Here is a 70,988-nt window from a genome sequence, read left to right as displayed (position 1 = left end):
TGTTTCGTGGTTGTTGTTGTTGGTTTTGTGTGGTTTTTTTGTTTGTGGATGTCTGGATTTTTTTTTATTCTGTGGTGGATTTTTTTGTTTGTTTGTTTGTTTTGGGTTTTTTTGGGTTTTGTTTTGTTTTGGTTTTTTTTTTTACGTTTTGGCATGTAAAGAATGAAGGAAATAAATGGCATAAGGTTTATTTAATGCGTATGTAATTGTTCAGGTTTTTTTAATAGCAAGATATAACAATTATTCTACATCATGAGATGCTTACTGCTTTTGTATGCTACTACAGCAATCTGAATGCATCTGAAACCATCATTTTTATCTTCAAGGTATAGATATTGAGGGCTTCATATGCTTAGGTATGGTACTTGTGGGGTTTGGACATGAATTTAGAAATGCCTGTTCAGTAAATCTGCCTCTGTATTAAGTACAGAGCAGCTCAACTCATAACAGCAACGTATATTGGATTGTATATGTATTGGTATGAATATGCATGGGTGGTGGTAGTAGGGGTTTTTAACCCTGTTGTACAGAGGAGGCTGATTACTGTTTTGAGCAATGCAAATCATATGAATTTATCTTTTGTTTTCCATTTTTGTAATTCTTTATTTCTTCGCGGTCCTTTCTGTCTGAAAAAAACGCCACCTTGGTTTTGTTTCCTTCAGTTCTGCTATTTCCGTCTCCCTCCATTTACTCTGTTCTGATAAATCACATGCTGTTCTGCAGGAATGATAGTAGAACTAGAGGGACAGATGACAGGTTCCAGTCTGTGAAGTGGCCCTTGCTTACCTGCACCTATCCATTTTCTCTGCACTTCTCTATAACTTTTTTTTCTCTGCTCTTGCTTTGTTGTCTCATTTATTTCTGTAGCTCTTTTTCCTCTGAGACATTGTGCTGGTTCTGCTTCTGTTGGTTGACTTCTGTTATACCAAAACCTGTACAAATTCTGCATTTATTGAATTCATGTAAGGCTTCTCCATTGATGGTGTGTGGATATCCATGGTGAGAGGGCCTCTCGTGTTCTAACTGAAAAACTGTAGATAGCAGCTGCCCCTTACTTTACCGAGCTGTCTGGTATCCCAGTGCCACTGATGCCAGCTGTGACTTTCGTCATGGAACTCGAAATGTTTATGGGGTTTTGGGGATGGATGTATGTGCAGGGAGGAGAGGGTAAAAAAAAAAACGTTGACTACTTGTGCCTGGTCTGTTCCTTGGTATACGTCTCTTGATTTTACCTGTTTTATTTTTATCACTCACACAATACATTCAGCAATATGACAGGCTGTCTGCAGGAGATCAGACACCAAATGATTGAAAAATTTAAAACATTATTCTAGATATAGAGGAATTACTGTAAGAAAATTGCCCTGATCATTGTTACAGGTAGTTTTGACAGAGTGGGAGAAATGCATAGATGCAAGTAAATCATTACTTAAAAGAGAGGGTCTCAGCTATGTGCAGACTATCTGCATTAATCCCGTTTGGTGAGTCTGGACTGGAAGTTTCTGACAGAGCACATGGCAAAAATACCTTTTCATTGTAGGGGCAGGAGGGAAGGGGGAAAGGGTATAGTTCATTGCACTGGGGAGTTGTTTGGACTAAGGTATGCAAAGTTGGAAAAGACTGTATTCCTTTTTTAAGTCCTGAGCTTGAGCTGATAATGCTAAATTTTGCTCTACCTCTTCAGTCTCCCTCCTATGTATAAAAGCAGCTGCCAATGTAAGAGAGGCTGCTGGCTAAGCTGACCCTGACAAAGGGCTCTGTTCCCGTCCTGACTGAGAAGGAGAGCAGAATGTAGAAGGAATTTTTCTGGGTTGGTAAAAATAAAAGCAGCTCTCACTCCCTAGCTATAACTACAGATTCTTTGCTGTGGTTGTTTCTTGTGGATTTTGATGAGTCATCTGAATGCTTAGGATGTTCAGGCAAGTTGGTTCTGCAACACCTCAAAACCAAAACTTGCATTATTGGCTCTTAACTCTGTTTAGTCTGAATGTTAGCCGAGAGAAGAACACATAACCACTCTAAGGAGGTTATATGTGGTGCTTTATTCCGAGGCCCCGGGAACCAGGGGTACCCACCCAAATCTGGTTCCGAAGACCGTTACAACGTGCTCACAATTTATCCTGTAAAGTATTACATATGCATCACCTTTCCCACTATGCTGATACATATTCATGACCTATCCCCGCTTCGTATTATAATGAGTACAAAAGTCATTTCCATATGTTCTGCGCTTGCGCAGTGCCTCCTGATGGTCGTGGGCAGGGGTCTCAAGATGAAGTAAGTAGTCTTCCTCAGATGAAGTAAGACGTCTTCCTCGCTGTGTACTTTTCACCTTTTGAGTCCTGGATAGGTTCCAACGATGATGCTTTCACCAGCATTCTTCTTATCTCTTTCTGACTGGTACTGGTATGCATCTTCGTTTCTTATCTTAAAGGTTCTGCTTTGAAGTAACCCGGGGAGTACTGCTTCGCCTGGGGAGTACTGCTTCGCTTGGATAGTCTCATATATTTATCTCCACATCCTAGTTACCAAACTTTCCAGTAGCCTTGAGTGCAGACACCCAGCTCGGCCAAGGTCTGTCTTTGCTGTCAGGACTTTTTATGCGGTACTAAAAAACTCAGCAAGTTTCAAACTGTTAGCAACAGGCTTAACGGAACATAAATCAAGCAACTCACAAGTCTAATTACTTTAAAGCAACTCACAAGTCTAATTACTCTATATATCTAACATTTCCCCCCTTTGAAAATACTTCATCTTTTGCAAGTATTTTCACTCATGTAGTAGTTTCCTGATAGGTAAGAGGAGGAGTTATTGGGTGTCGTGGATATTCTCGAGTCACTGCTCCAATGATTTTATGTGTCCAACTGGTATTCCGGGTTATTTCTCTTTGAATACAAAAATATACCAAATAGGTTACGAGGAACACAAGCAATAGGGTAAACACTGTCTCTATGAGGGAATGAATCCACCCAGTAAGGTGAATTCCCAATCCATCAAATAATGCTCCTACCCAATTTTGACTTATTTCTTCCTTTTCCTTTTCAGCTTCCTTTTCAATTTTCCCTAATTGAGCAATGTCATATTCTATATCTGCAGTTACGTTTGGTATATGCACACAGCAGTGATCGGCTCTATCCTTGAGATATCCACAAACACCATGTTCTTTCAACAACCATTTCACTGTTTCTTTAGCCTGATTGATGAGACAGGGAGAGGCTTCTGGCCATCCAGAAAAAGTGTCAACCCCTACTAACAAGTATCGATATCCCTGTATCTTGGGTAATTCCACAAAATCAATTTGCCAATAGTCACCCGGCTCTATACCTACTCTGATATTTCCCATTTCTACTTTCCTTTTGACTACTGGATTGTTTTTCAAACAAATTTCGCATTTAGATCCTATGGATTTTGCCATTGTTAACATCTGTGTAGAGATCATTCCTCGTTTTAAATATGTTACCAATGCTTCTGCCCCCCAATGACATTTTTGATGTTCAATTTGTAGAATCGTTCGCATGATAGCAGGTGGTACCACCACTTGTCCAGTAGTGGTTACGTACCATCCTTTCGAGTTCAATCGGGCCTTTACTAATTCAGCCAATTTAACATCTTCTTCTGAATATCTTGGTTTTTGGTTCATATAATTCTGTAATGGGCTTACCTTCGTTGGTATCAGAGCCATAACTGTCCGTACCTGTCGTGCAATTCGTCTAGCCATCCGATCCGCAAATGTATTTCCTTCGGCTATCTTAGAACTTCCTCCTTGATGCGCTTTACAGTGCATGATAGCCACCTGTTTTGGTAATTGCACAGCAGTTATCAAATTCAGAATTTCCTCTTGATATTTTATGTTTGTCCCTTGTGAGGACAGGAGTCCTCGTTCCTTTCATAGAGCTCCATGTATATGGGCCACACCGAATGCATATTTCGAATCGGTCCATATATTTACCCGCTTTCCTTTGCTCAGTTCTAAAGCTCTGGTGAGAGCTATTATCTCTGCCCGTTGTGCTGAAGTCCCTGGGGGCAAAGCTTTTGCTTCTATTAGGGCGTTTTGTGTAGTTACTGCATACCCAGCATAACGGACCCCACCTTCCACAAAACTGCTTCCATCAGTAAAAAGTTCCTGATCAGGTTGCTCAAGTGGGGCATCCTTCAAATCGGCCCTCGTCGCATATGTATATTCAATCGTCTCCACACAATCGTGTTCTAATATGCCGTCCTCTGTGTTTGTACCTAGAAAAGCTGCTGGATTCAACAAGTTAGTCGTCTTTAGAGTCACATCATCTTGCTCAGTTAATACCGCCTGGTATTTCATCATCCGACTTGGGGATAGCCAGTACCCCCCTTTTTGTTCTAAGACAGTCATTACCATGTGTGGCACATATACATCAATATGTTTTCCTAAGGTCAATTTTCTTACTTCTTGTATTAATGTCACTGTTGCTGCTACTGCTCGTAGGCACGATGGCCATCCAGCACTTACCGGATCCAGCTGTTTGGAGAAGTATCCCACTGGTCGCTTCCAGCTTCCCAGTCTCTGCGTCAGAACTCCCAATGCCAATCTCTGTCTCTCGTGCACAAACAGCTGGAAGTCCTTGGTTAAATCCGGTAATCCCAGGGCGGGTGCTTTTATTAACACTTCTTTTAGCTTCTTAAAAGCTTCCTTTTGGGACCCTTCCCAAATGAAGGTCTGAGATTTCTGTGCCTCATATAAAGGTTTAGCTATCAGTCCATAGTCCGATATTCATAACCTGCACCAACCCGCCATTCCAAGGAATGTTCTCAGTTCATGTAAATTCCGAGGCTCTGGAATAGCACAAATTGCCTTTATACGATCAATTCCCAACCTCCGTTGTCCCTGGGAGATTTCACAGCCCAAATACATTACAGTAGTGCAGGCAATCTGGGATTTCTCCCTCGAAACCTTATACCCATTTAGTCCCAATTGATTCAGGATCTCTATTGTTACTCGTACACACAGTGATTCTTGTTCAGTTGCAATGAATATATCATCTACATATTGCAATAAGAGATATTGTGTTCTTGGTACCTGAATTTTCCTTTGAGTTACCCAGAGTTCCAATTCTTTCGCCAGCTGATTTCCAAAAAGCATCGGGCTATTCTTGAATCCTTGTGGGAGTCTCGTCCAGGTTAACTGAGTCTTACGTCCATTGTGCGGGTTTTCCCATTCAAAGGCAAAGAGTTTCCTACTACCTTTGTCAAGGGGGATGCAGAAGAAAGCATCTTTTAAATCAATTACTGTGAACCATTTATATTTCTCCTTTACAGATGTCAACAATGTATATGGATTAGCCACTACCGGATAGATATCCTTTGTTATTTCATTTATTGCCCTTAGGTCCTGTACTAACCTGTATTCACCATTCGGTTTCTTTACTGGAAAAATTGGTGTGTTATATTCTGATTCACATTCTTCTAAAATTCCAAACTTTAAAAATTTCTCAATCGTTTTAACTATCCCATATCGTGCCTCCAATTTTATGGGATATTGTTTTATCCGCACCTGTCTTGCCCCTTCTTTCAATTCCACTACTACCGGCTGAGCCATCTTTGATTTTCCCGGAATTTCTGTCTCCCAAACTGTGGGAATCACTGCTTCCTCTACTTCCCTAGGTATTCGGGCATTTGGACTGTTCTTTAACACTAGTATCTGTCCGGATTGTGATTCCGGTACCTGCATAATCAATTCCCCATTTTCAAAAATAATTTTAGCGTTTAATTTTGATAATAAATCTCGTCCCAACAGGGAAACAGGACAGTCCGGCATGTATAGAAACTCATGTATCAATTCCTTTCCCCCAAACCGTAATTCCAGGGGTCGCATGAATGACCGCACCTCCTCTCTCCCTGTGGCCCCTATTATTGTGGTAGTCTTATCCCCTATTTTCCCATACAGGTCATTTAACACAGAATAAGTTGCACCAGTATCGACTAAAAATTGTACCTCCTCTCCCCCCAGCCTTATTTTTACTAGTGGTTCACCCTTTTCCGATTCTAGTCAGCTCTGACTCCCATATTCTCCCAGAACCATGGCTTTTGCCACCTCGGATTCCCGAAGGAGTATCCAGATTGCGGGTTCTGTCTCAGTCTCTGAGGGCATTCATTTTTCCAATGCCCCTCCTGTTTACAATAGGCACATTGATTAATGCCTAATCTGCCTGATCCTGACCTTGGATTATTAAATGTTCCAAATCCTCTTCCTCGCCCACGCATTATTCCTCTACCTCTTCCCCTATTACCTGGGGTACCTTGTCCTCTGCCTTGTATTATAGCCAATAAATTTCGCTGCTGCCTCTGAGCACCGTCTTTTTCTCGGTTATTATACACTTTCCAAGCTGTTTCCAGCAGCTTAGCTAAATCACGTAACTCAGCACCCTCTAATTTCTGCAATTTCTTCCTGATATTATCCTGAGATTGCCCTAGGAAAATTAGAGCCAGCTGAGCCTTAGCCTGTTCCGTTTCTACATCCAGATCCGTATATTTCCTGGCCACTTCTTTAAGTTGCTCCAAAAACACGGACGGAGATTCTGTCCTTTCCTGTCTGACATTATATAACTTTGACCAATTTATTGTTCTTGGCATAAGCCCCAGTGGATTGTTTCCAAAGCACCAAATCTCCCGGAGAAAAAGGAACTTTAACATACACAGGTCCCTCTGTACCTACTCCCTGATGGAGCGGCGCCAATAACACACTAGACGTTTGAATTCTTGCCTCTTTACCCTGCATATCTTGCTGTCGGGTCCGATGTGAAACCGGGGTGAAGGGACATTCCCGTTCTTTTCTACATTCACATCCTTTATTTACTTCTAGGTTCTCATCATCACTGTCATCCCTTACTTTCCTGCTTCTTAAGGCAGGTGGGATTGACGGAGTTGGTGGGGCTATCAACAAATCAGAATCATCATCATCTTTCTGAAATGTTGAACTTGCCCACCTCGGCGCTGCTCACCCTGCCGCTGCCGCTCTTTTGTCCTTGGCGGCGGGGCTCGCCGCGCCTGCGGAGGTGGGAGGCGACGTCAGTTGCCGCAGCCGGCGCCGCGCCGCGGACACGTCACGTGGCCCAGGCGCGCGGGGCGGGGGGGCGCGCGCGGACAAAGGTGGGACCCGCGGCGGGGTGGGGGGGGGCGCAGTGTGTGTGGGACGGGGCACGGGACGTGAGCGCTGCCGCTGCCACGGCCTGCTCCGAACGCCGCGGACACGGCGGAGCTACCGGCACCGCCGCGCCCTCCCGACACACCCCCCCACCCCCGATAGCGGGGCGCAGACTGATGCAACACCGGCGGGCGACTGTCACACCGCCGGACGGCGCCTCCCGCGCCGGGGCCGCCTCTGTGTTTACCTCCCCTCTTCCTCACCGGCGACACCGGGCATCCCCGGCGCTTTCAATGGGAAAATGCAAACCGGTCGCGGGACATCACCGCGCCGCAGCCGCTCGGGGTTTTTCCATCCCGGCGGCGTGTCCCTGGGCGCACCTGCCACCGCGTGTCCCGGTGGAGCACGGTGGGACTGGGCGGCAAGGTGGGGGGCTTCCGCCGGTAAAGGCTGCGCCCTGGAAGTCGCCCCGTTCTTCCTGCCGCGCCGTACCTTCTCCACAAGGTCCGGAAAGCAAAACATTATTCACAGCCATGCATCCCATACATTTCTTCTCACCCACACAGCCTTTACATTGTTCACTCGATTTTGCACTAACAACCATTATTCCACACGCCTTTCTCCATTCATCATTGTCTCTTAACATAAAGAACAGTTCCACATATGGGACCTCGTCCCATTTTCCTTCCCGTTTGCAAAATAACATTAATTGCATAATCGTATCATAATCTAAAGTTCCATTCTCCGGCCAGCGGACTTGATCCTCTAATTCATATTGCATCCACCACACATTACAGTAATCAATTAATTTCCCTTTTTGCATCCCTTGTCCAAACCGCCCCTCCTTCCAGTGACTCAAAATACACCCTAACGGCGACGACTTTGGTATTGATGACATTCCAAGCTTATTTCAATACAGGCTAATACAGACAAATTCAATTTCAAAATATGAAAGTATACCAAATACTTTACCAGACCATGAAAGTATACCAAATACTTTACCTCAGAACATGAAAGTATACCAAATACTTTACCAGACCACTGTTTGCCTGAACCTGCAGGCTTTATACCAAATAGTTTACCAGACCAGACCACTGTTGCCCTGCAACAATATACCGAATAATTTACCAGACCAGACCACTGTTGCCGAACCTGCAGGGCTTTCGCCACTGTCTGACGGACGGCGCCTAGGCTTCCCTTGGAGCTCCGTAGCCCAACCACGCACAGCTTTCGCCGTGTCTAACAGGCAGGCTTTTACCAGACCAGGAAATGGTACCAATACCAAATAATAAAGCACCGTCTCTTACCAATGCCGTTGGTCCGTCGAGAGCACCGGAGGTCGGTCGCGGTCGATGGCTCCCCGAGAATCACTCGGTGCCGGCTGGAGCTGGATCGATGCGCGAGCCGCCTCAGCAATGCCCGCGAGGTCCCATCTGGGTCGCCAAAACTGTTAGCCGAGAGAAGAACACATAACCACTCTAAGGAGGTTATATGTGGTGCTTTATTCCGAGGCCCCGGGAACCAGGGGTACCCACCCAAATCTGGTTCCGAAGACCGTTACAACGTGCTCACAATTTATCCTGTAAAGTATTACATATGCATCACCTTTCCCACTATGCTGATACATATTCATGACCTATCCCCGCTTCGTATTATAATGAGTACAAAAGTCATTTCCATATGTTCTGCGCTTGCGCAGTGCCTCCTGATGGTCGTGGGCAGGGGTCTCAAGATGAAGTAAGTAGTCTTCCTCAGATGAAGTAAGACGTCTTCCTCGCTGTGTACTTTTCACCTTTTGAGTCCTGGATAGGTTCCAACGATGATGCTTTCACCAGCATTCTTCTTATCTCTTTCTGACTGGTACTGGTATGCATCTTCGTTTCTTATCTTAAAGGTTCTGCTTTGAAGTAACCCGGGGAGTACTGCTTCGCCTGGGGAGTACTGCTTCGCTTGGATAGTCTCATATATTTATCTCCACATCCTAGTTACCAAACTTTCCAGTAGCCTTGAGTGCAGACACCCAGCTCGGCCAAGGTCTGTCTTTGCTGTCAGGACTTTTTATGCGGTACTAAAAAACTCAGCAAGTTTCAAACTGTTAGCAACAGGCTTAACGGAACATAAATCAAGCAACTCACAAGTCTAATTACTTTAAAGCAACTCACAAGTCTAATTACTCTATATATCTAACATGAAGGTACTTGATCCTTTGGCAAAATGCTCTGCAGAACTAGGATTTTGGGACAGTTAGGGTGTGTACCTTGAAAAGTGGGGCCTGAAGGAGGAACCTTGAAGGAAGGGCAATAGTAATTAATAATTTTAAAAATTAACCTTTCATAGTTTTTCTGTTGTGCTTTAAGAAAGGGGAATCAAGTTGCCATTAAACTGAACAGGACACACTGCCCTGGGTGAGAGACCAAGCCTCATATCAGAATTATGCATGAAAAAGTAACAAAATGCACTACAGGATTCTTGAATATGTTAAAACTAAAAACACTGATGTAAGATATTCTGTTTGTACAGACACTGATACTTCAGTGTTAACAAAACGCCCTTGAGATAGTGACTGTAGCACTGGAAATTAGATGTGCTGCTGTTGCCTTTAATGCTGATTATGTCCTTGTCAGCTGGCCTACATGCTGCTTGTTAGCCTTAATAAGTGAAACTGCAGTAGAGCTGCCATTCAGTTCCTATACCTGCTTTAGTCTCACTTCTAAATTTAACTGAGCCGGAGAAATGGTCTATTTTTATTTTTTTTTCTTATTCTCAGGATGCTTTCTGAGCTGTCCAAATGTGCTGCACCTGTATGCATATGCAGTATAGTAGAGAACTACCCAGTAATGCACTGCAGGCTTAAATTTGCCTTGATGACAGAGAACATGTTTGGTCATCCAAAAATTAAAATTGGGTACACACATATGAGTTTTTAGCTATCCAGCTTAATTTACATGTGATGTGCGCGATAGGTCTATTTGCAGTCTGGATGCAAAACCAACTATAATGGGCCAGATTTTGTTGTATATACAGAGTAGAATAGCATCCTGATTTGAGTCATCTTTTACACAATAAAAACATTTTTGCTGTAAAGTCATCTTTTACAGGTAAACAGCACTGAAATTTCACACTTTGCTTTTCTTCTGAACCTGCTACTCTGTATAGTGGTTAAGGGAGTTCAAGCAGCAGTTATATTGGATCACTGGGAAAGCCTAAAAGAAATCTTGCTTACTGTGCAGTAGGCTTTATATCTGATTAAATAACTTCATAATTTGTATTATGCAAAACTTTTGTAATCCATATTGACCATGCATGTGGAATGTCAGTTCACAATTACGCGTCACCAGATTGTCTGGACTATGCACTATAGATCTATAGCAACCATGCTATAGATCCAAAAATAGTTTAGGTGTGTTGGAGTTGGCATGGCGGGGAACAGCACTACATTAAATCTGGCTCTAATGTTTCCAGAGTCAGTGTGTCTCTGGTAATAGTGAAGCCAGTTTTGCTTGACACAGAACCAACATTAATAAACAGTTGCTGTACAGAATCACCTTGGACGTGTGTTCCTGGAATGGAAAGCATTGGGAGGCACAGCACAGAGATGTCTGTTCTGCCTAAAGTCAGCTCACCTAAAGTCTACCTAAAGTCTGCGGCTCATCTGCAGTCATTATTAGTTCTCATTCTGCTATATGTAAGTGGATATCATGTAAAGCTTGCTTAATATTAGGTTTTGAGAAGATTTGTTGTAGCATAATATAGCACCATGGAAAAACATGGGCTTGGTCTGGGAACGGTACCACATCTGATATGTAAAGCACTCGTGTTGAAGCAAAGCGTTTTGCATTGCTGTCGCTTGAATCATTCCTCAGGAGACAGTTTGGATCAGTAGTAGTGGTATTGAGCCAAAGCTAATAAAATTTAGTCAGTATTACCGTGGACTGTTGTTACTTTTTGGGTTTATCTACTCACTGTTGGCTTGAAAACAAAATACAGGTTTTGTGTTCAGAATTAATTGTAGTTTATGTAGCAGGACTGACTCTTCTAGCGCTTTCAGTTATAAGCTTGAAAGATGGAATTTGCTGGAGAAAATTCAACCAAAGTGGAATTTATGGTTAGTGTTTGGATACCTCTCTTAATTGCCTAGTGTTTCTATCTAGAATTGTCAAAGGCTTATTTCAGCCATGTTAGCTGGGTGCTCAATTGTCATAGGAACATTTCAAGTATCAGCGCACATCTTAAATTATTCCGAAGAATCAAGCAGATATCCCCACTGGCTCCGTTACAAATGTGCTTTAAGATGCTAAATACTTGAAGGTCACTTCTTATTTCCAGCTTGCACTTTATCAGCAAAGTGATTTGTAACATGTAAATGTAGTTGACACCTTTGCCTGGAATTTGGAGGCTTTACCTAATTCTATTTCTTGCTGCTAATTATCCACTAGTCAGTTGCTTCACATCTGATCAATTTATATTTCAAAAGTCATACAAGCAATATTCATTTTTCACAGACTGAGATATTTCTCTAATACCAGCAGACATTGTTAAACTCATGATCTTAAGTGAGATACTGAGTGGAGACCCCATGTAAGAGGCTCACTGCCCAAATGTTTTTGAAAAATTACCTGACTTCCATAAGCAGTCAACCTTTTGGCATTCTTTACCATACCCGTGCTCTCAGTGGCACCCTTCTCTAGTCTGAATGTGGGAAACTGTCTGTATAGTCTTGGCTAAGTATGGCTTTTTATGGATGCTTTTGTCTTTCTGTAGTTGTACTGTGTATAGCTTTCAGAACTCTATTTTGATCCTACATTACATTCCTATAGTGCTGCTTCAGGGGAATGCACACAACGTAGAGGTAGAGATATCCAATTTCTGCATTGTTTCCATAGCAGAGAACTGTCAGCTCATGCTTTTCTTTCTTTTTATTTATTTTTAAATTTAATTTCTCTTACTTCACATCATCCAAACCCCTTGATACCTCTTGTCTGATTATGGCAATCTTGCAAGTTAAGCTCCTGCAATAAATCTTGGATAGCAAGAAGCTTTCCTAAAATTACTAGTAACAGTAATGCTGATATTCTAGTTGTCATTGGAAGATGCTTTAGTTAATTCGAAGTGCCAAATCTTATATTCTCAGCTGTAAGAATTGTCAGGATGTCAGGAAAACTGTAAGCAGAGATTGGTCCACTAAGATATGCCACTAGCTGTAGTTCTTTCTACTTCTTGGATACAAGTAGTCATGGAACTGCATAAATTTTTATATTTTGTACTGAAAAATTTATATTTTTAGAAGTGGTTCTGATGGTAAATTCCAGTAGGAGCGAGGCTTTTCGAGATGACAAGCAGAATGAAGCTGATTATCAACAGCATGTTTCAAAATAATGACTATATTAGTGTCATCTTCGAAAGCTAATGGAATGAAAAAATTGTGGGGTTTTGTTGTGGTGGGGTTTGGTTTTGGAAGGCTTTTTTTGACTCCTCTGTCTGACAAAGAGGAAGTCTCAGTATTACTTTGGTTTGGGCATCTTTGACTGTTTTATCTTGGAAGTAAGATTCAGCTGGTGAATGGAGGGAAAGATAGAGGTTATACAGATGGAGCATTTAGGAAGGATTTCATTCATGTGACGGTGGGGTGTCACTGTTTGGACACCCCAACTCCACTGTTTGGACACCCCAACTTAACACTGTTGGAGTTAAAAACAATAAATTATGCATGTCACATTGTCTTACAGTATGGAATATATTCAGAGGTTCTAAAATACTTAGTAGAGAGTGGGAAGTAAGCTGGATTTTATTGATAGAAAGTAGGCTCATGGGACCTAAAACTTTCAAACCATGCTTTCAAACCATGGTGCTGTTCTCCATGCTTTTCTGGCATTCTCCTGTGGAGAATCAAGTTAGTTCTTGAATAATTCTTAATTAAAACAACTTGCTTAAGAAAAGCAGGCTCTTCTTATTTAAACAGTATTCTCTCTGGAGAACAGCATGGCCCAAACATGTAAATATTTTGAAAAGCTTGTCTCTCTAGATCAAATTCTACTTGAGTCTCTGTTATGGTAATCTATTGTTTTGAGGTTGGATTTTATTATTGCTAGTACTATAAAATGTCTTTAAGGCTTTGTGGCATTTCTATGCAATTGCATAATAATACAAGCACAAGGGTGAAGAAGAGTGTATGCCAGACTTATTTTTCATAGAAATTAAGTAAAAGAAATTATTTACAGCATTCTCTGGCATTGAAATTCTATAAATTGAGCCTATGAAGAATTAAAAAGATCAGAGAGAAAGGAATTTGGTTAGATCTGGGCTGGGTTAGCTTTGTGCCTGGATCTTTGTGCTGTGACTCTTAACCAAACTCCTTTTGGTTGTTTTGAGTTCAAAGAGAGATGTGGAAAAACATGATTTATGTCGAACAAAAGAAGGGGCTACAGCTGCCAAAAATAAGGAAGAAATCCATGTGGTTGCAAGAGGTGACCTGAGCTGTCCCTTCGTTTGCTTGACCTGTCATTGATTCTGCCATTACACATGACAAGGGGAAAATACCCCTCTCACGAGGTGCAGGAAGTGCTCGAGGCTTCCAAACCAAGCCAAGTGCAAGGTCCTACACCTGGGTCGGGGCAACCCCAGGCACTGCTACAGGCTGGGCAGAGAAGAGATTCAGAGCAGCCCTGCAGAAAAGGACTTGGGGGTGTTGGTTGACGAGAAGCTTAACATGAGCCGGCAGTGTGCGCTTGCAGCCCAGAAAGCCAACCGTATCCTGGGCTGCATCAAAAGAAGCGTGACCAGCAGGTCGAAGGAGGTGATCCTGCCCCTCTACTCTGCTCTTGTGAGACCCCACTTGGAGTACTGCGTACAGTTCTGGTGTCCTCAACATAAAAAGGACATGGAGCTGTTGGAGCGAGTCCAGAGGAGGGCCACGAGGATGATAAGAGGGCTGGAGCACCTCCCGTATGAAGACAGGCTGAGAGAGTTGGGGCTGTTCAGCCTGGAGAAGAGAAGACTGCGTGGTGACCTCATAGCAGCCTTCCAGTATCTGAAGGGGGTCTACAAGGATGCTGGGGAGGGACTCTTCCTTAGGGACTGTAGTGGTAGGACAAGGGGTAATGGGTTCAAACTTAAACAGAGGAAGTTTAGATTGGATATAAGGAAGAAGTTCTTTACAGTGAGGGTGGTGAAGCACTGGAATGGGTTGCCCAGGGAGGTTGTGGATGCTCCATCCCTGGCGGTGTTCAAGGCCAGGTTGGACAGAGCCTTGAGCCACATGGTTTAGGGCAAGGTGTCCCTGCCCATGGCAGGGGGGTTGGAACTAGATGATCTTAAGGTCCTTTCCAACCCTTACGATTCTATGATTCTATGATTCTATGATTCTATGCTTTAACTCAGATTGAGGATTTGCACAAACCACTTGGATCCCTGCTGTTATCAACCACTTGGAGGATGTGGCAGACCTTCACCCAGAGTATTGCACTTCTCTCCTAACTAAATATATTGACTGTTGAAGAACTATAGATTTCTGAATGTGTGTTGTAGATACCTCTGAATATTTCATGCGGACTATAGCTCTTCAAATTTCCCAATGTAGAATACTGTTTTGGGAATGTAAGATGCATGTGAAACGAATTCAGTAACTATTCCAAAAATGTAATGTGGGAAATAATTAATATATTGGCTTGTCCTGGCCATAGCAGGGCAGCCTTATATCCTGTAAGTGGGATTATAGTTTGTGCTGCTCTCCACGGGGATGGGGATGTGGACATGTTTGTAAACAAAACTTTCCAAGGTGTGTTGTTCTGCTATAGGCTGTAGCCTTCCTCTATGCTTCTCTGCTTTTTTTCCGATACTGGTATTGTTGGTTTTTGTCATGGCAATAAATATAGCTGTCTAACATTCAGTTTTTCAGCACATACTCTGCTCTTAATGAATGTGATCATTTACACAGTGTCACTGTAGTATTGGCGTGCTAAATAATTTAGTGAGCTGTGGCAGGTAGATAGCTCTGTGGTGTCTATGTTACTATGGCAATACATTTGCCTAATGTAAATATTAGTCATTCTGACCATATGAATCTCAGGGCTTCTGACATTATTAGCTGTGTTTGGGAGGTGGGAATCAGCATATCTCAAAGAAAAGTTGTTCTGGAAATATTAATAATTTAAAGATGACTTTCTCCTTTTCATAATTTCTTCTGCTTTCTGACTGAGCTATGTAATCTATTGATTGTAATGAATAGAGAAGAACATTTCTCCCATTTCTTTATCATGGTTCTAATGCAGCTCTATTATGAAGAAATATATAACTGTATTCTGATCCTCTAAAAATTCAGCTGACTGAAGTGAAAGGGAATAGGATCTTGAGGTCCATCACCTTTGTTCTCAGTCACAGAGGCAAGGCAGTTCAAGAAACACAAGAAATATAATGAGACTTGGAAGAAAAAATGCGGGATATTGGATCTAGTTCCATGGCTTGAAAATGAAGCTAAGTGTGAGAGGCTTTTCTGTCCCCTTTGTGGGTGCTGTCAGGTATAGAATTACCTAAAAAAACCCTCATTTGTCTGAAAATTAGTGTGTAAGCAATATGTCAATGAAGTATGTTTCTGAAATGTTTATGTAAATGGTTTTCTAATCTGTTTTTGTGGACCATTTCCAGGGAAAAGGAACTACCTTTTGCAAAGTCTTGTCTGAAAGGCCAGCTTATTCCTGATTTTATGAACTATTCTTTGTCTGTTATGATCTGCTGGCTCTGTTGAGGCAACAAATAGAAGTGGTAAAAGAATGAAATCATTCACCTTTTCTAAGTATGATGTGGCATCACAATTCATCACTTGATAGTTATATAAAACTTCAGCCACTTCAAATCACAAATGATGAATGTACATCAGTACTATTCATAACATTTAATGTACTGTTTTAACACTGTACTTGTTAAAAGACTAAACTGAAGATCAATGCTGAAAAGACTTGGCTGGAATGTGCTCCCTGCCTGTTTAGAATTGTCCCCAACTGCCAAACATCTGTAATGTAGGAGAAAAAAAGCATCACAAGCAGTCTTTAATTATTTGTTGGGTAGATGATACTGGAGGGTTCTGTGTGCTGCAGTCTGACCTCAGTGCTCAGCACCTCTCTGTGTTTGGCCTATTAACTGTCAAAAAGGAAATGATAAAAGATACAGTAGTAGCCAAGCACAGACTTCCAAGTTCTTTGTGTTTCACAGAAGAGTCTTTGCTGAAGTTGCATAAGTGTTCTTTATTTTTCCTATCTCTGAGATGATAAAACTTTTACTGTCAGTTTTTGCATGTAAAGTAATGCTCCTCATTGGATAGGAATACAAACTGGAGTCGTTAGTTGCCTTTTCATGGCACTGTTGCTCACAAATACTAGTTTGGAATTCAAGTTAACCTAGGAAAATTAATTATTTACCACCTATCTTTTCCTGACAAGGCTGCCTGTGGGAATACTGTGCTGCTGGCTGTCTCTAAAAAATATAAAATGCTTTAGATGCATCTGTTTTTTATAGATGCAGGGAAGTATTGAAGCATTTAGATTCAGAATACCTACTAAGTATTAGCATAGTTGAAAGAGTAATTGGAGCAGCTTCTCTGATTATTCTTTTAGTAAACAAGCCATACTCATAAAATACCTTGGGAAAAGCCACATATACTGCAATACATTGAAGGAAAAAGACTGCAGAGCCACTCTCTCCTCTGTGGAAAAAACCTGTGCAGAAAGAGGAGCTCCCGTGGGATCATGCTGTCAGGACTTTCCCTTAGGGAAAGTGGCTTGATGGCTTTGCTTTTCCAAAGCCACAAGTATCCATTGTCAAGACAGATTGCTGGGAGGGATCCTCTGCATAGGAAACACTCCTTTCCGGGTTTGGCTTCAGGACCTGACACATGCAATAGGAACCACGTGTAAAGCATGGAGAGTTCCTTTGACGTAACTCGTGCTACCAGTAGTTGAAAGAGTCTGATGGAGCTCATCTGGCTTGGTGGTTTTGTGGCACTAGAAGTGGACTGCTCTCTTTTTTTTTTTTTTTTTTTTTTTTTTTTTTTTTTTTTTTTGTGCCTGGCTACAGCATAGACTTGATGGTACAGGTACCTATGGATTCCTACAACCAGAGATGCAGTGGAATGCTTCACATCAGTGAAACATATTCTGTTTCAGAGCTACAATGCGTTTCTTTGCTTCTACTGCTGAAATCTGGCATGCCTGTATTTTAAAGCTGGGCTGAAGAAAGCGGAATGAGTTGTATTACAAGCTGAATGTTTAAATGGGGTGATAAATTGAAAGGAATAAATGTACGTTCCAAAAAGCAGTTGTGTTTAATGTTTCACTCATGATTTGCTCAGCTAGCTTCTTTTATTGTCACACTGTAAGTGCCTTTTCACTTTCCCCACAGAAGAAAAAATTCTAGTAGCTCTGCAATGCTTGTTTTATGTGCATAATGAATGTTTTCTTTTGAGAATTACCTTATAATTAAGAAGTGAAGTTGTTCTATCTGTAGTGGTTTTATGCTCTTTGTTGTCGTTCTTTTTGTGTATTTTACTTTGAAAAGGTAATGATGGCTGCTATGCAGTCCTGCACCTTTCATGGCTCTCCCCATGGAAGGAGAGCTGGTGCTGCTCTTGTGTTGGGATGAGGAGGTCCCAGAGGAACAGGCATCTTAAGCTTGTGCTTACCAGCCATTCTTTTTGGACTGGCACGTGCCTGACACTCGTTAACTGTTGATCCATGGATAGCTGACACATAATTATCCCGTCTTGCCTTGTTTCCATTGCTGTCACAGGACAGATACATTGCAGAGATTAAAATGGAAAGAATGTTACAGCCCTTGTCCTCTTACGTTATCTTTAAAAATAATCGTTATCCATTTAAGTGCTCACATTAGACAGATGTGGCATAAAAATATACAGGATAGTGTAAGGCCTAAATTGTATTTTCAGTATCCTTTTCAGTAAATGGTGGGTAGTTTATAGTAATCTGTGTAGTTTTGACCAGAGATGGTGGAAAAGGTGAGAAAACCAGACAAATATGGTCTCCAGGGTTTTTTTGTTAATTTCATCAGTACCTCCCTGCTTTTTCTGTTAGGGATTAGAGAGTGTATGCCAAGTGTAATCTAATATATTGTAGATACAAAAACACTTGTCACTTGATCCTTCCTATTACTGCAGTAAGATAGACAGATACCATTGAAATCATAGTAACAAGCAATGTTTACCTGCTCTTTCATTGTTAGAACATGGCTTTGGGCTTTCAAAAGGGTCAAGGGAGAGGATGCACGAGTCTAGTGCTTGCTCACAGCATGAGCTAGGCAGGTGTTTGTTTCCAGGTGCAGAACACTTAACTGCAGAGCTATAGTAACACTAAAGGATGTGATTCTAACATGCTGCTTGGTTATTATAGTTTAATGCCACTCAGCATTATAATTAGCTTTACTAGACGTTAATAAGTGGGTTTGATATTCAAACCATGGTGTTGGAGTTAAGTGTGCCAATGAACCTTATCAGTGGAGCAAAATGTAAATTTTAACTCGTTTATCTCATTAGTCTTTAATAAGGCTTTGCTTCACAAATCATGGCTGCATCATCTGCTGATTATATCCTGTGATCTGCTAAGCAAAAGAGCACTCTAATCATAGCCATACATTGCATGAAACCCTCCCCCTGTGTTCTGAAACACTGCATTTTTCACTTTGTTTAGAGGGCCTTGATTGTGTCTTATCTTTTCTGCGCAATGCCAAAATAGAGAAAGGAAGGTAAGATGAGAATTCATTACTTGTAGGCTCTGAGTTTAGAAACATTTTGCCAAGTAGGAATTTCTGATGGGGGCCATAAGTCTAAGTGTGTTGTCTGAGTCTGGTGCATAAGGAGTCTGAGAGTTTTCTGGGCAGTTCAAACAGCCAGACTGTCAACTGGATAATGATGACTTGCTGCTTTAATCAAGGCTCTCCAAAAGTCTGTTGCTCTCATCTTAAGGGAGAAACAGAGCCGAGTGATTTGCCTTAGGCTGATGTAAAAGGGAAGAGAATTGGAGGAGAATGTTAAGTCTGCCAGCTTGAACTCTTGCATGTGGGCAGTTATCACCATGGCTTATGATGATGATTGTCCCCAGCACGCAAGTAAGAGGGAGTTGAACAGATTTGAGGGATTCTTCTGGCAAGTCTTGTTAATATTCCCCCCCCAGCAAATTGCTCATACTTGTCTTAAGTCTTGTCTTAGTCCAAATAAACTTGATCAATCCATCTAGAAACTTTCAAGCTTTGAAAGTTTCCCAATAAATGTTTAAGGTTCAATGACTGTGAATGAACACGCTTGGTTCTGGTGTCTGAGGCAACAAAACTCAATCACTCCACTTGTAAGCTGATTCAGGTCTGCTTCCATGTGGTCTTTATTTTGAAATATTTACACTAATCTTCTTAGGTTGAGTTCTTTAATGATTGCATCTCTTTCTACAGCAACATTAAAATAGTACTTCAGATATATCTGAAACGGTCTATCATGAGAGAATCTGTTGTTTAAATGGTTGCTAGCAGTGCAAGATGAACCTCTTTTGTTACCATCCTGTGTTAAATTGATACTTAAAACCCATTGTAGTACTTTGAGGGATGTGAGACGGGACAGCTGGCGTAGCACTGTATTTTAATAGCAGAAGCTACAGTCCTCATGGGTCGATAGAGCCCATTGACTGCTTCTGGTTGTAGGTTTGCTATGCTAGTAGTCATCCATCATAGTACTGTGTTTTATTTTTTTCGCATTGATCATATCGATGGTTGAGGTGATACTGATACACTGTCACAGAGAAAACGCTGTTTTTACCCTTGTCACAGAAAACCATAGATCTTGCACTCCCAGTCTTGCTGACTTAGAGGATGGAGAGGCATTGCCACAACCCCATCTGTACATGTTGAATCTAGCAGGTTTAAATTTTCAAGTGTTAGCACTTGGGGACTGGTTCCTTCCATTATGCTGATTGTTGTGCTATGTGTAATTGCAGGCAGATGCACTTCTGGTACACTCGCTCTTGAAGAGAGGTTTTCTACCATTCTTCATTAATTTCTTGTTAGTCATATATGTTTGGTTTAGTGCTGACTTACTAATAACATCATTTAGACCAGTCACTCTCACCTCTGTGCCTGGCAAAATCTTGGAGCAATTTCTCCTGGAAAGCATGCTAAAGCACATGAAAAACAACGAGGTGGTTGGTGACCCCCAACATGGCTTCACTAAGGGGAAATCCTGCCTGACTAAGGGGAAATCCTGCCTGACCAATTTCGTGGCCTTCTATGATGGGGCTACAGAACTGATGGACAGGGGCAGAGCAGTTGACGTCATCTACCTGGACTTGTGCAAAGCGTTCGACACTGTCCCGCATGACATCCTTGTCTCTAAATTGGAGAGACATCAATTTGATAGATGGACCACTCGGTGGATAAAGAACTGGCTCGATGGCCGCACGCAAAGAGATATGGTAAATGGCTCGATGTCCAGTTGGAAACCTGTAACGAGTGGTGTCCCTCAGGGATCAGTGTTGGGACCGGTCCTGTTCAACATCTTTGTCGGCGACATGGACAGTGGGATTGAGTGCGCCCTCAACAAGTTTGCCAATGACACCAAGCTGTGTGGTTCGGTTGATACGCTGGAGGGAGGGAATGCCATCCAGAGGGACCTGGACATGCTTGTGAGGTGGGCCAATGCCAACCTTATGAAGTTCAACCAAGCCAAGTGCAAGGTCCTACACCTGGGTAGGGGCAGTCCCAGGCACAGCTACAGGTTGGGTGGAGAAGAGCAGCCCTGCAGAGAAGGACTTGGGGGTGTTGGTTGATGAGAAGCTTAACATGAGCCGGCAGTGTGCGCTCACAGCCCAGAAAGCCAACCGTATCCTGGGCTGCATCAAAAGAAGCGTGACCAGCAGGTCGAAGGAGGTGATCCTGCCCCTCTACTCTGCTCTTGTGAGACTTCACTTGGAGTATTGTGTACCGTTCTGGTGTCCTCAACATAAAAAGGACAAGGAACTGTTGAAACAAGTCCAGAGGAGGGCCATGAGGATGATAAGGGGGCTGGAGCACCTCCTGGTGGTATGAAGACAGGCTGAGAAAGTTGGGGCTGCTCAGCCTGGAGAAGAGAAGGCTGCATGGAGACCTCACAGCAGCCTTCCAGTATCTGAAGGGGGCCTGTAAGGATGCTGGAGAGGCACTCTTCATTAGGGACTGTAGTGATAGGAGAAGGGGTAATGGGTTCAAACTTGAACAGGGGAAGTTTAGATTAGATATAAGGAAGAAGTTCTTTACAGTGAGGGTGGTGAAGCACTGGAATGGGTTGCCCAAGAAAGCTGTGAATGCTCCATCCCTGGCGGTGTTCAAGGCCAGTTTGGATGGAGTCTTGGGTGACATGGTTTAGTGCGAGGTGTCCCTGCCCATGGCAGGGGGGTTGGAACTAGATGATCTTAAGGTCCTTTCCAACCCTAACTATTCTATGATTCTGTGATTCTATGATCATTTATTTTTAGTTAGTTTTTCAGCGCAGAGGTTTGATTGTATGCAAATTCTCCTATAAAGTCAATGAAGGGCCTCCTGAGACATTGTCTGACTCTCAGCACAGGAGGTTAATGTCCTTCAGAGTTCAAGTATGCTTGAGAACAGCAGGAATATCTGAACACTGATGAGTGGAGAGACAATGTATTCTCAAACAGTATTGAAATGCTTTATTATTGGAGTGCCCATGGCATGAATTACGATGCAAGTAAAATGGTGTCTGTAGGGAGAGATGAAGATGAAACAAAGTAGAGAGATGGCAATATATGTGGTGACAGTAGAAATACTGTAAGTTTTGTTTCAGCGGAGGGATAACTGGTAAGCTGTGTAATAGTTTTGCATGTACTAAAGTACTTCTGTAACTGATACATCAAAACAAAAAATTGATTTGACATATGCTTCCTAATTCTCAGTCTATTTCCTCTTTTAATTGAGAGGTTGGAAAAAATATTGTAAAATTGTGATTCAGTGTCAAAACCCATGTCCTCAGGAATAAAGTTGGAAGTCTTACTTCTAAACATGCTATGGTTACAGCTGACTAATGTTCAAGGGCTGTGCGTACAGACAGACTTTCTCATGCTCTTCAAAGTGCTGCTGCCTTCAGCGTGTGCTTCTCCTTTGGAGCTCTGTGATGACTGGTGTGTCACATGTGACTTTGCATAAGGCTCAGTTTGCGACTTTGGATAGCACATTTATTGCTAATTTTCATGAAGATCATAAAGATGGATAGAAAAATTTAGAATGAGGAAAAAGTGAGGAGAGATACTGGGTTTCAGGCATGGGAGGTAAGAGTACACCCCAACTGTTTGCAGGGGAAGTATTGGTGTACTGCAGCTTCTGAAGCCTGGACAGCCTCAGAGAGAAGGACAGCAGTAGATGTGAGAAGCAGCAGGGTTCCCGAAGACATACAGAGACATTCCCTACTTTTGGAGGTGTGCAGGCAAGAATAAGAACAACATATTGATGGGTGGAACCTGTGCTTTCCCACGCCTGTAGAAGTCTCCTTAGGTGTTATAAAATTAGATGGGAGAGGCTGTGGTTTCACTTCTGGTTATCTGTACAGAGAAGCATTCCTGCTAGGGCTGACATCCAACTGTCTTATTTAGTAGGCTTTCAGTATTGGTCATTCCAAGTGTTCAAAAGTTTAATTAGTAATTAAATTTTATTTTTACTAGTTTCTAATATTTACCCCACCTTTTAGTAGATACTGTTTTCCTGCAGCATTAATGAGGTTCCATGTTTTTCACAGCACTCTCTTTATGATGTATAGCCTTCATTTGCAATTCGGAAAGGGCTATTATTTACCTTCTTTTACCCTCCAGGGTGTGAAAGCTGCTAGTTTATCTTCATTCCTCCCTGGACTAGAAAGACGCCTGTATTTCTATTTGTGTTTTCTCAAGGGTTCAAATGCAGGACTGAAAAAAAGTTATACTGAATTGTTATGGAAGTGTCAGATTACGTGGATCTCTCTTTCTTTAAAAATTGTTCCCTTGATTATTTAGCAGTTTCTTTTTTTGCATGCTGGCAACATGCCTCAGACAAGTGTCGTATAGACTATAAATGTTTCTTTTTTGCCAGTGCATTCATATGTCTTATTATCCAGGCAAATGTAGTCACAAGAATGCAAGGTGCTGTAATGTCATTCAGTTTCCAGTTGCAGAAGACTGGTGGAAGAGGGTAATGTATTTTCATAGTAGAGTAGACCTGTGTTATGAGATCAGAGGTGAAGAATTAATTTCTCATCTGCATAATGGACAACTTAATACTGTTTACATGACACAAGTATTTTTATTCCTAGGAAAGCTGGAGAAGCTTAGAGAGAAAAACATCTACCACCTGTATAAAATACAATGAAACTAAACAGAAATGGAAACATAAATAATGTGGATTTTTCTTTGGTTTGGCTTTTTATGCACTAAGCAGCACAAAAACACCAACAATGCACTTTGGCTGTTTACTACCGTATATATTAAAAGCAGAAAATTCAATGTATATAATAGAAAGCCGTAATCTGTCAAAGTCCATTCAACTTGCGAATCTGTACTAATATTTTTAAAGAGGGTGTCGCAGCAGGAGGAGGGGTTGGTTTTTCACAGACCTGTGCTCACAGATGGGGAAGTGTTATTTTATCGAGGTTTGGACTTTGCAATAGGAATTAATATTAAATGACTCTTCAACTTCTACTTGTCTGTTCTGAGTTGGAATAGAAAGGGAGAGGGAGAAGAGTGTTCCTGTGCAGTTTCCTATGAGACCAAGTACCTGTGGGTCTGTGTGTTGGGAATGGGGAACTGAAGGGCATGATAGGAGTTTGTTTTGACCTTTTTTTTTTCCCTCCCTTCTTCCTCATCCTTATTCTTCAGTGAGGTGTGCTATAGCAATTTGTGGGTCTCGTCTTAACAGTAATGTTCATTCAGTGGTTTTTCCCAAATTTGGCAATTGATAGTCATAAAAAGGAAATTAAGAGGATTTTGCAAGTGCTTTTCTCTTTGCCAGGCCTGGAACGTAATTTAGGACAAAGGGAGTTCACCACCTTCTGGAGCTTTCTCCAAGCTAAATTGCACGTCTGATGCAAACAATGTTGGTTCACACAGTGTTTGTTCTTTCTGGTCTTTCTTCTTATTTTTAAAAAGAAGAAAAAAAAAGACCCCAAACCAAAACTACAAAAATACATTTACATTTAAAAGCGTCAATCCACTAAATATAACATTTTATGACAACCCCTGCCTAATGTTAGTTGATACATAGTACATAGGATGAGACATAAAAATGACCTTTTGGGTTTTAGTAGCTCATTAATTTTACTAGGTTTAAGCAGTAATTTGTGATGGGCCTTTGCCATCTTACAGTGCAGTAAAACAGTTGTCCTGAAGCTGTGTAATGATATGCTTTTGCTCATTCCCTTCATTCAGCATGTCACTAAGAGGTTATCACTTCAGAGTATAGGAAATAACATTGACTTGTGGGTAAGTGTGTTGGGGTGGTAATTCTCTCTAAAATGAGTAGTTTCAGTTAACTGTGTACAGAAAGATAAACGACACATTCAAGTAATCTAGTCAATTACAGTCCATGTATTATAATGAACATCTTGAGAAGTATGAGAGGGATTCATTGTGTGATACAGAGCTACCTAAACTTATATGTAGTTATAAAATATTTCTTTTTTTCCAGGAATAAAGAGAACTTTGTATTGTGAATGAAGTCCTGGGAGGAGAAATAGATATGCTGCTAGAGTAAGTATTATGTTAACAAGTACGCAATATCCATTCTGTACCTAACACTTTTGATTTTATGGCATATTCGGTCTTTTCTGGACCTTTTAATTTGAGTGATAAAGAGAAGTAACGTGTGGATGTGGACAAGAAAGAGGAATTCCATCTGCGAAGTTGAAGTTCTTTTCTCAGTGAAAACTTAGTGACCATCCTCTGGGGAAGCTTGTTGGTTGATTTGGTTTATCGATCAAGTAATCCGGATAATCTTAATGGTGTTCTGCTACTGGTTCTTGTGCTTGAACTGTATTTAGAAAGTGCAGAACCATCTGAGAGTTTGGAAATTAAAAAGAAAAAAAATGTTTATGGCTTCTTCATCATGAAATGTGGAATGTTTAGAATATATGTTTATTTGCATTTTATTGTGGATTGGTGCTGAAAGCATACATGTCGTCTTTAATGTCACTTTGTAGACTTGAGAACATTATTCTTGGACTTCTTATGCTTGTTATAATGAGTGGTTTGACATGTTATACAAATCACTTGAAAAATTGTCTTGCCTATTATTGCTGTAGCCATAAAATAGATAGCTTAATCTTGTTTTCCGTAATCTACATATGATAATTACAGGTATATTGGTAACTTTTTTCCTAGACCATCTTTCTCTCAGGAAGGTAGTATTTCCTATTCTGTATGTTAGTGCTCTGAAAAGAGTTTTAAATCTTCAGAGACTAGTCTTCTACTGCTTTGCTGGTCTCATTCATCTACCTGTCAGGAAGGTTTTCTAGACAGGCAACATAGTAATTTCCTATTAATTTATTTTATACTTTTAGCTATAGACACTGTTTTACTTGTCTCAAAAAACAACAAAAAAAGAGAAGTTCCATTCACTTTAGCATCACAGCTTCAAGAAGCATGTGGTTTGCCCGAATTACGACTGTGTTGGGGCCAAGTTTGTATGTGTCACAGATGTCAGAATTATCTTGTAAAGCAAAATCGATGTTGCAGATTGCATAGATAATTTTGAGTTCTTTTCTTCCACTAGCATAACTAGAACATAAAATAGGCTTTGTTAAGTGTCTGCTTTCTGATGTGTTGCTCCCTCCCACTCCTGGATGGTGATGAATTTTGAAATAAACCCTGTACAAAATCTCAATAGAAATGCGGAGGTTGGCAACAGCTGTTTTTTCCCAATAATTCACTTCAGTTATGACAAAGCAAAATTACTAGTGTAGACACAGCAGCTGATACCTGCAATTCACCTCTAAGTCAAGGAATAGAAAGTAGCGTTCATTCAGTGACATGTGCTACGCCCTGTGGGGTTGTTCTCTTTGAAACTTGGCATGAAAGCATATTCACAGTACGAAGTTTTAAACTGAGTTTTGCTTTGCTTGTAATGTCTGTCTCTCACAGTACAACACTGAATGCTTTCGTCTGTGTGTCTCAGGCATTTTAATGACTTGGTTTTCTGTAGAAACATGGTTTTCTTGGGTCAGCAATTTTGGTGGCAATTTGGGAAGGAACCAGCAAAGTTAAAGCCTCAGAATTTATTTCAGTTCAACGATATCTGCCTTTTTTAATATATAGGTAGAAATGAACTTTTCTGATCCGTTTTGGGTTTTTTTTTTTCCAGTTTAGTTTAAGGTTTTAATATCCCTTTTACAATAGTTGCCTGCTACTAGCAGACAAGATAGCTCAGTCCGGCTGTGCCTGAGTGCTACTAAGAATAGAGATATTTTGGATTTTAAGAACTGTAGCTGCTATTTTATTCTTAAGTTTTTAACCAACATAACCTGTGTTTTGAACCACTGATTATCACTGAATTGGCCTAACACAGAAAGGCAACAATGTGAGAAGATCAAATACATCAGAAAAACAGGTTTATTACATTCCTTATCTCTCTCTAAAAGGAGCAAGTCATACCACTAGAATTGCAACCTTATTTTTTCCCTCCCTGGATTCAGATTTATGACGTGGGGACATGAACATGTAGTTCATTCCTCCTGGGACTTTACAAGAGTAACTTCAGTGACTGGTATGCTCTTGAGTTCCAGTGAGATTGCCTATGCGCAAGTGCATGTGGTAGGTGAACACATCCTGTAGTATATCAGGTAAATAGAGCCCTCCTTTAGGAGGTCAAGGTCTCTGTCAAGTATCCTGCTTTGTTTAATTACTGTTTTCTTGAGCAATTACTGAGCTTTGGTAATAACACCTTTTGATGAATCATTGATCCCATTGCTTGCTCATTTATGCTGTTGCAGCACTGCTGAGCTGTGCTGTCAGGTGTGCCTCTTGCCTGTCACTGTACTTGCTGTGGGAGAATTGCCCATTCATGTGTCTGAAGAGCCATGTATTTATTTAGTGCTGTAACCTGAATCCCCTAACATATAGGGGGTTATAACAGTCATAGGATTACATAGATCACACAAAGAGGCTAGTGGTACCCCAATTAGTCGTCTGAGTTAATGTGAATACGAAATAAACATGAGTAGTGTAGCTTCCTGGAGATTTTAGAAAAAATCAGTTATGGTTTTTAACTGCAGCAGGCTGTAGATGTAGATGGCTGTAGATGTAGGTGGCTGTAGATGGGACAGTAAGATTTTTGTCTCATAAAATATACTGCATGTAGTTTCTCTCATGAGAGATTTTGTTAGGCAGTCTCTGTGGGGAGAAGTCACAAGACATTCTTACTTTCATGTTGTCAGGTTGGATTAAATTGTGCTTGATGAGAACAGATTGATACTTTGATTAACTACATTGCTTTACAATTTGTGGTGACTTGTTCTCTGTTAGGCTTTTAAGCAGATAGCTTTATCAGTGTAAAACATATCTTCTCCCAGCCACACACGGAAGGCATAGCGTCTTTGCAGATACAAGGTAGAAAAGATAGATTGAAGCAAGCTGACTAAATGTGAAATGTTTGCTTGAGGTAGACAAAGGACAGGGCAATTGGTGGACTGCAGCATGAAAAGAACAAATGAAGGAGGAGGATAATCATTCATGTAGTTTAAACCGTTCCTCTCATAATCTGCTGCAGTTTTGTTGATAGTAGAGTTTCTGAAGATGAGTAGTACTTAACCAAAAAGAGGATCCTCTGTTCCAGTAGCTTTTAACTGCTGACATTTTCTCAGTTGCCTACCACAGGCCTACTTCTCCCCAGTGAGAAAGCTCTAAGCCTTCTGCATTCTGGTGATGAATGTGTAGGATCCTTAAGGGTGGGGATGTGACTGTTCTTCATAGGCTTTGCTTTTGTAGAAAAACTTAGCACAAGCAGGATGAATCCTTTCCTTTGAAAGGATTGATGTCTTCCTTTGAACGCTCTTATTAATAAAATTTAAATCCTCTCCCTGATCATAGTCCCTAAAGAAAAGCTGACAAATTTATGCAGAAGGCTTTCTTTTCAATCAAAAATAAACAAACCCTGAACAAGGTCCCTTTTAAGCTGGAACTAAGTTAAGGCATGCTAAAATTTGCCACTCATTTTTCTCCCACTCTCCCTCATCCACTTATCAGAGGCTGCAGAGATGTGATTGCATAGCTGTGCCTAAGACCATATAATTTCCCTCTGCTTCTTTGAAGTCGTCTAATTTCAAGCCCCTTTATGCTACACTGATCCATGAAAATGTTTTGATACATGCTGTTTCTTTCACTGCCACTGAGGCTTCTTATCCATCTCCCCATTGCCTCTTGTGTTGTGCCCTGTGGACTGGCAGGGTGGAAAGCTTTGGCCACTAGAGCAAAAGCATGCAGTATGTGGTAAGAGGTACACTTGTGTTTTGAGAACTGTTGAAGAACTCAGTGTCTTAGCATTTCAACCTTCATAATTAAGCTGCAGAGCCTTGCAGCTTTTTTTTTGTCTACCTTACTGAATCAGGCAGTGTATCTTTTGTCCGTAAGTTGTATATTGCCTGGGAAGCCCCAACCCTGTAAACTTACGTGCAACTTTTGAAAAGAGACACTCCAGTGGGAGAGGACTTCACAGGGGATTCTCTGCTAGGCTGTTCTTCTAGGGCACTTTGCAGTAAAATAAGTCCTTCTGTGGATTGGGGAGTTCAGCCCTGTAATCAGCTGTGTAAAAAGGGTTGATGATTTACAGACTTCTGAAGGAAAACTGAAAGCAGATAACCTCCACGAATTCAATGAATGGGTCTCAGTCTCACCATTAATCTAAAGCTACCCAGTGCAGTTGTGGACTGCTGCTTTTTTTTAAACTGGAAATGAGCTGAGTTGTGCTAAAGTTTTCTTCTCTCTTCCTCCCATCCTCTTTCTTACCAGAGACTGCACAAACACAGTTACAGACCTGTGTATGTGACTATATAACTTTCTCTGCTGCTTAGGGAGTGACAGGTGCCTGTTAGCATGTTTGTATATGCAACAGTTTACCAGATTTGCAGGAAGAAAAACTGCAACCAACTAACCAAGCCTACATTGAAAGGTATTTAATATGAAACCAACAAATTTTATGTAGGTGCAAATTAATTGCCTAATTTCAAAAGCTGTTGTCCAGCTTGACAGAGAATATAGGACAATCTCAGGGGAGATGGTGACTTGTCACTTTGAACCTCAGTTCCTCCTGTGTGTGATGTGTACATGGTGCTGCTTGTGCCACATGAGGATTGTTAAATATATAAACCCTTGGTGGTAGGGGCAGCTGCCCTGTGTAGGAGAGGAGGGATTAGAGACAAAAGTGTTGTCAGTATAGGCAATCAAAATAGTTCTAGAAGGCACGTGTAGGTGGACATGGCATTGTAGTGGGGTTAAATGACGGATAGATAAGATATGGTTGATTTGTGGATTTACCTGCTAAGAAGGTTCTGTTACTGTGTGGCATTGCCAAAAGTGTTGAACTGGGCAGTGTTTTTTGGAAGTAGACTGCAGGAAAGGTGTATTTACGCTTGTCAGAGCTGTCAAATGGTGGAATAATACCTTGATCAGGATTTAGCAAAGAGGAAAGGCTAAATTATTGTCAAATTTTAACCATGAGCTGATTAAAATAAACATTTACTTTTGTTCTTAGTGGCCCCCAAGTTCACTTCTACCCCTTCCTCCATGAATTGGTGTCTTATAAATTAATTTATTTTCTCACGTTTGGACTGAATATAGTCAGCTTATTTGTCCTGTTTTATTGGAGTTAGTTTAACTTCACAAGGAATAATTTAATGTCACAGTTACTGTGGCACATCTGGTCTTGCAAAATAATCAAGAAAACCTACTAATCTAGTAGTAAAATCTGCTTACCAGAAATAAAATTAATACATTCTTTCTACTACTACTATAAGTAGAGCATGCTAACTTTAGATTGATATGTAACTTAAAAGATAGTATCTCTTCCAGTTCAATTACTTTCCTTTTTTAAATAGGTACGTTGTTTTTAGGATCTACTCTGTGACCACTGCAGTTGTCAAAAGCTTTGAGCTTTGTATGCTTTCTGAAACACTCTTACAGAGTTTGAAGTCTTTGAAGCCTACACAGTCTATTAGTGTTTTGTATTACTAAGGAAATTCCAGCATCCCAAGATGCTTTCCAAACTGGAAATATTTGCTTCCTTAAAGGAGCTGATTTGATCTTAGAAATATTATGGCATATTGCAGTCTGTCTTGTTACCTTTAAATTAGAGATGATTAAAAAGCCAGAGTACTGGCTGCTGTGAGGATAATGTCTGTGTTCTCTCACTACTCAGATTTCAGATCTGGTAGCTGGGCTAGATGCAAGTGAACTTAGCCCTCATCAACTTAATGTTTGCTGCAGGCAAGTTGTTTTCAGCTAATAATTTAAATTTAGCATTTTTGATCTTCATTTGATGCTTTGTACAGTCTGTTTATGATGTCTTTGTGCAGTAGGAGTGAACATTCAGAATGAACTGTTTGGGTTGAATTTTACTGAGATGTTCTTGTTTGTCACCAAGGGACGACTGATTGTGGTTTTTTTGTCATTCTTTATTATTAAAGATGTAAGTGGCTTTATTCTTGTAATTGTGTGTATGTGCAGTACACTATCAGGTTTTAGTTAGAGTATGTAAATGCTGGAGATGAATTTGCTATTTTACAGTTTGTCAATCACATAATCCCAAAGATCTTTATCAAGCAGCGTGGTGGTGTTTGTACCTGTAACACAAGCATAGTGAATAGACCAGGCAGGATGCATACAACATCAGCTCGAGGGAACCTGTCTAAAAGTCTTCTGTGAATGACTAGAAGTTAGCAACACTGAAAGCTTTTGTTGTTCTGATCAAGTGTCATCTAACTCTGAAAAACATCCAATTTGAATCATAACGCTGGCAGTTGTTAATGACCTGTGTATCTGAAAACTCATGGTGGTGTAATTTGAGTGTGCCCAAATCAGGACTTGGAAATAGCAAGAAGGTCTTAAATATCTTGGATAAATAGGACCTTAGGGGACTTTGTGCAGGAAATGGTGGGACACCTTATTGTCTTCAAGACTTCTTTTACAGGGGCTATATTCTTTGTATATCATAGCTAGGCCTGGGATATGCTTGTGTAGGAAAAGATGTCCATGCTGTAAGTGCAGACCTTAGTGGTCAGCTGCTTAGGCAGTAAGCTGTTAACAGAGGCAGGACTTGAGTGTTCAGTAACATGGTAGTGGTTATAAATTCTTACACAAATGTAACTAAGTAGCACTTTTGTGGAAAGCGAGCTATCTTATTGGACACGCAAACATAACAGTGGCTCTGTCACTGGATCTCTTGGCATCTTGCCGTATTTTGAACCTGTGGTGAGAGATGTACTGTGTCTGTTCACTTTAAGTCTTTTCATAGCTGCAGAGAAGTAGGGCAGTTATTTCAGGAATCTGTAATGACCGAAGCACCAGTATGGAACCTCTACCTCCAAAAAGTATGTTTAGAGAGCTACAAGATAGAAGTAGTCATTTAAAGGAGGGTCTGTCTCCTGGGGAGGGAATGAGTACTGTCTTGAAGTTTGTGGAGTCTGAGGTTGGGATAGGAAAGATGCATGAGGGGAAAAGAAAATTGCAAAGGCTGGGGAGGACAGAGAATTAGAACAGATTAGAGAAGAGAGGGTAACAGGTTAAATAGTTTTGGATTGCCTGTGTGTGATGCATCCTAGAGCTCTGCATACAACTCGAGTCATATCACTGATCTTTGACTTTTATCAGCATTCCTGAAGAAAGCCATAATCTCCCCTATTGTTGTTTACTATCTTAAACAGTGGAGGCTGATCCGAAGTTTCTGATTCTATTCTTGGCATCATACTGCTGTACTGCTGACAGAATTTGTCATGTGATAGCTAGATGTGTAATATCAGTTTCTTTAAATTCTTAAATAACATGCAAAGTCTGCATTGAAACAACCTCTAAGTTGTAAAGTCAAACAACTCGTAAGTTCCAGAATTGAGCTTGCCTCTGCTTTGCTAATTAAGTTCTCTTGCTGCACCTTATGATACCATCTTTAATTACACAATCACATTAGTTTTTCCAAAGCTGCTTGCTTCACTTCATGCACAGGACAGATCTGCTCAAAGGGTGAATCAGGGCTGTGTAGTGAAGGACACTTTTTGCCTGGAGAAGTCTGTTGAACTTTTACAGAAATGGGAAGATTTCTGTTTGAAGGAGAGGGCTGACAAAGAGGGAGCTGACAGTAAGTGGACAGGTGATCTGGAAGAATAGGTTAGTTAAATATTCCTTTGGATTATTAGGTCTGGTATTAGGCAAACTACTTAAAGCAGGCTTATTCTAAATGGTCTCTGAGCATTCACCTAGTTTTATGAGTGGTTTTTGGCAGAAACGTTGAGCTCTCAGAGCTGCAAGCACAAATCACCAGAAGCTGTGCATTGAATGTGCAGTGGTCCCTCCTGTTGTCAGTAATGATAAAAAAACAGATCCTAGGCCTCTAGAGTTGGGTTCTCAAATCCTTGCTACTCTGATCTCTGTTTGAACATGTGAATATACATATATAGATACAGAGGAATGCAGAACCATCTTTGGCTTTTTGCTTGTGTTAGAAATATTAAAGTTGTACGCTGTACATTTGTGGACATTTTGAAAATGGTGAATGTTGCTGCTGCTTTTGAAGCAGGCTGTAGGTTTTCCTGTGCTAACAGTTTCAAGAATATAAGCGCATGCAGGAAGCAGAGATGTCCCCTGTAGAGAAAAGAATTTTATCTTTGAAGATATATGCAGAGAAATACATGTTACACTGCTAAAGAATTGCTACATGGGCTGTAGCAGCATTGGGTAAAAAATTTCCTCATGTGATTCACTAAGCCAATGAATGCCCAGGGTCCCCGGGATCCTCATGAAGGCTGGTGAAAAGGAGAGCACTTCAAAATGCAGTCTCTTATGGAAATCGAAGCCTGCTATGACTTACATGATCTGTAGGAACTTGCAGTGCATTTGTTGTCTTCCTAAACTCTTTGTACACTGGTGTTGTGGAGATATGGTTTGAATGGGGTTTTGGGGGAGTGCTTTGTTTTTTCTTTGTTTGGGGTTTTTTGGGGGGTGTTTTGTTTTGTTTATGCTATGGCCAAAACCAGAATTAAATTAAAAGCCTAATCGGTTTGTAAAAAGGAGACTCAAAATGTAAAGCTTATGGAGGGGAAAAAAAGGTGGGAGGGACACGACAACTGTCTGACATAGATATAGGTACTTGAGGGGATAATATGCTCTCTTAAGCCTCTCAAATATCTGGAAGATATCTGTCTTCGTTTCATTTTAACTTTCCCCTGCAGGTGTGCAACTACTTTGATATCTAGGATATTAAATAATGGATGAAAAGAACATTTCAATGTTTGGTCTTATTCTCAGAGTCCTTTAATATGACATCTCAATTTATTTGGCTTTGGATACATGAAGGTTTTATCTTTTATGTTGTTTGTAGTTACTTTGGTATTGATACAGATGCATCCTTCTACTTGCATACGGTGTTCCATAGATATTTTCAATAGTTTATGATATGATTTTTGCCAGAAATCTTTAAGTATCTGTAACTATATCTATTCATGGAAATATTGTTTTTAAAAAATAGAGAAACAACCTGTACTTTTTTTTTTCACCTGTGTAGTCTGTACAACATTAATTACTGAGCAGCTCTGATGAGAGACATGGTCAGATGGCAAAAATGTCATAATGAAGAACTGAAAATATAGTGACATATGCATAAGATGTTTACTGCATGAGCTTCTGTTATGCTTGTTTATTTCAGTAGCATCTTAATTCTGTCGCTGATCTCAAATGTTTGAGCATTAGAAACTTATGAGGAAAAAAATTGAGATGGTCCCATATAATATGCTTTAAAAAGTTCTATCCTCAAACTGAATTAAAAGAAAAAAAGGTTTTATTGTTCTCTTTAAGCATATTCTCTTTTTGTTATACACTGCAATTTGTTGTGCATAGGTATATGTGTGTTTGTTTTGTTTTTTAACAGATTTCTGTGGATACCAAAGCTCAAATCACAATACCAGTCTCATCAGGATGCTTGAACATCTGTAGCTAACTACAGGATTTTAAAAAGAAGTTCAGCATGGCCTAGTTGGCTTCACCTTTGCAAAACTTAGAATGTCCTCTGGAACCAGTATCAGCAAAAATCGTCAGGCTCTGAGCCTGCAGGGTGTTGACCCAGAAACATGCATGATAGTGTTTAGAACTCACTGGGCACAGGTAATGTTAATTAGTTTTATTGATCTGAAGTAGGCTGCATTAATAGGAATTTGCTTCATTCTTTCTTTGGGATAATCCTGAATTGCACAGGAACAAATGTCTTTAATGCAGAATGTAGTAGATGACACTGAAACCTTCTTAAACACAAAGGTAATTGATCTTTCAAGGTATGGTTAGGCTGTACTAATCGCACTTTGAACTTCAGATTTGCATCTAAGTGGGAAGTGGTAGGACATGGTAATTTCTTATGGAAGGTCTAGATCTTCTTACTGGCTTTTCTAGTGATTCACAGTGACTTGTGAATCCTGTTGCAAACCTGCAAACCTCTGTGCTTCCTTTCCTTATGCTGCGTAGGGCTTGCTTATCTTGCGTGAAGTATATTAGATGCATGGTGCAAAGCTGTATGCAGTGTGGTTTGTTATGGATAAACGTAGATTATGCACTTCAGCATATTCCAAAAATTGTTTGCATGTCATCAGGATTATAATTGCTTTTAGGCAAAGATGTTTTGCTCTGAGCACCACAATACAAGGTCTTATTTGCTGCAGTAATATGAATAACTTAACAATTTTGTAACAATTATATGAATAACTTAACAATTATGTAACAATTTTACATAACGGTTTATGTAAAATTGATCTCTGTGCTGCTGCTTTTGCTGTTTTTCGGCCATCCTGAAAACAAGCTAGATGAATGGTAGTGTTTCTGAGATGTTTCCAGAGTCAGTGGAGCCATCATTCAAGACACCTTTTCTCACTTAACTATAGTGATGCTGTCATGTTAGGGGAGCTGCTGTTCGTTTGTGGTTTTGTGGCAATTATCCTCCACAAAAAAGCTAAAGACAGTGACTCTTTCACAGACAGCAAGCTTCATTGATTGTGTGCTGAACAGAATTTAATCCAGGGGTTTAAGTTCTGGGATGACAATTGTTACTCAATCCTAAATCCATATTGAATGTTGCAAGAGTATCTGGGTATCAGTGACCATTTGGTATCATGTGTTCAGTTCTGGGCCTGTCATTACAAGAGAGATATTGAATTGCTGGAGCCGGTCCAGAGAAGGGCAACAAAGCTGATGAAGGGCCTGGAGCCCAAGTCTAATGAGGAACAGCTGAGGGAACTGGGGTTGTTTAGTCTGGAAAAGAAAAGGTTCAGGAGGGACCTTATCGCTCTCTACAACTACCTGAAAAGAGGATGGAGTGAGGAGGGGGCTGGTCTCTTCTCGCAAGTAGCAAGCGATAGAACAAGAGGTAATGGCCTGAAGCTGTGCCAGGGGAGGTTTAGATTGGATATTAGGAAAAAATTCTTCACCAAAAAGGTAGTCAGGCATTGGAACAGGATTGTCCAGGGGGGTGGTGGAGTCACCATCCCTGGCACTGTTCAAAAGCTGTGTAGATGAGGCCCCTAGTGGCGTGGTTTAGTGGTGGACTTGGGGTAAAGGTTGGACTTGATCTTAAAGGCCTTTTCCAACCTAATTGGTTCTGTGGGTCTATATAAGATGGGGCCAGGAAAGATTAGTTTTGTGGGCTTCTGCTACTTTTACTACTGCAGATCATCTCATGATATTGATACTCCTGAGCACAGTTATTCTGGCTGAAGAGCAGGCCATTTCATTTCAGTCCTCTGTGACAAAGAAACTTATTCCAAACATCACTGAAACTCAATTTCTGAATGCTAAGGGAACTTAGTTTATCCATACTTCAGAGAACTCCAAGTTTCCAGCAATAACACTATTGGCAAATTTAGGTATTATTACTAATAAAATATTAAATATGTAAAGCATATATTATAACATAAAATATTTTTAGGTGAACAAAAGCATTGTTTTGGCCTCGTGTGATAATTTGGCCAAATGTGTGTTTTGGCCAAATGTGATAATTACGTGATACTAAATTTAGAAAGTTTGACAGACAAGAACTAAAAGCATAAAAAGAGTTTGCACATTTTGTTTTAAGTAATTTTAAGTAAGGATTTTCTTTTTTCCCCCTTATGGGGTAAGTGAACATTTTAAAAATTGTATTCAAATAACTGATGTGCCTTTGTTTCTCTCTAGGTTGTGAAAATTTTAGAGAAGCATGATCCTTTGAAAAACACCCAGGTGAAGTATGGGGCAATTTCACCTGATGAGGCTAGCACTGTTCAGAACTATGTGGAGCACATGCTTTTCTTATTAATTGAGGAGCAAGCAAGCAATGCCTCAATGGGGCCTATTCTGGAGTTTGTGGTCTCAGAAAACATCATGGAGAAGCTTTTTCTTTGGAGCCTCCGGCGAGAGTTCACAGATGAGACAAAAATTGAGCAACTCAAAATGTATGAAATGCTAGTAACCCAGTCTCATCAGCCTTTGCTGCATCACAAGCCTATCTTGAAGCCTTTGATGATGTTGCTGAGTTCCTGCTCAGGAGCAGCCACTCCAACAGTGGAAACAGAGTTGGTTGTCCTCTTGAACCAGCTCTGCTCTATAATAGCCAAAGATCCCTCCATTTTAGAACTGTTTTTCCATACCAGCGAGGACCATGGAGCTGCCAACTTCCTTATATTTTCCCTGCTGATTCCCTTCATCCACCGAGAAGGAACAGTAGGCCAACAGGCCCGTGACGCGCTGCTTTTCATAATGTCTCTGTCTGCAGAAAACAACGTTGTTGCGAACCACATAGCAGAAAACACCTATTTTTGCCCAGTAAGTTGTTCTTGTTTTACTTGATCTTCAATGCTAAACTGTCTCCCCTGTATTCTTCGCATTCTTTTATAAAGATGTGTTGCAACACATTTGTTTCTGCTAACAGCTATTTCACAAATTGTAATGCTGTTTAAACCAAACATTGCCTTGCTCCTTGTTCCCATACCAGTGTCTTGTGCTTTTTGGTCAGCACAAGTGTTTTTGCAGTCACACAGTGAATTGAATTGGGAAACTGATGGAGGTTATAGCAGAATTGGTGGGAGGGAAACATCTTGTGTCTTACCCTAAGACCCCTATGAGATTGTGGGGGTGAAGGGAGTGAGAAAGAGAGACAAGGTCTTCTGAGGCTGTTGTTTCTGGTGGCAGTTCTAGTATAAGCAGGCTGAGCTTACCACACTATAACATCAGTTCAAAAAATGTGTGAAAATAGCGTGAGTGTTATAGAAATGTAATATTTTTGCAAGCTAAAAGGGAGACTTGATCTTTCTCACAGGATTGGACATTTCTGTGGCCATCTCAGGCAACCTAACATCTTGCTGCGTTGTACTCTGTTACAACACTTGGTAGTAGTATTGTGTTGTTACATCTGGCAGATCAATCTTACTACATGAATAGAAAACCTTTGCTGTTAAACCAGTAAATAATATAAATTGACAAAAAAAGCTTCCCTACTGCAGTTCTAGAGCTAAAGCAGAGTGGGCATGACAACACCTGCTTCTTCATGACTTATCAGAAAAGTCAGTTTGAGATGGATGGGTTCAAAACCAAATATTCTGTGGAAAAATTGCTCTGATGTGACAGTTTTTGGACTGATTCTTTTATCTTCTGTGTGACTTGCATTCTAGTTTAATACATGCCAGAAAAATGAAGTGGAGGGCAGCCTTACGTAGCTGCAAAAGCAGAGAGCTTTAGAGCCAAGAACGCTAGAATCCCAGCCTTAGGCATTAGTACCTGACAGCTATTCCAGCTGTAGGTTTCCATTTACTCTGAGATTGGGATGCCCTTTGAGCAGTGGGGCAGAACCAGGTTTGCAGGCTGAAGGAGACCTACAGGTTCCAAAACAAAATTTCTAATTGGTTTCCTTTGTCAGTTGTAAATATTGCATTGAATTTTTTTGTGTTGAGAGACTCCCGTTGACCTTGTTTAATAGATGCTGCTGAAGAATATGAACTTGATTCTCAAACTGTCCCTGAGACAGATGCCATTATTAGATCCATGCTGTAACTTCCATAATTACATCTTCCAATTAATTAAAAAGAAAAAAAGCAGCCTTTTTACACTGAAGATAAAAGCCAGCTGCATTAACCTTCCAACAGCAGGGAGCCATGATTGACAAACATTCTAATTAGGAAGACTTCTTGTCAAAATGTGCTAAAGTCAGACTTCCTGAACAGTAATGAGACTGGCCTAAGTCTATAATAAAACTTTAATGCAATGCCATAGAATTACCTCACTAGCATAACATCTTTTTTTGAATTTGAGTGAGATGAGCTGAAGGAACAGGTTTTGCTCTGGTGGAAGACTCTCTAGGTGTCAGTGGCATTGCTGTATAGCACTCAAATCAGCGCAGATGTGGCCTCAGCTGCTCTGCAAAACAACTTGTGCAGTCCTGTGCTGATAGGAGTGGCATTTGGGTGGCACTATGTTACTCTCTCTGATTCTGGGGCCAAGGTGATTGGTAGCATATGGGGTTTTCTTTACTACGCCTCAATGCATAGTATAGACATTTGCTGGGATGGAGTCTGGCCATAAACCTCTGCTGCCTCATGTACCCCAGTCAGTGTTAGATCAGTGCCAAATGACCTGAACACTTTCTTGATATTTTTTTTTTTTTTTTTCCTGAGCTAACTTTGGTTAGCAGATTTTTAAAACTAGGTTGTCTATAGTATTCAGAACTGTAGGTTAAAAAATTATGAAGAAGGAAGGGGACAGGCTGTAGTAAGATACATCACTAGCAATTTTTTTTAACGCAGAATGTGTAGACAAACTTGGGCAAAATTTTCTGGTTGTAGAGAGAATTCTGCTATATCATTTTTCTCATGTTTTGACATGAAGATGTTGTCTGTTTAGCATTATAATAAGAAAACAATGTTTCTAAAGAATTGTGGGCAGGATAGCACCTCAAAGTGTCTCCATAAAACTTTGTAAATATCTCACAGCTTTGGAAAGCAAGTATTAAAGCAGGAGAAGGTATAGCTCTGCAATGTCCTTGAAAAGTTGAGACTGCACAGAAATAGAAACACCATAGTGGGAGGAAAGGACATTATTATAGGGAAGAAATTGGCCAGATAGCAATGGATTATATATTAACAGCAAATTTTAATCATATAATATGGCTGGGATTACAAATCAAATATCTTCTGTGAGTCAAGAGAAAGTAAATAAATCAAGGAGACTGGTTTGCAGAGAGATCCATGACTCGATGGAGAGAAAGAAACTGCTGGAGATGCTTGTAAAAGTAGATGAGCATGTAGGGTTGACATGACAAATATTGGGAGAAGTTTAAAAGGACACTGCTCTGGGTAAAACTAAAAATAAAACTGATCTTGCCCTTCCAGGATGTGAAATCATTCATTTTTTTCCCTTTCAGTTTTTTTGTGGGGTTTTTTTTGTTGTTTGGGGTTTCTTTAATTGATGTTTATAATTTTACTGATTAAAACTCGGTAATGTAGTTTATATATGTGCATTGCTTTATATGGCTGCTTATAGAATGCGAAGAATTCTGTTAGTAATTTGAAATGGTAGTCCTGTTTATACCATATACTCTATGAAAAATTTCAAATATCTTTTACCTAGAGAGATGAAATTGCTTCCAGTGGCTACTCTCTGTGTTACTGCTTTAGAAACACAGCTTCACAGAGCCATTTGTGTTGTATTTCATAGCAAAAATAAGAGCTTTTTAAACTTTGCAGATTTTAGCAGCTACATCTGTCACTTCTTTCTTCAGTAAGTCAGGTAAACTAAAGAATTATTCACTTCAAGGCATTGACTGATTGCAAATTCACTGTTCCTCTTGGTGGAGAGCAGTATGTTTAGTTCAAAGTAGCTTTCTTGTGCTTAGGGACTAAAATTCCATATGAAGGAAAAATGTGGATAGTACTCAGCTCTGAAAATCAGATTGCTTACTGAAAGGGTGAGTGCGTGATTGTGAATAGCAATTACATTTTAAACAATGGAAAATCAAATATGCATTAATTAACGGGTTGCAACACAAGAGAAATTTAAGTTTGCTCTTCAGTATCTTTTCCTTCCTAGAATCATCCAAAAACTGGGATTTAGAGTGTAAGTGTGTGTGTGTGTGTGTTATATAGGTAGTTCTATAGGCCTAGTAAGATCTTCCTAACTTTTTGTTTTGAGCTCTTCTACCATGAGAGGGAGAAAAAGCAAAAAATATTCTGGAAGAGTATGATTGTACAGATAAAGCTTGGCCTGTAGATGCCAAGTAGCTCTTTGTAGAAAGAAGAACAATTTTTACAGGAGTCTGTTGAATGAAAGCTTAAAAGGTTTCCATCAAGCTGAGTCTTTAAGTTCTCATTAAAATGAGAATCATCTAAAAAAATTATCCTAAAGTCTAAAAATATGTAGAATTTTTCCAGCTTCAAATAAATTTAGTAATTAAAAGCCTGGCCTGAAACTAGCAGAACTCTAGATATATCCAGTAAAATTTAAAAAACCTTTTTGGAAATACACTTTTTAAATTGCAACTAATAATGCAATCTTTTCCTTCCGTGATATATTCTACATAAATCATCTGTAAATCTTAATAACACTTTTCTCCCATCACGTTCTCCTAAATACCAGCTCTTGAAAAAAGAATATTTGGAAGGCTCTCTAAAATATTCATGTCTTTCTGCCACAGGACTCTCTCAAAAGGAAGTTAAATTAATCTCAACACTCTCATGTTACTAAAATTAGTAAGAGAATCCATTTCTGGCATTTCTATTCAAACAGATGGATGGTTGGAAAGTTAACTTATTTCTCTTCTGTTTTTGAAATACAGGTGCTAGCAACAGGACTAAGTGGCCTCTATTCGTCTTTGCCTGCAAAGCTGGAAGAAAATGGAGAAGAGTGGCACTGCCTGCTGAAAGATGACTGGCTCTTGTCACCAGCCCTTGTACAATTCATGAATTCCCTTGAATTTTGCAATGCTGTGATACAGGTAATGGAGCAGAGTTGGCCTGCCCTTTTGAAGTAGTAGGTTTTTATATATTCTGCAGAAGTTTGTAATTACAGAGTTTATTTACTTTTAGTAATGGCATGGACTTTTTAAGATACACTAAAATAAGTTCCTTATAAAATGAATGCTTTGTGCTGTTTGTCCTGGTTATGAGGATGAATTAACATGTTTTTTGTTTTGGGGTGACATGTTTCAAATGAAAGCAGTAGATTTGTGTGGTAGCTAGATATTTCATTATGTAGTTGGGAGGATTTTCTGGGTTAAAAAAAAAGAGCATATTGCATTTTAATACCACCGTCGATACTAAAAGTAAATTGAATGCCTTCACACATAAGAAAACGTAGTTTTTATATATTTAAACACTGAAAAACATTCTGTGTTTCTCTAAGCCCTCTTAATAGTATGCAGAAGAAAATAGTCTGTTTTGCCTGTTGGCAAGTACTATATAAGGAAAGCTTTCCAAGCAGAATTTAGGTATCTTCCAAGAAACATACACTCATTTTAGACTGGCCTGTTTTGATTCTACTTTCTGTTCTTAATGATTATTTCTTGATTACTTTTTTTCTTCACCTGGCTTTGATCCCTTCCTATTTTTTTTTCCTCTGATCTGAACATAAAAAGAGATTTTTGTGATTTTATATTGTTTTTAAGGCTAGTAAATCCTATAGAAACTTTGTCCAGTATTTTATTAAAACATGATACAAATTCTACAGAAACTGTGGGTTTATGTGTTACTTGAAGAAATGTGATGAATAGGATTGAAAATTTAGTCACATTGACTGTTAAATAGAAGATATGTTTTTATGAGATGTGCAAAATACAGTGAAGCAACTGATTGACTCTTAAATCATTGAACAGGAAAATAATAGTAGCTGTCATTCTTTAAATGCAATATAAAGATTTTTAACATGCATGTTTAATCGTGAAGAGGAGACAATATTAATTTTGGTGTCTGAGCAGAGTTTTTCTACAGACCTACATTTCCAGGAGGTCATATTTGACACCTTCTTAAAAAATTGATATAAAGATTACCACAGACAAATTAAAGAACATATTATTTTAAACTTAAAATGGTTAAGGATCTTCAGCTGACATGCAGAAAGATCAGTTTCTGACTACTACTTGAGTGTGTATAGTCTTTCTTCAGCTGAACTGAAAGCTCAGTTACTGCAGGAATTATTGTTCTGTTCATGGAATGATCTTCATGGTGTGGCTTATTCTGTGTTGACCCAAAAACTTTGGCCAGACATTAAAAAGGGACAACGTAGCCACTTGCCACTTACTAGTTTTCTCCTGGATCTCAGCTAAGGTTGGGTAACCCTTTTTCTTTCCCTTTCCAAAGTAAAGGTTAGAAATTAAAGGAAGTCTGGGAAGAACTGCAAGAGGGAAAATGTATTTGTGGCCACATGTAGGCTGTGACATTCCAGTCTCTATGTGAACTTCAAACAGAATATAATAACTTACAGTGCTTCTGAATGGAATATTCCTTTTTTTCTTTTATCAAATTTCTTCTAAATGCTTTTAAATAATGATGTGTTCTCTTTGTCAAAGCGAAATGAATGCTTCATTATAAAAGTAAATTTTTGGCTTCTAATAACAGTTCATTTCTTAAGGCTTCAAACCAACCTGTTGATTGAATACCCTATAGCTAGAGAGTGCTTTGGTTTACCCACTTTTGAACCACAGGAAAGCAGCTGTTCTTTCAAGCTTTTCCTTCTTGTAGGAGGACAAGTTACGATGGCAAATCCACCTTCAGGTGACCCTGCTGAGGTTGCAGGAGCTAAATTTAGAATCTCAAATCTTCCTTTGATGCATGGGTATACAGTCTTTTCTGTCCATCCATTCATCTTTGTCAGCATGCAGAGATTGAAAAGCCCTGTTCTCTAACTTTGGCAGGCTAACTATAATTAAACAGAGTTTATGTATTTCTTTGAGGAAGGAAAGATTTGTAAGAACCTGAATCATAGTCAATGCTGGTAAGAAGGGCAAATGTCTTGTTGAATGGGAAAGGGTTTTAGTAGTGGATAATAGTAGTGTGTGCCCCATCTTGTTTTAAATCTCACTGGAACTGTTCTGTGTCTTTCTCTCCCACATCCTCTTAGGTGGCACATCCGTTAATACGTAACCAGCTTGTCAATTACATTTACAATGGATTTTTGGTGCCAGTAATGGCTCCTGCGCTCCATAAGGTCAGTGGTGTATGCAAGCAGGACAGGAAATAATAACAGGCAAAAAGCATTATGGATAATATCTGTGTAAAGATACTATTAAATGTACTGTCAGTAGTGACTTCCGTATAATTGAGAGAGTTTCTAGGCTAACTTTCCATCTTTTTATTTCACACTTCCTATTTACACAGTAGTGAGTATTGAGCAAGATACAGGTATTTCTGAAAATGTTTAAGATTCTTAAATGAAATAACAAACCAAAATATTTTTGTTGTGCTAAGCTGACGTATCATCAAAAAAGCAGTGACTTCTTAGGCAACATGTCGTCATTGCAGGCATGTTTCCATGAGGATTATTTTATTCCAAATGAACATTTTCCAAAAAGAAAATGCCCGCAAGGAAAATGTTCAGTCAAGAAATATTACACTAATTTTAGCAAGATTGGTATTGTTTTGTAGTTCCTTATCACAGTTGGTAAAGCTACTTTGTAAAATAGAGAAGAAGTGGAGTTTGGTGTGAATCTTATAATATACTAGGGTACAATTTATGTTGCTTTGGAGAAAAAAATGATCACTTTTTCTTTGAATTTTGGGGTCATCCTTTGGCAAAATATGTCACCAATGTTAAAATTTTAGGGGCTTGGGAGGTTAGACTGCAGAAAACTACATTTCCAACTGTTGCAGAGCATGTCAATTAACAGTTTTGATTGCCCTGTAAAAAGAACACCTTGTTTGATGAGAAAAAGCAGGAATTGCTGAGAGTAAAAATCCATCAGAAGCTGCCAGGAGAGGACTAATAAATTACTTTTTGAAGGTCTACTAATTTTACTAAGCCTGCCAAGCAGAAAGTGCACCTGTTCCATTTTCTGAGAGGCCAGTAAAACACCGTACCCTGCTTTCTAAGTCTAAGACTTGGCAGTGGACACAGTTCTTCATGGTAAATAGTCACTTACCAAGAAAGTAATAAGCAGCATAGAATCTCCTTCAATGATTGGGCAGACCTCAGCCGTTTAGGAACTTGGCAAGGGCTGAAATAAAATCTAGCTGTGATCCAGATCAGGGCTGTAGTCTGCCATTCAGAGAGTTCACCTCCATACCTGGCAGTAACTTTTTATATTTCTGTACCTTCACTTAATCCCTTACCAAGACTGGGAGTTAAAAGTGACAAGCTAACCAGCTTTAGGTCAAGGTTATGGATAACAAGGGAGATATCAAAATGTAGCTGTGGGATTCTAGTCTTAGTGAGTACTGCTTTTACTTCTAAAGCACTTAAATTTTTAGGTTGTTTTGAATAGTACTATTTTTCATACCTGATGAATGCCATTCTTACTGGTGACTAAATCTGCTAACCTCCTATTGGGTTGATGATTTCCCTGTTACTTAAATCATATAAAGCATACAGTTTTCATTACTTTTTTTCATACAAGGAAAATTTTGTTGAACCTCATTTACATACTCTGAATTTGGGTTTCTCTTAAAAATGGAAACGTATGTGAATTTCAAGCCTAGATCTTTCCTGAACCCTGACATTCTGTTTGGTGCCTTGTTCTTCCAGTAATAAACCTTTCCTTGATTAGCATTAAGTTTGACTTTTTCCTCTTTAAAAATTAATTACTTACGTGTGCAAACTTCAAACGCATTTAATGGAGAAGATGGATTGCACCATCTAGTGGATCTGACATAAGGCTCTCTCATATCTGACAGCAAACCTCATGTATGTCCAGTTTCTTTAAATGTTTCCTAACCTGACCCCCCTCCTCTAAGGGTAAGTCTTCCTTGCTCTGGACTTCCACTCTTATCTTAGGGACCTGGGAATACCAAAGGCAAATCTTGCCAGTAAAGGCCAAGGTGAGGAAGGTATTGGGTATTGAGGCTTTTTCTGTTTATGTTGTCCCCAGCTCCCCTTCCCACGTTTAGCAGTGGGCACACATTTTTCGTAGTCTACCTTTGCTGTTGAAGCCCTTCTCCGAGTCCAGCTGGGCTTTGGCTTTCCTAAGCCTTTCCTTGCACACTAAGGCAGCTTTTCCATATTCCTCCTCGATCACTTATCCCTGCTTTGTCTGCTCCTTTTCATGTTTTTGTTTTGTTAGGAGCTCCTAGTTCATCCACGCAGACCTGATGTCACCTTTCCTTGACTTCCTTCTCCTCTCCCACCCTAAAACATTGGAGTATCAAACAAGACTTTTGGTAGAAATAGTATCAGAATTTAAGTAAGCAGAATTTCAGTAAAAGTAGATCAGAATTTCAGTATGTGGTCCAAAGCTTTGAGATATGTATATGTGTGATCTTGAAGTGTCAGCTTCAAGTGACACCTTCATGGAACTGTGTTACACATTTATGGAACTGTGTAGTAAGCTCTGCCTTTATTTTTTGCAGATTGTCTCCCTATACATACATACTATGTACAGTTCACTGTGTGACTGAAATGGTACAAGAGTGTTGAGATGTGTTTCTATGAAGAAGTCATGGGATGGGGAGACCAACATTTTGGTTGATGTGTTTTGGGTTTTTTTTATTATTATTAATAATTTTTTTATGGTTTTATCTCAGAAAGATAGTATGGAGTTGATAAAATAATGTGGTAGTTCAGGTTTCTTCCAGTTAAGGAAGTTTCAAGTTGATTGGGCTAGCTAGTTCACTTGAAATAGCCTGTTTTTCACAGTGAGCTCTGTGAAGGTTATATATGTAGCAGATTAACTGCACTGTGCTTAAATAACCCAAACATTCTCAAGTTTATGACTCCCTATCTTCATTTCTCAAAGATAAGCATCCTATATATAGCATGTTCTTGTAGCCTAATTTATAACTGGTCTGTACGAGTCTTGTCACTTTGTGTGGGTTATCCCACCTACATGTGTAACGAGCGGTTGACAAATACGTTCGTATCTCAGAAGCCGCACATTGCTGAAGGCGAAGACAGATCCCTATGTACTGTGTAGCTAGGGATACATGGCTGTGCTGAGTAGCCCTGTCTTGTCCTTTAGCTGTCTGGATTTTATTGTACTTTTTACAAAAGAGTTACCTCCCTTACTTCTGACATCTGAGTTTTGTGAGACATTGAAAAAAGTGAATTAATGACATGCGTCAGTGGGGTTATGTAAGGTCATGAATCCCTTACTTCTGTACAAATTCAGTTAACACCAGAAGGAATAAAATACCTTGTCTGTAAAGACACAGAGCTAAATAGAAGGCTAATTTGGTAGTTTTCTTTTTGTAGTAACAATCCATTATTTAAGTTTTTGCTCAAACCGTCTTTTATCTTTTGGGTGTAAGTGTCTGACCAGATAGTCTTAATTTTCTTAAAATTAAAAAAATTAAATTTTCTTAAATTGAGACTATCTGGCAAACTCTGTTCTTTATTTTAAAGCTGGCATTTTTTTGATGGCATGTCAGTTAAATCTTGAAATTAGGCAGTTCTGTATGTTCTTCCCTAGATTTTGGTACTAAGGAAAAAAAATACTTATGAGAAGGTATAATTCTGCTCAGGCACAGAGCCATACCATTAAATTTCTGTGACACATTTCATTGGCTCTTTTTTGCTTCACTTTCAAAACTAACATTTTGATGTTCTATCAAAAAAATGTACAGTCTTCTTGGGCCAAATTGTACATGGGTCCAAGTAATCAAATAAAACTAATTTTCTTTTCAGTAAAAGCCTAATTTAAATCCCAGCGTGAATCCAGAATAACCCTATCAAAGTCTGTTTTACTAGTTCTGCTAGAGGCCATATTGCTTTGTTTTAGTCTTTATATATTTGTTAGCAGAAAGGGCTTATTTACCTTATTCTTTCAGGTAGTTGCAGCACTACTGTAGAAATCTGAGTTAAATCCTTTTCAGAAGGTCTTTAATACATATGTATTTTGCAGTCAAAACCATTTGCTAGGTAATTAGGAACTACACTGTGGTGTATATATAAATATTATGCTATCTTTGATACAACTCAGATTGGTTATATACATCTCTTTACCGTAAGTGCATATGATTTAACTTTAATTTGGCATTCAGGGAATTTGTGTGACAAAGATAACTTTGGAACATCTGGAGTGTTTATGTAATTTGTGTTATTTCAATTTATTGAAGATAGTGCTGAAAATTTGACAAATTATGTGCTAAAAGCAAATTTTTAATGTCTTATCATTTACTGCTTTACTGCATGACATTTAATTGCTAACTATGATATAATTATTTTTCTACTTGGAAGGCTTTGATCTGAATAATGGAAAATTGTACCAGCTTTTTAGTGTAAAACATTGCTGTTGGCCAGGTGAACAGAACCGCTCTGTGGAAGCACTGGCATGGTCCTGTCAAATAAGCTCTGTCAAATGGACCTCAATTCTATTGTGCACTAACCCATCTAAACGAAAACCTCTAACACAGTATGCTACTCTGATAATTCAATAATACTAGCTTGATGATTACACAGCTCAGCTAGAGGGAAATGACCTTAAATTATACTGTACAGATTAGAAGGAGCATCTTTATAAATATCCCACAAGACTGTCAGTTCCCATTTAGAAATAATACCATCTTTCATCTTACTGAAAAGCACTTGGACGGCTGCTGTTAAAAGGTGTAAACCAAGTGTTACTGGAAAATTTTGAACAGTCTCATGCTTTGGGAGAAGCCCATTAATAGCTGCAAAACTTAATTTTACTAGCTACAGAGTGGATATATGTTAAAGGTGCCTTTCAGTTTTGGTGTCAAACACTGCCATTGAGTTGAATTCTAACCTGGTATAAACTTATGCAGTTTATAAATGTCAGCTGTGTGAAGTTGAAGCAGTTCTGTTATTCTGGTTCCCCCAGTGTGCAAACTTCCTCTGTCCCTGATCCCACTTGTCACCCTCTTTTTTTGCAAGGACAACTGTTCATATGGGAAACTGATTGAGGTTAAAACCTGCCTTTATTTCCTGGATAGTTTTAACCTGAATCAGTTCCCTGAAACAACTTACTGTACAGTGAAGTGAAGCAGGAGCCCTTCTGCCAGCATAAGCAGAGGGCAAGAAGTTGAAAATGAATAGAAAGCAGAAGAGTGTGGGAATGGTTGGATTTTGTTTATCAGTGAAGTGGGCTTATTCAGATTTAAACTACTTGTGGATCTAGTGGTTAAGTTCCAATAAGAACATTCACAGTCTCTTCATGGGCAATATGAAATCCTTATAGGAAGCGAAATGTGAAGGGAAGGAGGAATCATGATAGCCATATTCCTGTAAGAGGGCATGAAGCTGTAAATTAGAAATATATTGTGTGGATCCCAAGGGAAAATAGCCAGTAATAAAGAATCAGTGCAATTGGTCTAACACAGCGAGTGTAATATATTAAACTGAACTTGCAATGACAGTAATTTCTGCCTCTCTGCTATTACTTGGCACAGTGACTTATAAAAGCTGGATCTCTTTACAGTGTTCTGCCTCACCATCTAATCAGTCATCAGAGCAGGTGAGAAAAGATTTGCTAAAAATTATTACATAATTAGAGAAGGGTATTACAAGGCTAAAAGGGGCTTTCTCTCTTCAGTAATCTCTAATCAAATATCTGTGTGGCTATGAAGAGTCTCAGGTAGTCCCTTCTGCAGCAAATTACATCTTAGAAATATCTGTAACGATCGTTGTATAGAAAAACATGTGGATGAGTGTTTCTAATGGTATGTTTAGATAGGCATTTAAATTTGTATGTATGTTGGAAAAAGAAAAATCCAGAAACTTCTAATTGTTACAACTGTGAATAATGAAAATAAAAATGATAGAATACTAGTTGAATTAATACGGACTTTTTTTTTTTTCCTAATTTTTCACTTTCAATCCTATAATGTTATCTTAGGAGCAGAGATATCCCTGGTCTTTACCATGAGTACTAATGCAAGGGCTGTTGCTGGTGGGCTTTTAGTTTTGCTGTTTTGGCAGTGGTGAATTTTAATATTACTGAAATACCTTTATCAAAAATATATCTTGAAATCTACTTATTTAACAAAGGGCTTTTGTAGAAAACTACCATGACTTAATTTTATTAATCTCCCTTTTTTATGGTATTTTTCTTGATACTTGAATTATCAGAGGTGAAGAATTTTCAAGTTAAATATCAGGTTTGTGAATGTGTGTAAGTTTTGGCTTACTTTTTATCATCCTTTCAAAGATGTTCAATTCTGAGCGCTAGCTAAAAGCTTACTTGGACAAATTATGCTGTAATCAATGTTTACAGTGATCTAAAGTTTTTGTAAGCTGCCTCAGGATTTGACTGCAGTGGACATGCTTGACATGGTTAGTAAATGTTTTGTTCTCTGGAAACATTTGTTCTTTTGTTGTTTACCTAAGTACTGCTTTGAATTTATTAGAAAGGATTTCCCTACTTTCCCCAAACCTGTCTCATGAGACATTAGGTTGAGAAGAGACAAGCAGCAGGGAGTCGGAATGAAGCTTAATAGCATGGATTTGGTATCTTAGAAAAGAGAGGTCTTCAATAATAACTGCACAAATGAGTCTCACTTTCAGCACTCGATGCATTATGTATAATGCAATCTGCAGAAGAGGTGTACAGAGTTAAAAGGGGTCTTTCCAAGGCTGGGTTTTGCCTAGTGTAACTGATTTCTCCAACCTAGTTAATTGCAAAAAAAGTGAGCTCTCTAGAGGCTCATTCAGAGTAGGCTTATGTATCCCGTTGGGTAAAAGGAAAATGAGCCTCTAGCTAAAATCAGCCTTTTTGAATACTTTTCTAGGTGCCTCAGATCTTCAGATCTTGCAGTTAACATCAGATCTGGTAAAGGGGAGAAGCAAACCCAGAATGCACAGTGGCAAAATAAGATATAATTGTAGAAGCACGGATGTCTACTTGCCAGACTAATTGATCTTTTTCCTAAGCTGTGTACATTTCAAATGCCGAAAAGCAATATTTTTGTTTGATTTGCACTTGTGAGGAAGCAGAAGGATGGTCTCTGTGCTGGTCTGTATGGACAAGTTGCACACAAAGGCACACTGAGAAAGCACTGGAACTTCTAGAACATCTAGAAGCAGTAAAATTGCTTGTACAGCGTTAACTTGCCTGCTTTGCATGTTGCACAGTGAGCTGTGAAATAGATACTAGCTTCATTTATTGCTAAAGTTTGAAGGATTGTTGTGGGTAAGATAATAAGTCAGGGTGTTTTCACTGGAAAATGAAAAAAGATAAATCCATTCAAATCTTGACAAAACTTAGTCATCTTCTCTCTTTCTCAGAAAATGGTTAAGCAGGTTCAGCAAGTTCTTCCCCTAACTAAAAGTTAAGTGGTGCTCTGCACAAAAAACCCCTCAATACAAAGAATTAAGATTTAACAAGGTTATAAGCAACTCCTTTGTGAAGTCTTTGGGCTTCATTAATAATTGGCTGGTTCTTCTACCTCTGTTTAGTGGTATCAGTGAAGTGTTGGTTTAAGGTAATCATGATTTCCTTTCTTGTCTAGTCCCCAAACTGTCAGGAGCACTGAATATGCTCTCAGCATCAAACATTTGTTTACTTAAAGTAGTCTCTAGCTGGCTTTCTTATGCTCTTTGTTTCATTCATGATATGCACACTGAAAAGCTTCTGGGTTTCTCTCACTGACATGAATGTAAGATGAGTTGTCCAAAGAGCATTGGTTTTAGAAGAAGGTCACTGCCCTTGTGAATCCGCTGGCTTTTCTTGCTTTCATTTACAGCTTCAGTATTTTATATATAGGCTCATTCCTCTGCTGTCACCAGACATATGTGAAACGTGCAGGCCGAGAACATGCTTCTTTTCCCCATAAAGGATGAAGGAGAAGTAACAGAGAGACATAAAGATGTATTACTTCTGTCTGGCCTTTCCTTGGCAGAGGGTCTAAACTCTTCGATGAACTGTGTGCTATCATAATGATGTCACATGATGGATTTCTTGGGCTTTGCTTTTTACAGCTTGCTGGTGTCAAAAAAGTAAACAAAAAAAGCCGATTCTCAGGGCAATAGTCAACAGCTTTCATAAGAAAGCCCACAAGTCCCCACACCTTTTGGCTATTGCAAAAGAAAAGGAAAAAGAATCTTGGCTCCAACTGGAAACCATTTCCTTTGTTTGACAACCCTGGCTTATTTCCTGAGCAGGTTTTTTGGTGGTTGAAATGTGGCAGTAGTCCTATGGAAAAGTGTGTGTGCTCTCTGCTCTCCTCACTGGTGCTCACTCTCCATAAGGCCTGCAGGCTCCATACAGCATTCCTATGTTCTGTGTAACCAGCCAGAAGGAGCTTGTGATCTTAAATGCTTTAAAGAGAACATTTGCAGCATGACATTGCTGTGTACATGGCTAACATGCAGCATAATAGAACAGGGATTTGAATATTTACAGCATGTTACGTAAATGTTGCCCTTCTGAGAATTTTCTAAATCCTCTTAGCTCTTAAGTGACAGCTTTGAATTTTTTTCTTCTTCTTTAATAAAATCAGTCTTTTCATTTATCCAGCTAAGTTTGGTAAACAAAAGATGTTTAATACTTCCTTTCATATAGCCAGATTCTTGTGTTTAAGGGTTTATCTTTGTGCACTTAAGCTTATTATGTTCCTGGGTAACTATTTTTAAAAAGCTGACTTTGCAACAGCAGTATGCGGTGCAGAGGTGGCCTTTGGAATTTTCTGTGCTTTGCCAGTGTATACTGTGAATAGATAAGCTCCGAAGGATTGCAATAAGCAGAACAGTGTGGGTTGTGGTATGCAAATGTCGCATGGATATTTGAATTGTATTTTGATATACAAATAGTAGCAAAGATTTTGTTTAGTGTGTGTATGTTTCTATATGCATACTCTTTAAAATTGAGTAAGATGAGGAATTGTGCTGTGGGAAAAGAAAAAGAAGGAAAATTGGAAAAATTCTAGATAGCTATAAGGATTTTTTTGTTTTGTTTAAAGCTCTAGAACTTGTAAAGCTCTAGAGTTTGTACTGTGCTTTGTGCTCTGACATTTATTTTTAATAAAGTGATAGATGCAGGTATTCACAACAGCTAAAAATGCTTCTGAAGGATGACAGAAATGTGATGCAAAAGAGCTGACATGAGCTGAAAGGTGATGGGGAGCTTCTAGCATGATTTGCTCTTCATATTTCAGTATGTGTGAGGTTTGGGGTATCAGTTTGGGGAAGTTTTTTTTCCTGGGGAAGTAAGACAGATAAGAAATGGGTTCAAAATGCTCATGAGTCATTCAGAAGCATGCTCTTTGCAAATTTAAAAGCAAAGAGCTCTGTCTGGTTTTGTGTCAGTGTTATGTATGGAGAACTTAGAGTGTTTGCCAGGTATATACTTGCGGAGGATGGATGGATATTTTGTGTTTGCATTTAGACTGTTTTTGCTTGCAGGTGACTGTGGAAGAGGTGATGGCTACCACCGCATACCTGGATCTCTTTTTGCGTAGTGTTTCAGAGCCAGCCCTCCTCAAGATTTTCCTCCGGTTTATTTTGCTGCACCGACATGAGAATGTGCACATCCTAGATACGCTTACTAGCCGAATCAACACACCATTCCGGGTAAGACAAGCAAGAAGGAAGTTCAGGTACTCAGCATGGATGCAGGTTAAATACTTAAATGGGAGATTCTATATATTAAGTTGGTATCTATATATTAAGTTTAACTAGAAATTTTCTTCCCCCCTGCCACACAAATGTGTGATTTCTTCTGTGTGCGTGTGTGATGACGTTTAGCTACAACTATACGAAGTTGATAAATGTGTGAGGTGGTTTCACACATACAGGAAATGGGATGGAGGGAGATGAGGGCTTTTGGAAGTCTGGATTCTGTTAGAAGATTAAAAGTATTCTGGATATTGCTGAATTAGTGCTGCCATAGATGATAACTCACCCTGGGACTTATAAGCATACTTGTGGTGAGGTGCATTTTTGACCTTTGGAGTTTTGCCAAGCAACAAGCCTTTTCAGATAGCCCCTCTGGGAGACGATGGGAGCCCTGTAAGGATGTCTCCAAATGGATGCAAATTGTGAATTGTAGTATTGGCAGTGTATTTCTCAGGAATCAAGTCTGTGTTATTGTAACATGTTTACTTAACTGTCATGTTGCCTGCTTTCTTCTTTGATTAAAAGAAGGTGCTTTCTTGCCAAAGTGATCAGATTGCTGCTTCCTTTTCTTTGCCTTCACTCCTGTATGTAGTAAGGTTTATCTCAAATTTGCACTGAGCCCCTTCTCAGCCTAGGCACAATGCATCACAGTGGCTGGAGAGCTTGTCGGCAGAGATAGTAGGGTTACCTTTGCTAACAGTTGGATCTTCTGGCAGAGAAAATGACTACTTGTTGCACTGGACTACCCTCGGGAGCCTTGCTTGGCTGGCAGTCTTGGCTGAGTCTTGTGTGATGCACAGCTTCATGCATGAAATAAGAATAATGTTTTAGTTTGGGTACAAGAGAAGCCAGAACACTAGCACGTGCATTAAATTTGTGTATTAGAGACAGTAGCTTCATCTGAAATTTGTTTTGAAATGTGAGTACATGCAAGTATGGTTATACGCTGCTGCTACTGCATCCCTAAGATGGATTAACTCTGAAAACCGAAACAGCTTCTGTCAACAAAAATGCAAATGCTGTTGTCTCTGCTAATCATTAATTACTGTTCCATAGGCAAACGCCATGGGAATTGTAAAGAATTCTGCAGCCCTGAGCAATTCAGAATCTCAGCCAAAATGGTTTGGTGATGCTAAATGAGTTTTCTGCAGTATAGCTTGGCCAAGTGCAAAAGCCAGAGCTGCAGCCGTCTGTGTGTTTCTGTAGCACAAAAGCTGCATACATTATTATTGATGAAAATACTTATTAATAATTCACAGGGTTAAACATATGTACAAACAGGTGGCCAAAAGGACTTGTAAAAATATTATCCTCTTTGTCTCCTGGGCATATTTGAAATCTTTTCTTTTTGCAAAATACAGAAATAGATGAGTTTAATTTATTCAGATGATTCCTGATTTGCAATATGGTTGCAAAGACAAATTAGTAATATTTCCCTATAACTACGTGAAATTTCTTAAATACAAGAACATCTAAGGCAGTAGCAGTTTTTTGAACTCTCACAGTGTGAAGAAATTTGGGCTTGGCTCTCAGTAAATTTCACAGAGGAAATCAGATTTTCTGGTTTTCCTCTATGTCCCCTGGCAAAAACACACCTTTCGTGCAAGGATCTGGCTTCTTCCAAAAGGTGGTTGTGAAGCTTATCACCTCTGCTCCCATGTTGCTATCAAGTAAACTCCAATTCTGGTTATTTCTTCCTCTCTTGCCTTTTTATTTGCCTCATCTGTTTCTGTAGACGTGAGGTCTTTGGACTAGGTGTTGTCTCCTAGTACAAGCAGTGGGCAGCGGTGTCAGGGCAGCAAGTTTGAGCTCTGATTTGCCTCACAGCAGGCCAGTTCACAAGCATTCCCCATTTCTCTTCTCTCTGCTTATACCATTTCTTTTGTTCTTCTGTGGGTGTTCTTCTAACCAATCTAGGGAAGGCAGCCAAAGAAGCGTTTACTCTTCAGAGGCTAAGTGAGGTTCACTTAAACTTTGCCGTTTAACTGTTTCACAGAGATACCTACCACATAAGGGAAAATACATATATGTTCCTGAGCTAGAACAGAGCATTTTAACAGTGGGAGTAAGGGGAGTGACTGCAGAGGAGGAAATTCCATACTTTGGAAGAGAAGCTATGCCCAGGCAAGATTTAATCCTAAATGAATTACAAAGGATGTTCAGTGACTGAAAAAATGAGGTAGAGAAATATCTGTAGCTTCTTCCTTATTTTGTCCCATCTCTTTTGTTACTGAAAAGTGCAATTAATTTCCTATATTAATTATTTTCATTTATGTAATTAATACAGGGAGAGGCAAGATTTAAAACTGACTTGAAACAGGGTCAACTGTTTCAACCCTTCCAACAGGAAAGGGTCAACTTACGCTAAATAATTCTCACAAGAGTCAGCCTGGTCCTGGTGTCTGAGCCAGCTGTGAGATACTGTTTCCATGAGCGAGCAGCACAGGAGAATGTGGCCGAGGAAATATGCGCTAAGAGGCAGGGGAGTAATGGCACTGTGGCCTCTGAAAACCAGCAAAAGCTTACAGATCATGCTTCTACCATTTTGGGCACAACTGCAGTCTAGCAATCCCCTGGCAGGTAGAAATGTAGTGTGTGATAGCTTTGAAGGTGTTTATACGGCTAATTAGTGACCAGCAAAGCCTGTAGAAGTCCATGCTTCCAGTCAGTCCTAAAGCCAGTGAAAGTGGAGTGCCTGTCACAGAATGGGTGTGATTTTTGTCTCTGCTGAGTGTGACTCCTGCAATACCTAGTTTAAGGTCTATTTAATCAGACCTTTGCCAAAAAGGCAAGCATACAATTCCAATGAGGAATCCCATTTTTCTTTCCTTTCCCCTGGTCTCAGCAAGAATCTTCATGCCTTACCATAGTTCCCAGCTGTTTAGCTGACCTGATGATGGTACTGTGAATGCTCCATATGGAGTAGATTCTGACAAAAATTACTTGTTTAGTCCTGGTCTGTGTCAGCACATTAAACTGTATTTAAAGAAGCATTCAGCTTCTTAATGTGCAGAACACTAATCATTCCTTACACTTAAAGCAACAGAAACTTGAAATGGTTTATAACTCTTCTTTCAGAAGAGGCATGTAGTTGGTTCAAATTCTACATCAGAGGTAAAAACTAACATGCTATCTTGGAAACTACAGGGTTCAGTTCATGCTAAAATTCAACATTACTCAAGTTCATTAAATTAAGACTGGTAAATTACTGCTTTTTTAATAGCTTATTTGAAGGAAAATTCTGGATTGTATTTTGTTAAAATGTACCATGTTATGTGTATAGCTCTAGACAACTTTAAAAAGAATCCCATGGAGTGCTGACAAAATGAAATATGATGCTAACAGTGTCTTATAAAGCATGATGTTCTGGCAGAGCCATTTTGTAATGTAGTATGCAGGGAAGATTGGAAAGGTACTATTTCCAGATCAAATGCTGACAACATTTATCTTTTTTCAGCTCTGTGTGGTCTCCTTGGCATTGTTCAGAACGCTCATTGGCTTGCATTGTGAGGATGTGATGTTACAGCTAGTTTTAAGGTAAAGCTCAAACTCCTTTTTCCACTCTTCACCCCAGTTCTGGGACACACAATCTTTGCCTATGATTGCAGAGCTGGATGAGAGTTTCTCCAAGACAGCAGAAATCCAAGACACTACAGAAATAAGGATATTTATGATACTGACAAAAGTCTACCAGACCTGAAGAAGTGTGATTTACATCCTGTGATCTTCAGAGCAGGAGATTTTTCTTGTGATTTATTTCTATAGAAGTGAGAGAAAAGAAGCTGAGAATATATTTATCACATCCAAACTGCTCATTCCCTGCTTCTTAATATATAATTCTTCTCTCCTGCATGTTTTCTCTAGTGTATTATACACTGTGATACAGAGCTATATACTTGTTTGCAGCTTCTGCTTTCTATCTTATTGTTTTCCACCTCCAAGTCCTCTCTCACTGAGAATACTTCAGGTTCCTGAACTGCTGTAGGTAGATTGTTATGTACTAAATGCTTTGATTATTTTTGCTTTTAACTGATGGTTCTATGCACTGCTTCAAAATACTTATCATTTTGGTGTGTGTATTAGATGAGAATTGGTTATTTATTTGGAAATATTGGTGTAACTAAATTTAGCTTTTAGCACTGTAGGTCACATGAATGTTTCAGATACTGTCTGTCACTCCATGCACTGGCATTCAGGTGGAATATCCTGTAGCTCTGGCTGATGTGCCTAGGAATACTGTTAGGACCTCAGTGAACTGAAGTATGTTGCCACTTTAGCAGCAGTAGAGTGCTGTACTTAATCCTCATTTTGTTTATTTAGGGAATCCTTTAGAATTTGTTTGCATTTTAAATGGCAAAACACCAGTTCAGTTAACATTGAGGCTTTTAATAAAGTGCTCTTAAAAAGTTGAACAAAAGTGCTCTAAAGATGTTCAACACAAGGCTGTGCTTCCTCTGTTCTCTGTACTCCACATAGCTCCCCTCCCTCAGAGCTCAGTCTTGATCTACTACAGTAAAACACCTCGATGACCCTTCCTTCCTTTTTGCTGGCTGCTTGCCTGGCAAACGTGAACAGCTTCTCTCTGAATTTCCCAGAAAAACAAATAAATTAAGGATGCTGAGACAGAACTCATTCATAGTGGGACCAAAACACTCTGCTGGCCTTTGACATCTGCCCTTCCCACACTTCCTCCATCCCTTCTTTTGCAGCAAGTTTGTTCTGACCTGCAAAGGATTGTTCATTTCCCTGTTCTGATGCAACTGGTCTCCTATCTCTACCCATCTTGACAGTTCCCCATCAAACCATAGCTTTGCAATATAAAGAGGCAGGATTTCATGCTCTTGAGAGGGTGAGAACATGTATCACTGTCAAGATTATTACTGTTTCTTTTAATTTGGAGAGGGCAGGAAGGTGGGAATGGGATTTTGTGTGGTGTTGCTTTCTCTGATGTGAAAGGATGGTGCAGTAACGCTAGACACTGTTGTTTCAGGTATCTGATCCCATGTAACCACATGATGTTGAGCCAGCGGTGTGCTGTGAAAGAGAGAGACTGCTACTCTGTGTCTGCTGCAAAACTGTTGGCCCTGATGCCAGTCTGTTGCTCCACTGGGATCACCTTAACGCTTGAAAGCCAAGGAAAAGATTATATTCTATGGACAAAAGCAGCACAAACTAAAGGTAATTGGTGCTCAGGGGAGGACCAGATCATGAACTGAGTTTGATTTGGTAGCGAGCAGCTCATGGGAGAGGGAGGAAATGTGGACAACAAAAAGCAGGGCGAACCTGGGCAGGAAAGCTTCTTTAATTCCTTCCATGTGTCCAGGTCTATTGAAACCTTTTTGTAACAGATATCCAACTTGAATATGCATTTGTGGAAATAATGTACAGACACATGACAGCAACTCTTGCTGCTTCAGAGTGTCAGTGTTGTTTCAAGGGCTGAATGTGTGCTGGTCTCTCAGAAATCTCACAGTTACAGCTCTGTCTTGGCAATAGGAACAAGTCATGTATGTTTATGAGCAAATCTCTCAATCTTTATGATTTGATCTTCCTGCTTTATTGGATGGTTAGGTCTAAAGACTCTACCTGCCATGTTTTAGTGAATGCCTTGCTAAAGAACTTTTGATATATTACTCATGGTGTGAATGATCTTCTTTACTTTCAGACTCTGATAGACGCTCTTCTGAATCTACCTGCATTGTGGAATATGGAAGAGCTGTGGACATCAGCTACTTGCAGTACCTGGGGGAAGCTCAGGAAGCCATCCTCCAGTGCCTGAAAGATTGTAAAGTTTGGTCTGCCTTGTATGATGGAGTAAACCCTGATCCAGACATCTTTATCCAAACGCTTGCTGAGGAGAACAGTGCAGATGTGGAACACCCCATGTTTCGGCTCCAGCAAAGGACACCTAGCATGTGTAGCTCTTCTCAAATAACTCCTTTGAGTGAGAAGGTGCAGTTGGAGCTAGAATGGGATGATAGCTATGACACAGGGATTTCTCCTGGTTCTGATGTGAGCTCACCACAACCGTATGATGATTTGGGAAGCACAGAGATGCAGCCACCTGCAGAGCCACCAAAATACATCCAAGAAATGAAAAAAAGTGCCATCATGCTCATCAAAGGATCCTATATAGAGGAATCAGACTTTCAGGATGATGTTATGGTTTACAGGTTATGTGCCCAGAAGGATACTCAAGAGGATGACAACTCCAAGGAGAAAACTTTAAATGCAGCAAGAGAACATAAGGTCCAAAGCCAGACTGTAGTCAATGGGCCTCTTGCAAAGAGCCAACTGGAAATTGACTTGGATGAGCACAGTAAGAGAAATTCAAGCTTGACTCAAGGTGTAATGAAAGAACAAATAAACCAGAAAATGATTGAGATTGATCCACAGCCAGACAAAGAGTTGAAGCTTTCTCCTCAGGAGGCAGATCGTAACTTAAGTGTAAGACTGCTGAGCACAGATGGTGAGGATTTCATTGCACAGTACGACAAAATTATTAAGGAACTGGATCCAAACAGTGCAAGCTTGGAGGAGCAGCAGTTGGATACTCCTGACCCTGTCTCTCCTGCAGAAGAGGAGGAGGACTTTGAGAATTTCTCAGCAGACACCCCTTCTGCAGAGAGTGTGTCATCTCCCTTTGGACCAAAGGAGAATGTCTCTCCTAAGCATGCTGCAAGGAGCCAGAGTGCTCCATTTACAGGTGGAATGTCCTATTAATGACATACATAACAAATACAGGAAGGCATGGTGATTAAAGGTGGCCAAATGAGATCACACTGTGTGGCACACAGCACAAGCGCAGAGCAAGGAACAGTCCTGGCACTAAAGACGATATAGCCCAAATAGCTAAGACTGGCCCAAGAAGAGTGAGAGGTCCAACAGGAAAGTAGAGCAGAGCAATCAGTGCCATGACAGCAAATGGTGGTGCTCAGGGATCTTTTGGGTTGTTTTTTTTCTTTTTTGGTATTTGTTTAAAATATTGAGCAGGGGCTATATTATTTGTATGTGAGTACTCCATCACTCTAGAGAAAGCTTTTGCTGTTGAAAGGGAATTGGAATTACTGTTCTAGGATACAGAGCCCAGGTAAATAATTCGTTTTTCTGGTGGATTTCCTCTCTCATGCTGGGGATGTGGCATCACGTTGCCATTTTTTTTTTTCCCCTCTCTGCTATTTCCCATTCTAGCACGAGGTGGCAGCACTGGTGCCAGGTCTGTACGTGCCTGTCTCCATGCGCTGCCCTGGCACCCTGTTCCTCCAGTGTCAGGTCTGCCCTCGCTGTTGGGATGTTTTTCCGTCTTGTGCCAGGCAGCATTTTAAGCTTGGTCTCTGCAGGCTGTCCAAGCCATTCAGGAATGACAGTGCTGCTGGAGGTTACAGTGGGCTTGTGATCTGTATTAGTATAGCTCCTTGCACTGGGGTCTGCTGGCCCTTAATCAGGTCTCTTAGATACCACAGTAATACAAATAATAAAAAATGATAATGTATCTAGGTTTCCTCATCCAAAACAAAACCTCTGTAAGATGGCTTCTTGTTCATTTGAAAGGAGGGGGAAAACATTTGTGCTTTTTGAAATGCAGCCCTTTCTGGCCAGCTGTGGCCAGCATGCCTGGCACTGTTTCTTAATTGAAAAATTCAGCCTGTTTTTCAATCAATTTGCTATTTTTGCTGTGGTGACAATTTCCTTGTATCAGAAGCTAATCACATTCAAACCTTTCTGTTTCCCATTATCTGCTGTCAAATGTAGCTCAAAAATGTTGTCCCTGACTCTCATTCTTCATCTAATCCCTCCCTCTGTTTGTTCCTTTCCAAAAAACCCACACCAGAACCACACAAAAAACCCCCACCTGCCCCAAACCCACAAAGCCCTACAACCAAGCAAAACAAAACAGTAAAAACAAACATGGGACCATGCGTATCCACCTGGGAACAAACAGATCAGGAAAAGCTTTGCTGTTTGCTCCCCATCTGCAATGTGTTTTATGCTGTGTGCCTTGCTTTAATGGAGATCTCAGTGATTGCAAGTAAGGAGGTGCTCGTAACAATACCTCAGAAATGCTGAGATTGCAGTGTCTTTCAAATACAATAATACATTTAATTTGCAATGCTATATTATATTTGTATGTGTGTCATAAGGATTTTTGGTTGCTTTCACTGTTTTGGGATGCTGTCATGGGATCGTGGGGCTTCTCTGCAGAATCAAGTATCAGACAGAGGCTCCCAGTAAGTGTCAGCAGTGCAGAGATGCTCTCTTCAGGCCTATGGATCTATGAAGAAAATGTCCTATGCCTGTCTATGTGCAATTTTCCCCTAAGCAAGGAAGAATATGGTGTTCAGGAACAGGAGTGCTTAGCGTCATGGCCACATAGAGATGCACAGTCAGGAAAAGAGTAATTTTTTTGACTTCTCATCTGTTTACCCTGTTTCTTTCAAGGCTTGTGAACTCTGCTTAGCTTCTCTGATTCTTGTCCCAATAACTTCATAGGGGAAAAAGTCACTCTACCACTGAGAAATTTTTAGATGTCTTGGTATCCTGTGTTGCGGTGTCATACAGCACTTGTTACAAGTATTTAGCTTCAGCTTTACCTGCTTAGCTTTGAAGTCTGACCTAGAGGAGAGAAATGGTGATGTATCTTAACTCCTTCTCCTGCCATGCCTTTTGATAGCACTCTCACTGCAGTGTGGTTCCTCAGGAGCTTTGTGAAAATGTCTCCATGAACATGAGAAGGGAAGCAGTAGGCTGTGTTGGGACAGGAGAACTTCTATCTCAACAAAATGTCTTGGGGTTGCTCCACTGGCTATCCAGGCAGGTGGGATTCCTGTAGGATGTGATGCTAACCTTCACTCTGATGGCTGACATGGTGGTTGAAAGGTAGCAGCCACATAAAGCCTTGTCAGCACTGGCTCTCGTTTCTTTCCTCTTGTGAGCGTAGCTGTGTTATCATGATAAATGAGTCTCGAGGGAGTGCTTGCTTTGTACTCATGCTTGCTATAAAACATGATAGACTTCAGCCTTTTGTGAAGCTACGTTAGGTGAAGTAGCAACGTACGCACTTCTGATTTGCTCCTTGCTGTTGTGTTTGCCCAGAATTGCTTTAGCCTCTGCTATAGTCCACAGCAGGCATATTAAGCTGGGATAAATTATGCCCAAGTAGCTCAAGCATCAGCCATTAGTTAGCTGAGGGGAGCTGGGATGGGGTCAGATTATGGCCACCTGCTTGACCCTAGAAATGCCTGTGGCATTCATCTTGTGCCAGGGACAAGGATGGCATATTCAAAGCTAGCTGTGCTGTATCAGCATCACCCAGGGATTCTTCTGCATGGCTTTTACACAACCAGAATAGTGTGGTGAGACCGGGTGTGGGACAAGGGATGTTTCTAAGGCTTTACTTGTGTTTAGGTCACTCGTACAGACTGCCCCAAGCATCTCAGCTGTATTGTCTCATGATTTGTAGCATTTGGTTAAAGTCATGCTCAGCCTTGCAAACATTTCTTAAGCTCGAGCACTAGGGGTTTATGTACTTCCATGGTAAATGCTTTTGTACTTCAGTTGATATCCTGCATCGTGAATACACAAACTAAAGCTATTATTTATTGGTGACATTTATATGATAAAGCCTACATCTACCAATAATTTTGTTTATAAATCTATTTTAATGTCTTCCCTGCGTTGTGTGACTCTGCAGTGCTGAAGATGCCTTTTCTTGTGATGTGAACTATCACAGATCTTGATTTTTATGTTTAGAGTAGAATTTTTATATTTCCTTTAGAACACCACAGGTTTTTTATAAGAAAGCTAGCTATAATTTCCTTTGCCCAGACATAGAAGTAAGGCACAACGGAAGTAACAAGGACAGATACTATTTGCATTGAAACTAGTGATATTATTCCAATTAAATTCAAGGGGAAGAGAACAGTAGACCATAAGGTACTAGGCTAAATCCTTACTGGCACATGTAAAGAGAATAGTTATACATGTTAAATATGCCATTGATGTGAACTGATTGGCTAGCTAGCAAAAGTGTTTCTAATCACAAAGCTTTTAACACCTCTGTTAAGTCTATTTTGTCTGTTCAGATACAGTTTGGGTTTTCTCCCTACTGGCTTTAATTAGCATGTGGGAGGTCTAATTCTGTTGGTTATGATGATCAAAATTCCTTTTAAATGCCTGTTTCCTGGATCTTGGGATTTTTCTTATGTGAAAACAAAAGCATTGATTCCTCCTTGTTCTTCTCTTGCAGGACCGTTCATCAGCGTAGTGTTGTCAAAGCTGGAGAACATGCTGGAGAATTCCTTGCATGTCAATTTGCTTCTTATTGGGATTATTACTCAGCTGGCAAGTTACCCACAACCTCTTCTTCGCTCCTTTCTGCTCAACACCAACATGGTGTTCCAGCCTAGCGTGCGGTCACTTTATCAGGTATTTGACCACAACTGTTAGTCATACCTCTCAGAACAGTATTTATGGTGTCTCCTTAAACCTTATCTTAGCTCTTTTCAGTTCCACCTGTTGCTTTTCCACCTGTCTGAGAGCCTCTCATTTCAATGCTTTAATTACATTTGTAATTAAACTGGAAAGGAACTGGAAATTCTGTATGACCATAAGTTTTGTCATAACTCTATTTTAATGCAGCTAGAGAAAGCCTGAGTGTTCAGTCTGTGGCTGCACTGGGAGCAAGGCAGGAAGCAGTAATTGTTATCGTTGTTTCGGCAGGTGCTGGCATCTGTGAAAAATAAAATTGAACATTTTGCTTCTGTTGAAAAAGACTTCCCAGATCTTCTCCTGGAGGCCCAGCAGTACTTGCTTTTTCGTGTGGACATGTCTGATGCTGCGGAAGAGTTGCTAACCAAAGGTAAATGTTAACCATGCTCGGAGGGGTGCTGCGTGGAATGACTCACCAGTTAGCGCTCTCCTTTTCTACAGAATGATTAAATGTAGGTGTGGTGTGGTGTGAATATCATCAGCCAGGATGCATCCTTCTGACTTTAAACTGATGATGCCCAGTAGGCTACAGTATATGGATCCATTTGGATATTCTTTGCTCTTTAGAAGCTTTTGCTATCTGCTGAACAGAAAATGTCTGTTTAAAGGAGTAACAAAATCAGCTCTTGGCTCGCTCTCAGTTTGGCCATAAACAAACTTGCTTTCAAGGCATGAGGTGAGGTGGCATATGTGTGTGATTTCATTTTATTTTTAGCCTGACCTTCAGTTAGTCATTGGTTCTTTTTTGATAAATGTTCGGGAGGACAGAAGTCCAGGATGAATTGGTTTCTGCAACAATTGAATAAGGCTTCGTGTCATGGTTTGGGCTACTACTGAAGGAGATAAATATTAACATTAGCCAAAAAACTTCTAATGTGCTTTTTTGAATGAAACCCAAAGCAAAACAACAACAACAACAACAAAAAAAGGGTGTATGTGTGCGTGAAAGCCAGGACGCTTTGAGAGCAGTGGGGAGTTAAACAGGTATCATTCCAACAAGCTTTCCAGGGGACTTCTGTAACGTCTGCTGTTTCTCAAGGAAAGTGCACACTACACCTGTCTTGAGAGTTACCAGTATTTATACTGCCATGGGGGAAGGTAGTCAAAATAAGCAAAATGAAGAATCTTAGATTCTAACTAAGAACTTCCCAGATGCAGCCAGGCAACTGATGGAGTTGGGGCCCAGTCATGAGGATGTGCTTGTTCTCAGCTTGCTGTTGAGCAGACAGTGTTGGGCACAGGTTTCCCTTAAAAGCCAACTTCCTACGTGGTGGGAATGCATCAAATTTGGTGAGAGCAGTGACTGCAGTGATTAAGAGCTGAGTCAGCCACAGCATTCAAGAGAGGCTGCACTTATGGATGTGTGCTTGCTCATCATTAGGAGTCATTAATAATCACCCACTGCCATTAATAATCACTCTGTGAAGATGTTGATACTTTTCTTGAGTTTCCAGAGGTGTGAGAAGCAGAACTTTTTATGTGCCATTTTAGTTGTGTTTTCATTTTCAAGGCTCTGAATAATAATATACCTAGTCAGTATGGTCTGTGTTTCTAAGGCTTGCAGTACATCTAGTCTGTAAAATTATGATCTTGTAAAGGCTGTTTCTCAAAGAATTAGACTGTGGAGGGTGCATGCCATAAAGGAACTGTTTATTGCAAACATCGGTAGCATTTTAGGCTCTACAGTCTCGTGCCATAGATTAGAAAGCCTTACAATTAGATGGTACTGTAGCTAGCATGTGGGGATGAGATTAGGAGGCAACACTTAGAGTCCTTTTTTCAGGTGCTGGCAATAAGAACTTTTATATAATGCATTCCCAATGGCATTTATTTATCCTTTCTATTTTGCATCAGTTTTCTTCTGTGGACTTCAGAATTTGCCAGGTTGACTCATGCTGGTCATTATTTAGGAATTCAAAACAAGACTGCTTAGTCATCCTGTTGGTACATTTTCTTCTGTGTTGTGACAGCTCCTGCAAAGAGATGGAGAATAAATAAATGTCTGGATAACTGCAGACTTGATTCCCCACAAGACTGGTGATTGTGAGTTATTAAACTGTAACCCAAGGGGCAAGTTGGCTCAGTAGTCCATTAACCCACCGTAGTTCATTATATTCATTAAGACGTTCAAGGTAGGAACAGCTACAATAATGCTAAATGAAAAAAAAAAAGAGGAATTCCTGTAGAATTTCTTCACATTAGCTTGAACGCCACCTTTGAGCATCATGCAAACTGGCTGTCCTCTGGGTTATTTTCCCCCCAAATGGAAGTGGTGAATAACCCCAAAGTTTTACTTACAGGTCTGAGCATAACTGGCCTCCTACAGAATTCACATCTGAAAAACGGAAGCCAGATGTGCTGGGGAACACAGATGTAAACCCCAAATATTCCAGAGCATTTCCTTTCTCTTGACAGCGATGGTCTCTGAAGGTGTTTGAGCAGAAAAGGACAATTTGTTATTTTCTGCTCGCAGTAGTATGTGGTTTCCTTACACAGTAGCTTGGGTTCTGGTTAGGTATATAGAGCTGTCATGATGCAGATCCCATATGAAATGCTGCCCCTCTTTCATGCGTGCAGGTGACAGTATTGCCAAAGTACTCAGTTTCTCAACTGTATGATTCAGTTTGCACCCACCCTAGAAAGAAGTGGACAATCCCGGTCAAAGAAAAAGTGTCAAATCCCTGGTGTCTAGACCAGCTTCCTGTGTTTCTTCCCCTCACACCCCCAAGCAGCTAAATATAAATCAAAATGATTTTTGGGGAAAAGTATCAATTTGGATGCTTTTTGAAGGGAAGAATTTAAAAATGAATCATCTTTGACAGTATCCTAGCATTCTAGTTACATTGGCTAAGCTGTTTTAAAAAGCTTAAGATATTAATTATGAAACATTTTGATGTTAGAAAATCTAAAAAAAAAAAAAAAAAATCTTCAAGGGAAGCTCAAAACTTTATCTTTTCATTGTAATTCATAATTTGTTTTTCCTCCCACAGCCAGACTTTTCCACAGCACTGAAATTCCTGTACTGTCTCTAGCAGACAGACATTTGTAGAATAACAATATGAATGATTGATAAGTCTGGAGTTGGAAAGGTTTTTGAAACTCCAGAAAAGTACAACTTTCTTAGATGATTAAGATGAACATTTCTTTTGAGTATTTGGAAATGTACAGTAATTCCACAGTGCTCCAGGAGAGCTACAGGACAAAAGTGCAGAGGTGTTGAACAGAGGGATTGCTCTGCTGCCTCCGGTGAGGCATTCATCTACTGGTCCTTGGTCCTCACATTGGCTGTTTGGAGAGGTTTCAGAAAAAGGGTGCTGTAACGTGTTGTTTTAACACAAACTGTATGCACTTCAGAGGCCACCTCTTCTTAAGGCAGCAATGTAGTGTTTGGCTTATCTGTGAGTTATAGTGAGTTAATCTGACAGTCCTTTATGTATTTTAATGATTTACTTACACAGCTCATGAGAATCCACTTTCAAGTTAGACAGGATTTTCTCTCTCTCTCTGCTTCTGGCCTCAATGACACCTTGTGGCAGTGAGTTCTGCAGGTTAATTTTTCTTTGTACAGTATTTATTTCCATCAGTGTTACATTGTGTCACCTTTTTAGTTTCACTAAATTAATTATCGTCTGATTAAAGCGCTGTTCTGCTTCAGGTTGAAGCAAGGAGCAATTGATTGAAATTTAAGTGCTGCTGTCACTGTAATTCCATGCGTTTTGATGCTTGAGCCCTGATCCTCTGAACTCTGGCAGCAGAGATCAGATAGCAAAGCACACAGTGGTTTTTGCTCGCCCTTTTCTTACTGTTTAGCTGCTTTACAGGGAGTTAAAAGTAAGTGCAGTTAGTGGGGACCACAGCTGTAGAAAACTCAACTTTTCAAACTTTTTTCCCTTAGTTTCTACTTGCTTCAGACTCTTATGGTGATGCAGTAACTCGGCCTCAAATCTGTTTGCACGGTGATTCATGGGGAGAGGATAGAGAAAGAAAAGAGAGAAGTAAAGCCCAAGCCGTATTTTGATCTGGGGGAGGGCTAGAGCATAGTATCACTTAAACTGAGACAAACATGCTGGGTCTAGATGGGTAGTTATTATCTGCTGTTTCATAAGGTAAATCCATATTACTCTTTCCCTTGACTCCTCTTCTGCCCACATATTTCTGTCATCAGAGCTGGAACTGAATAATATATAACCTAGGGAAAGAGAGCTAATAAAAAATGCAATAGAATCAGGCCACATACAGCTTTAAAATGTTGGATTAGTGGAGTATCTCCCTGCATGGTCTGGTTCAGCAAACTACACTTCTGAACATAACCCTCCTAAACTGGGTTTGGACACTGTGCAAATACCAGGTGTGCTTAATATAGTGAATCTGTTTGTTTTCTTTTTTTTCTTCCTCTCCTCCTTTTCTTCCTGGCTTTAGGTAATATCCAGCACAGCAACAACGCAGGGAAAGGAAGGAACTTCTCTGAAGCTTACCCAGCGGCACTCCAGCCTTTCCTGGTACAGAAGAGAAAGAAAGGCCTGACTCATCCCAGCCTTCCTGCACACGTGAGGAATGCCGTACTTGCAGCTGCCCTCTTCCCGGAGTTCCTAAAGGAGTTGGCAGCTCTTGCCCAGGAACATTCCATTTTATGTTACAAAATACTGGGGGACTTTGAGGATTACTATTAGTGGGGTTTGAAAATGTGTTTTGAAAAAAGCTTTTGGAGTTCAATCAGGTTTTTAATGCAAAGCTGCTTACAAAAGAAGGTTGTACTTCAGTAATTCCTGAAAATACTTGATTTGGAGGGGGAAGGAGGAGAGAGAATGTTATTCCATGTTACCTTATATTAGGCCTTATAATTTCCCTCTGTGCTACGTAACTTATTTCAAGATTTCTGATACTGCTCCTAATGCAGGTCCCTACTTTATCTCCTCCTCTTTACCCAACCACCTTCTTTAGTGTCACTGAATCCTGTTGAGTTTCTGCGATGGACACTTGTTGGTTGGCTACAAGAGGCAAACATTTTAGCTTTTTCTGTTCCAGAAACACTCCTCTGGATAACTTGTTAGAGGAAGTTTGGAAAAACATTGTCCCCTGGGGACAATTCAGAGTATAAAAACATATGCAAAATCTGCACAAAACCCCTTTACGTGAAGGGTTGTGCTTCTTCATGTCTTTGTCCTTTTCCCCCCTTCCCTTCCTTTTCCCTGAAACGGGCTTCTTACCAATCCACATCTGAAGCCCCTTTTTAACCAACGGCTCTGGTTTGTTGAATTCAAGTGATCTTATGTGTGTTAAACCCATGACTAGCCAAAAGCAGGTGCTGGACCCTACACATACCATATTGCCTTATGTTACAGACAGATCTGCAGCTATCAGCTGTTGGTCTTTGAAGTCAAATGAACTGTGTAAGTGGATGTGGATTGCAGACTGCCTGGAATTCTCCTTGCAGTTTCTCAGCATTCTTTGATAACTACTGCATTGCTACCTAAACTCTCCAGCATGCCTTATTTAGTAAGATTTGCACAAAGTACAAAACAAAATGTTTCTATGCAAGCTGTAATTAGTATGTAGTTTGGTTTTATGCTTATTTTAATAAGCTGAGGAAAGGTATTCAATATCTTTCAGTAGTATTAAAAGGACAGCGGGCTGTTTTTGTCTTTTTTTTTTTTTTTTTAATGAAAAAGGTTAGCTTGCTCCTGAAAGCTGTTCTGGTTTATTGTTATTTTTTTAGTTAAGGGAAAGTTAAATACTGTTTGTTTACTTTTAATTTAGGTGTTAACTTTTCCTAATATTGCACTTTTGGGATGGTGAGGGGAGGACCAGACTATTCACCAGCTGTAGAAAAGGAAGGAGTAACAGGGAAAGCTGTCTGCTGGTGACTAACTGCTGGAGAAAATTCTCTTCTGTGAGTAATGGGCTTCATTAGAAGAACCTAAACATGATGAATTGGTGCATCACCATGGCATTTCTTCTTATCTTAGTAGCATAATTGTGCTTCCAGTGTGCTGTAGTTGGCTACGTAAAGAGGAAATTAGTTCGAGAAAGCCTTAAACCCCTTTGTCCAGCAAAGAAACTGACAGTGACTCCAGGAAATCTGAAGAAACAGAAATCAGAAATAACACTGGCATATGTTAGTTCTGCTCACTGTAATTACTCTGTAATGTGGGATCCTCCACTTAATCGCATCCTGAATGTTGAAACCCGCTTTCTCAGAGGTTGCAAGGGAAAAGAACACTTAAAAACAAAACACAAAGGCACTCCAGCAGAGTCTAATTAATTACAGTCAAATTCCTGTGGGATCTGCAGTACAATTTAAGCTCCTAAATCCTTTAGATGCTTCTGCGAAGTTCTACCTTGAATCTACAAGCTGTGAGATGCATTCATTGTGTCAGACTGCTGTAGGCTATTCCAAGGAAAAAAAATTAATCCCAAAGTGTACCTCTAACAAAATCACCTCCAGATCTTCTCTGGGTCCACCTTCACTTGGTTGCTGTACAGTCTTCCTTTAGACCATGGCTGGGGGTCATGTTGCTTCCTAGCTGACTCTCTGGTTTGCTTTCACTTCTAACTTGCTTGGCTTTTTAGGCACCATTGCATCACCATCCTGTAAATCACTTACTGACCTCCGTATAGCCCTGTTTCACCTCACAAGCTTCCTTGGAAGCCAAAGCCAAGGCCCTGGGATTTTTCTCACATCTTAGTTGTCAAGGTTTGAGAGCGCTCTTTCTTTTTTCCCCTGCATTGTTGTTGTAAAAGGCTAAAGGGCAAATTAAGGTTTGGTTTTGTTTTTTTCTTTAAAACCTGTCCTGGGCCGTGGTGGGTTCTTTCCTTGCTCCCCATTCCTGCTTCCACGATTACCATGTCTTCTGTGCTGGACTCGCGGGCCTGGCCTGAAGGGGTTCTGTAGCGTTGTGTGCGGAAAGTGTTTTAGCTTTGTGGATGAAGGGTCAGTGCTTGCTCTGCTCCTTGCCTATTCTGGTCAGAGCAAAAGACAAAGTACCAAGTGAGTGGGACTTTCAGAGGTTCGGAAAGAAGTGCTAAATTGCAGAAGTAATCCAATCCTTTTTCTGAAGGACTTTTAAAAAAGGAGTGAAAAAGCATTTTTATTTTCTTTTTTGTAAAGAAAGAGTTCTGCAACCCTGTGCTCAAAGCAGTAAGGTTACAGTGCGAATGCTCCCTTCCCTTGTTTTTATTCTAAAATAAGAATCTTTATTTGCTGGGCAGAAGGGATTTCTTTTGAGACTGTTAATTTTAACTGGTGCTTTCAACAAATGCACAAAGTCATGGCAGTTTCATCTCAGCAGGTCTATTAAGCTACATGGGGATTTTAAAATGTGGACTGCTCAAAAAAGCATCTGTAAATTTGAGGAAGCGGAGGATTTACCTCATAAGCTGCAGTAGAGCTTATTCTCTACATCCAGTAGGATAAATTCAGCCTTTGAAATCTGGAGTTCTGTAGAAGGCTTCTTGCTGAAAGGTCAGAACTG

The 70,988-nt window shown here is 40.0% G+C and overlaps 1 protein-coding gene and 1 long non-coding RNA gene across 2 annotated transcripts; one reads left to right on the top strand and one right to left on the bottom strand.

Annotated features, from left to right (window-relative positions):
- Nucleotides 1–34,368: 34,368 nt before the first annotated feature.
- FAM160A1 (family with sequence similarity 160 member A1) lies at nt 34,369–68,777 on the top strand. The gene is made up of 11 exons (XM_030491950.1): nt 34,369–34,470; nt 36,523–37,149; nt 41,150–41,308; nt 43,429–43,515; nt 52,816–52,983; nt 56,486–56,565; nt 58,019–58,206; nt 58,694–59,734; nt 63,275–63,453; nt 63,748–63,886; nt 67,936–68,777. Exons 1-11 carry the CDS (start codon nt 34,369–34,371, stop codon nt 68,184–68,186), a joined length of 3,021 nt encoding a protein of 1,006 aa, XP_030347810.1. The 3' UTR covers nt 68,187–68,777.
- On the bottom strand, nt 65,141–66,288 carry LOC115610441. The gene is made up of 2 exons (XR_003992231.1): nt 65,815–66,288; nt 65,141–65,489 (listed from the first exon to the last, which is right to left on the bottom strand). It is a non-coding gene; the product is annotated as an uncharacterized LOC115610441 (long non-coding RNA).
- Nucleotides 68,778–70,988: the final 2,211 nt, after the last annotated feature.

The sequence above is a fragment of the Strigops habroptila genome, chromosome 7, assembly GCF_004027225.2.
Source record: "Strigops habroptila isolate Jane chromosome 7, bStrHab1.2.pri, whole genome shotgun sequence".
Taxonomy (NCBI): Eukaryota; Metazoa; Chordata; class Aves; order Psittaciformes; family Psittacidae; genus Strigops; species Strigops habroptila.
This window is presented reverse-complemented; position numbering and strand designations above follow the sequence as displayed.

Coding starts and splice junctions, on each gene's coding strand:
- FAM160A1 (XM_030491950.1), top strand. CDS start 34,369: ATGTCCTCTGGAACCAGTATCAGCAAAAATCGTCAGGCTCTGAGCCTG. Junction 59,735..63,274: donor CCAGAGTGCTCCATTTACAG/GTGGAATGTCCT, acceptor CTTCTCTTGCAG/GACCGTTCATCAGCGTAGTG. Junction 63,887..67,935: donor GGAAGAGTTGCTAACCAAAG/GTAAATGTTAAC, acceptor TCCTGGCTTTAG/GTAATATCCAGCACAGCAAC.